The sequence below is a fragment of the Tachyglossus aculeatus genome, chromosome 21 (assembly GCF_015852505.1).
Source record: "Tachyglossus aculeatus isolate mTacAcu1 chromosome 21, mTacAcu1.pri, whole genome shotgun sequence".
Taxonomy (NCBI): Eukaryota; Metazoa; Chordata; class Mammalia; order Monotremata; family Tachyglossidae; genus Tachyglossus; species Tachyglossus aculeatus.
Window position 1 is genome coordinate 57,094,572 of NC_052086.1, and position 67,296 is coordinate 57,161,867.

Genomic DNA, 67,296 nt, shown 5'->3' on the forward strand with positions numbered 1-67,296 from the left:
TGATTGATCTATCAATCCTCAGGTTATATGAGTCTTTAAGGAGACCATTCTTCATGATGTGAGACCCAGATCTTTAAGGGATTCATTCGACCCAGAAACTGCCTATTATGTGCCTACCGTAAAAAAAAAAAAATCCGATCATCCTGATTCAAAGGTGCCCAAGCTTCGGGAATTTGAAAAAGCACCCAACTGTTCATGCTTTAAAGTCCTCCCATCTCGCTGAACTCTCTCATCCACAACATGAGGCGAGGTCACGAGGAGAGGAGGGAGGAGGAGGACCCCCTCCCCTCACGAGGAGGACCCCCAGAGCTGATCTTCAGGCTAGTGCAGTGGACGCTCTGTTGCTTTCCTCTGCAACTTGTCCTATCCTCAGAAAGTACAAGTGCAAGAGAAAGTACCACAGCACAATGGCGGCTGTGAGAGGAGGGGCAGTCCCCTCCCGCCACAGACGATGCAGCATCCGGAGTCAAACGCAAACGGTCTCGCACCGAACGGGAACACCAGAAATCTCTAAAGAGAGAATAGCCACTCAACTGCCCTCTGTACTCCGCCACTTTCGTAGATCCTCACGTTGGTGTAGCGCTGGCGCAGGTTGTTCAGGACACTGGCCTCGTTCAGAAAGCTCACGTCGGCGGCCTGGTAGAACTTGGGAGGGTTCATCTGTTGGATATCGTCTTTCTTCACAGTAACCGTCTGCAGAATTAGAAAATCAACACATCCTTTGATGCATAAAGCTGTGCTAGCAGAGCACCTGTGATCATTCTCATCCTAAAATTAATCCAGAAAGGGCTTAATTTAATTGGTTTGCAACACCACTCTGGCTTCTCCCTCTCTCCATCCCCCCCCCCCCCATCTTACCTCCTTCCCTTCCCCACAGCACCTGTATACATATTTATTACTCTATTTATTTTACTTGTACATATCTATTCTATTTATTTTATTTTGTTAGTATGTTTGGTTTTGTTCTCTGTCTCCCCCTTTTAGACTGTGAGCCCACTGTTGGGTAGGGACTGTCTCTATATGTTGCCAACTTGTGCTTCCCAAGTGCTTAGTACAGTGCTCTGCACACAGTAACCACTCAATAAATACGATTGATTGATTGATTGATTGATTCAGTTACATCTCCCATCCCACAACATACCCCTATCTTTCTCTGTCTCCCTAGAAAGGAAATTTATGTTTGGTTTTGTGTTCAGTTGCTCTACCAAACCCAATACTCTGTTCCCTCCAGCTTCAGTGACCATAGCAGCGTGACTCAGTGAAAAGAGCCTGGGCTTGGGAGTCAGAGGTCATGGGTTCTAATCCCGGCACTGCCACTTATCAGCTGTGTGACTTTGGGCAAGTCACTTAACTTCCTGTGCCTCAGTTCCCTCATCTGTAAAATGGGGATTAAGACTGTGAGCCCCACGTGGGACAACCTGATTACCTTGTATCCGCCCCAGCACTTAGAACTGTGCTCAGCACATAGTAAGCACTTAAATACCATTATTATTATTATTATTATTTCATATGTCAAAGTGAAGTGGCTCCATAAGTGGACCCTTTAAACAGCGTCATATCACAGGGATTTGGAAAAAGACTGCACTGGACTCATGAAATGAGGTTAGCAGGCTTTAGATTGACACTAGAAACCATAGTAGTTGAAATATCGCAGATGCCAAAGGGAGCGCCAGGAACAAAGAGCGGGGCTTTTGTAGGCTTCGCCCCGGCTGAAGCTTCCCTACCCACCTGATTGGTGACAGTCTTGACGGTGACTTGGTCTCCTTGTTCAGACTGGATCTCCCCTGCGATGAAACCCTGCTTCTCATCTTTTACCCATCTTGATGTCATAAGGCTTGCTCATGGCCTCAATCGTCTCCTTCTCTAGGGGTGCCAGAAATGGCATGGGATCCACATTCTCCTTTGTACCCACCAGGCATCTCAACTTAGGGAGGGAGGAGTGAAAAGGAAAAGAGAGGCAGGGACCGTAATCTTCCTTAGGGCTAGGGGAGGGAATAGAAAAGAAGAGCTTAGGTTGGGGTAGCGCACTCCACTATTCACAACTCCCTCCCTTTCACCCCTGGTATCGTCTGTCTTTGAACCTAAATAACAGGTACGGAACATAATCTGGAGGGAGGACGAAAGGGGAAGTGGAAACTTTGGAACAACACCAAAAAAACCATGTAGGCTGTCAGGGGCCCAGCATGTTGTCTTGGTGGAAGAGGTGGAAATGCTCTTTCGATACCTCCCAGGGGATATGAAACTGACTTACAGTAGTGGCTTCCTTGAAACTGAGGATCCTTCTCAAAAAAGGCTGATTACAGATAGGGGATCTCCTGACTTTGGCTCTTTTTGCCAGGGGTGGGCTCCCCATCTCAGCTAGGCTCCTAGGCCCCTTGGAGATCACTCCTCAGGGGCAATGAATGGGTCTACCAACTCTGTTGTATTGTATTCTCCTAAGCACTTAATATAGTGCTCTGCATCTGGTAAGCACTCAATAAGTACCACTGATTGATCACTGAGGTTATATTACAAGCCCTCAGAACACATAAATCTCAGAGGAGACTGAAGAAGCATCATGTTCTAGTGGAAAGAGCCTGGGTGTCCAAAGACCTGAGTTCTAATCCTGGCTCTGTCATGTGCCTGCTGTGTGACCTTGGGCAAGTCACTTAACTTTGAAGTACCCCAGTTTCCTCATCTCTAAAATGGAGATTACCCACCTGTCCTCCCTCCCCCTTAGCCTGTGAGCTCCATTATGGAATAGGCACTGTGTCCAACCTGACTAACTTGTATCTACCCCGGCACTTACTACAACACTAGGCACAAAGTAAGTGCTTAACAGATACCATTTTTTTTAAAAAAAAAGAACCACCCAAGCATGTCAAGAGAGTGAGAAGGACCCAATCCAGGCCTTAGCCAGATCCTGACTTGCTCTTTACTAATTCTTCCAAAGACATTCTCAACAAGCATTTACTAAATACCCTCAGGGACATGACTCCGCACAAATGAAGCATTTTCCTATTAGTATTTCAGTTCCCTGCCAATCATTCAGCAATTAAGATGTGTAAGGTTACAGAGGGAATAATAATCATGTTGTGTAATTATAGAGTTTTTCTTTCAAGGAGCAAAGGGCCTTATAAATTTTGCCTTCTGAAGGAAGGTGACTAGAGCGGCAAGCTTCATTTAGCGGAGAGAAAATAGAGGCACGCCAAGACTAGACAGTTTGATTGAGAACTCCGGGGGAATCGGAAGTGAGGGTAAATGTAACAGCCAATCAATTTATTGAGCACTTCCTGGGAGGAAGACTGCTTTTTTCTTGAGAAACAGAGATGAGAGCAGTGACTAAAGGTCCCAACTGTGAGTGGCAAAGCCGATCACTGAGCCATGCCAGCCCTGCTGGAACCAAAGGCATCTCAAGTCTTTTGGAGAAAAGTTAAAATTGGTGCCAGAGAGCCAGAAAGGAACCATCTGAACACTTCGGCTTCACTTCGGCTTCAGATGGAAGCTTCATCATTCATTCAGTCGTATTTATTGAGCACTTACTGCGTGCAAAGCACTGTACTAAGCGTTTGGGAAAGTACACTATAATAACGAAGGGACACATTCCTGCCCACAGCGAGCTCAGAGTCTAGAGGGGGAGACAGGCATTAACATAAATAAATGAATAGATAAATAAATAAATTACAGATATATACAGATGTGCTGTGGCGATGGGAGAGAGGATGAATGAAGGAGCAAGTAAGAACGGCGCAGAAGGGAGTGGAAGAAGAGGAAAGGAGGGCTTAGTCAGGGAATGCTTCTTGGAAGAGATGTGCCTTCTTGGAGGAAGCAGTATGGCCTCCCGGATAAAACATGGGCCTGGGGGCCAGGGGAACTGGATTCTAATTCTGACTCTTCCACTTGTTTGCTTGGACAAATCTCTCTGGGCCTCAATTTCCTCAACTGTGAAGTAGGGATTCAATTCTTGTTCTCCCTTCTAGTTAAACTGTGAGCCCCATGTGTGACAGGGATTGTATACAGCCTGATTAACTCCAGCACTTGACATATAATAGGTGCTTAACAAATACCATTAAAAAATAGGTGCTGAGGAGGAGGTGGAGCTGAGCAGAGACAGGAAAGATGACAAACTCCTGGATTCCCTAAAACTGTGGCCTCCATTAAAGTAACTGCCAAGGAGCACAACGAACCATATGAACTAAGAAGACCAAAAGTTATTTTGCATAAAAATGGGTATATTATTGGCATGGGCCACCTGAAAAAGTGAAATCTCTCTTCTGGCCATTTTCTTACTCAAGTATTATCAACACTGCCCTGGAGGTTGACTTGTCTTCAGTTGGCCTTTTTCCGCTTGGTCAGTCCCATTCGGTCTCACTGACTTGGATCTCCGCCATCTGAAAAGTCCACTTGAAAGGATGGGAAGCCACCCAGAACAAAGGAAGGTATAAGGAGAGATGAGGGCCAGCAGCAGTTTTTATCAGGAGCCCGTTATCAGACGGCTTCCCTAAAGGCTGTGCTGTTTACAGCTGCAACCTCCAGCTAATTCTGGGATGCTGAGAGATGTGGGAAAGACTTCTTCCTCTCCTGTCAGGACTGCACACATTACTAGAAGGAAGCATTTGGCAAACTCATGCATCCGTGATGAGCTTTCACCATTCTTAAACAACCTCCTTGGATCTAAGTTGACATCAGAAGACTATAAACATTTGAACACTCTTCCAAGTTCCACACAGGGATTGAGCCCCATGGCCTGTGTGAGGCTGGGATAATCTCCTGGTCGGCATGACTCTTAGGAAGATTTTTCCACGTGATTTTTCTGCCATCTACATGAATCTGATAACTTATACTGGCAGTACCCGGCCAGTTCGGCATTTTATCATCCAACTGATCCACAGGCCTGGCAGCCCTGGACAACTACACCATTGGCAGTCTTGCTTTCCTCACTCTGGCTGGAGTAAAGATCAAATCACAAAAGATCCGAGCCCAAATTCACCCAAAAAGTAAATACCAATGTCTGTTGACCCCTCTAAAAATACATTAGGCATGTATATGTATATATGTTTGTACATATTTATTACTCTATTTATTTTACTTGTACATATTTATTCTATTTATTTTATTTTGTCAATATGTTTTGTTTTGCTGTCTGTCTCCCCCTTCTAGACTGTGAGCCTGCTGTTGGGTAGGGACTGTCTCTATATGTTGCCAACTTGGACTTCCCAAGCACTTAGTACAGTGCTCTGCACACAGTAAGAGCTCAATAAATATGATTGAATGAATGAATGAATGAATTAGGCATAGTATTAAAATAAAATAACTGTGTTCAGCTGAAGCATGATTTCATTTTTAATTGCCTTAATGAACTTGACCAAAGAGTTCTCTTTCATTCATTCCCATTAGGATGCTTGTATTTTTCAAGGGCAGGACTGATCTGGGCAACCAAATGAAGTGATCCAGAGTCCAAGCCCATTACCTGGACCACACCGTGCTAAAATAGAGTTCGTGCTCCCCACTGCCTTCCCCAAATCCCATGCCCCTTTCCAGGCGGCTATGATCCCAGCCCCAGCCTCAATGCTGGCTCACCAATTCCCATTTCTCCCCCTTCTTTCCATGAACCCTTAAATAATCATCCATCTGGGGACCTGTCCTACTGATCATGGCCCCTGGGTAACTAGAACGTTTAGTCTGGAGAACACTTTGACCACAGATGGCTTTCATCTTTATCACTACTCACAGTAACTCCCCAAATGTTCGGATCACAAAGCACCACCTATCTTCACAGTGTGACTCAGTGCTCCCTTTTTATTCCCTGAGATTATTTATGGCTTTCACCCCCCGCTACAGATCTTCCCCACCTCCTCCCACTACCCGCAACCTTCACTTGAGTACATACCGGAGTCGGTGCTGGAAGACACTGGATGTTGGGAAGAGGCTGGCCAATCTCTTTTATACCCATCCAAAGGGTCTGAGAAGCTTGACCTTAAAAAAGAAAAGAAAATTCAGATGATCCAATAGAATATCTAGTCTCATTTTAGGAAGCCTAATTGGTCTCAGGTTGGGTCCCTTAGGAGGGATCAATTAGTGCTCTGTTTCTTAGAGAATTATTTTACCCTCTATTGCCCTTGTAGGGAATTCAGTGAAGTCAGCAAACGGACCCAAGCTGGTGGTTTAAATAGAATAGCTGCCTAATGGATTTTTATTTTAAAGACATAACTTCACCCATGTCTTTCTGGTTCCTACAGGACTGCAGGTGTGGGGCGGGAAAGGCGGGTGGCATCGGGGAGCAATCTATGACAAGGAGGGACTCATCATCAATCGTATTTATTGAGCGCTTACTATGTGCAGAGCACTGTACTAAGCGCTTGGGAAGTACAAATTGGCAACATATAGAGACAGTCCCTACCCAACAGTGGGCTCACAGTCTAAAAGACTCCTTGGAAGATGTCATTCAGAGCTTGAGCTGAGCAGTGAAGACTTTATCAAATGTGCCAATCCTCACCATCCTTGGACAGGGTTTGAGCCAGGAAATGATACCTCAAAGTAGCCTAAGGCTTGGGTGGTGAGGAGGGTTAGGCGCTTTAGATTCAGCTCGGGGGAAATTGGAGTCTTGGAAGGTTAGCATAATGATGAAGTGGCTCCATCCACAACTTATGGTTCCTCCATCCCACCACCCCTGTGTGACATCTGGGTGGCATAGGGGAGGGGGAATCTCCCACTCCTCTAATCCACTGAAACACTGACCTGAGTAACAGGCTAACCATTAATCTGTCACCGAGTGAAGCCACAGGGTAGAAGAGCTTGAAGTACAGGCTAACGGACAATTCTAACTCCAGTCTTCGGTTCAAAAGACTGAAGCACTTCTTCATATACTTTTAGGGAAGGGGAGCATGTTGGGTAGGGACTGTCTCTCTATGTTGCCAACTTGTACTTCCCAAGCACTTAGTACAGTGCTCTGCACACAGTAAGCGCTCAATAAATACAATTGAATGAATGAATGAATGGCTACTGCCAAGCACTCTCTTTGCTCTCTTCTAGGCTCCTCCTAGTGATGTCATATTGGATATCACTAATCTCCCAAAGTTTTGTTTTGTTTTTAAATACGGTATTTGTTAAGTATGTGCCAGACACTGTACAAAACACTGGGGTAGATATAAGTTAATCAGGTTGAACACGCAGGGCTCTCTTAATCCCCATTTTTACGGATGAGGTAACTGAGGCCCAGAGAGGTTAAGTGATTCGCCCGAGGTCACACAGCAGACAAGCAATGGAGCTGGGAATAGAACCCAGGTCCTTCTGACTTCCAGGATCATACTCTACCGACTAGGCCATTTCCTGGAAGCCACACTCATGTGAATTTGCCCTGCATGCCAATCAAAAGTGATTCCATAGTGGCCGATTCTATCCCTCCACTAGTTAGTAGGGTCATGGGTACATTCAAGATTTGTTCTTGAGTAGCCTGACTATATTTATATATTCAGAACTTTAAATTTTGGTTCTTTTTATTCTCCTACTCTTGGGAGGCAGATTTTGGATTGGTGTGGCTGCTCTGGTTAGTATTCATTCATACATTCATTCAATCGTATTTATTGAGCGCTTACTGTGTGCAGAGCACTGTACTAAGCACTTGGGAAGTACAAGTTGGCAACATCTAGAGACGGTCCCTACCCAACGGCGGGCTCAGAGTCTAGAAGGGGGAGACAGACAACAAAACAAAACATATTAACAAAATAAAATAAATAGAATGAATATGTACAAGTAAAATAGAGTAATAAATAGGTACAAACATATATACATATATACAGGTGCTGTGGGGAGGGGAAGGAGGTAAGGTGGGGGGATGGGGAAGGGAGGGAAGGGGGAGAGGAAGGGGGGGTTTCCACAGTTGACTGTCCAACAGTCTCGATCCATCAATCAATGGTACTTACTGAGCGCTTACTTTGTGCAGAGCACTGTCCTCAGGACTTGCAAGAGTACAATAGAGTTGATAAACATGAACCCTGAATCCAAGGAGCTTACAGGTTACCCAGGGAGACACAAATTAAAATAAATTACCCATAAGGGAAACAACAGATGACAAGGATATGTACATACATGCTGTGGAGGTGGAATGAGTCCCTGAGTGCTTAGGGAGTGGGACTGTACTTCCCAAGAGCTTAGTACAGTGCTCTGCACACAGTAAGCGCTCAATAAATACGATTGATGATGATGATGATGACTAAGTGCATGGGTGAGATGTAGGGGGGCAAATAGGGTGGAAGGACAAGAGCTTCCTGAAGGACATATGATTTTGGCAGGGTTTTGAAGATGGGAAGAGTGCATGTCTGTCAGCTATGTAAGGGAAGGGAGTCCTAGGCTGCAGGCAGGTCCTTGGTGTGTTCCTAATAATAATAATAATAATTGTGCTTTTTTGTGCACTTTCTATGTGTCAGGCACTGTACTAAGCACTGAGATGGATCTGAGCAAATCAGGTTGGACACAGTCCCTGTCCCACGTCAGGTTCACAGTCTCAATCCCCATTTTACCACTGAGGTAATAATAATAATGAAGGCATTTATTAAGCGCTTACTATGTGCAAAGCGCTGTTCTAAGCGCTAGGGAGGTTACAAGGTGATCAGGCTGCCCCACAGGGGGCTCACAGTCTTAATCCCCATTTTACAGATGAGGCAACTGAGTGACTCAGTGACTTGCCCAAAGTCACACAGCTGACAATTGGCGGAGCCGGGATTCAAACCCACGACGTGACTTGCCCGAGGACCCACAGCAGCCAAGTGGCAGAGCCGGGATCCGAACCCACGACCTTCTGAATCCCAGGCTCTATCCACTAAGTCATGCTGCTTCTCCTGGGGTCACAGTTGGGTATGAAGAGTGCCAGTCTCAACCAGGCACTACTTTCCCGAGAGGAGGGGCCCTGTTGTCTCTCAGAGGCCTGCCAAGCCCACAGGTAAAGAACCATTGTTTCTGGCAGTGTCTTGGCTGCTCTTGCCACTGCCAGGGAAAACATCCCATGAATTGCACCTTTTTGTTTGCTTAGCTGGCCCCTCAGAGGTAGTGGCCTTGCCAGTCAACAAACAGTTTTACCCTATTTCCAAAGAGGCCACCGTACAGACCCTGCCTCATGAATCCTCTGCAGATTCCAAAGATCAAGGTAAAGGCAATTTTTAGATGAAGAAATATATAATATTTTAGCTGCAGCCAAAGCATTCATTATGTTGCCAATTTGTACTTCCCAAGAGCTTGGTACAGTGCTCTGCACATAGTAAGCGCTCAATAAATACGATTGATGATGATGATGATGATAGGTCAGGACCAGAGAGTTAAACCTTAAGGGTTTTTTGTTGTTGTTGTTGTTGTTTTTATGGTAGTTGTTAAGCCTTTACTATGTTCCAGGCACTGTACTAAATCAATCAATCGTATTTATTGAGCGCTTACTGTGTGCAGAGCACTGTACTAAGCGCTTGGGAAGTACAAGTTGGCAACATCTAGAGACAGTCCCTATCCAACAGTGGGATACAAGCTAATCAGGTTGGACACAGTCCGCGTCCCTCATAGGGCTCAGTCTTAATCCCCCTTTTACAGATGAGGTGACTGAGGCCCAGAGAAGTTAAAAATGACCTGTCCAAGGTCACATAGCAGAGAAGTGGTGGAGCAGGGATTAGAAACCAGGTCCTTCTGACTCCCAATCCCGTGTTCTAGCTATTAGGCCGCGCCGCTTCTCTTCAGTCACGCCTAATATTCTGCCATTCCATAACAGGATCCCATGTATGGCCTAGCCAACCTGCCCTCCCTAGGGAGAGTTCCCAGGGACAGCATTAGATCATGCAGAGACCCAACCCCCAAAATAAGAAGCTCCTTGGGAACAGAGACGATTCAAGCCTGTGATATAATGGGACGATGCTCCCTCAAAAGTACAGTTTGAAGGAAGGAAAATCTGTTGCAAAATACCAGAGCTAAAAGTCCTTGGATGTTTCCAAGGAGTGGCAGCAGGGTGGCTCAGTGGAAAGAGCCCAGGCTTGGGAGTCAGAGGTCTTGGGTTCTGCCTCTGCCACTTTTTTTTTTAATGGCATTTATTAAGCGCTTACTATGTGCAAAGCACTGTTCTAAGCGCTGGGGAGGTTACAAGGTGATCAGGTGGTCCCATGGGGGGGCTCACAATCTAAATCCCCATTTTCCAGATGAGGTAACTGAGGCCCAGAGAAGTTAAGTGACTTGCCCAAAGTCACACAGCTGACAATTGGCAGAGCCGGGATTCGAACCCATAAACTCTGATTCCAAAGCCCGTGCTCTTTCCACTGAGCCAGCTGTGTGACTTTGGGCGAGTCACTTTACTTCTCTGTGCCTCAGTTACCTCATCTGGAAAATGGGGATTAAGACTGTGAGCCCCACATGGGACAACCTGATTATCTTACTATACTATATATTACTCTATTTATTTATTTTACTTGTACATATCTATTCTATTTATTTTATTCTGTTAATATGTTTGGTTTTGTTCTCTGTCTCCCCCTTCTAGACTGTGAGCCCACTGTTGGGTAGGGACCGTCTCTAGATGTTGCCAACTTGGACTTTCCAAGCGCTTAGTACAGTGCTCTGCACACAGTAAGAGCTCAATAAATATGATTGATTGATTGATTGTTGCAAACCAGAGCTAAAAGTCCCTGGATGTTTCCAAGGAGTGGCAGCAGGGTAGCTCAGTGGAAAGAGCCCGGGCTTGGGAGTCAGAGGTCTTGGGTTCTAATCCTGGCTCTGACACTTATCAGCTGTGTGACTTTGGGCAAGTCACTTTACCTCTCTGTGCTTCAGTTACCTCATCTGGAAAATGGGGATTAGACTGTGAGCCCCACATGGGACAACCTGATTATTTTACTATACTATATATTACTCTATTTATTTTACTTATACATATCTATTCTATTTATTTTATTCTGTTAATATGTTTGGTTTTGTTCTCTGTCTCCCCCTTCTAGACTGTGAGCCCGCTGTTGGGTAGGGACCATCTCTATATGTTGCCAACTTGTACTTCCCAAGTGCTTAGTACAGTGCTCTGCACACAGTAAGCGCTCAATAAATATGATTGATTGATTGATTGATCTTGTATCTCCCCAAGCGTTTAGAAAAGTGCTCAGTGCTTACCAAATGCCATCATTATTATTATTATTATTATTATTCTCAAGCATTTGGAGGAAGCCAATTCCTTCAGTTAATGAGGCTTTCCTTCAGTGACTTCTGTTAGTCTCTTGGGGTTGAACACTCCTTTGAGGGATTTTCACTTGATGTCAAATATCGGAAGGTTGACACTTCAGTGATACGTGTGGTTTGCTTTATCTTACTGAGGTTGTGGGCTACTTTTTCATATGTCTCCCCACATAATTGACAGATGATCATTGTTATACAAAAAGAAAACTCACTGTGTGTTTTTAGAAAATATTGCTTACTGCCAAGACTTGTGCTTGACACATAGAAAGTGTTTAATGTAAAAAAAAAAATAGTATATTCATCTTAAAGAGTTCAGTTTAAATCAGTTTGGTGAGATTCAGTTAGGGAAGGCTTCCATCCAATTTTATACTGGACAGCTCAGTTTTCAGGTGGTCTGTCCCCTGTCCAGTACAGATTCAACATAGGTGGCCTTTATGCCTGGTATTTTTATTTTAAGCACCCAGCCTCTCCCTGCCGCTGAGTTCCACCATTCAAAAGCCTTGTCAGTGTTCATCTGGAACTGGGAAGAAAATATTAAGGCTCTGGATCAATTTAGGTGATTAGGCGTCTCCTGAGCAAAACACTCCAGGTTCGGGCAAATGGGGGGCTGTCGCAGAATGGCCAAACAGGATGCTGTCACATTATTCTGGCACGTGGTTGTGATAGAATGTCATCGCAGCCACCCTAAGTTCATTGAAGCCGTAATATGGAAAGTAAACGGCTTTTCATCGTCAGGGATCGTGTGATCCCTTCGTATCCGTCTTTGAAACCCTTCTGAAAACTTGTTTGCCTCCTCCAAGGGGTCTTCCCTGACTCAGCCCTCATTTCCCCTCCACGCCTTCCCCTCTGAAACACCTGTGAACTTGGCTGTGTATCCCTTAAGCACCCCAGCTCCACGGCACTTAGGTACATATCCTTATTCTCTACCATTCCCCTACCTGTAATTTATTTGACTGTCTGTCTCCTCTTGTAGACAGTAAGCCTCTTGAGGGCAGGGAGCATGTCTACCAACTCTACTGTACTGTACATTCCCAAGAGTTCAGTAGAGTGCTCTGCACCCAATAAGTGCTCAGTAAATATCATTGATTATGATGAGGTGCTTCTGTGACTGGAAATACTGTGCCAAGTGCATGGTTTCTACTGTGAAAACAAGAATCTCCATCACTGTTTGAAGACTGTAGCTTCACTTGCCGTCATTTCCTTCGCTGTACAATACAGGTTATAGAGGGGAAGAAGCAAAAGTATGCACACCCGGGAAAGTTCGATAAAACTAAAAGAAACGGTCCCTACTCTGAAGAATTTTACAACATCAGAGAGTGTATCTTGAGCCCTTCTATTTGTAGGAGGAAAAACACCCTGACAAAATTATTCACAGTGGTCCCTTTGCACTTAAACCTAAAAGCCACACTTTGAAGCAGTGTGGCCTAGTGGCTAGAGCACAGGCCTGGGAATCACAAAGACCTGGGTTCTAATCCTGGCTCTGCCACGTGTCTGCTGCATGACCTCAGGCAAGTCACTTAACTTCTCCTGTGCCTCAGTTCCCTCACCTGCAAAATGGGGATTAAGACTACCAGCCCTATGTGGGACAGGGTTGTGCCAACCCAATTAACTTGTATTTCTGTGCTAAGAACAGTGCCTGGCACCTAGTAAGTGGTTAAAAAAAATACCATTGTTATTATTATATTGATAACTATTATATCCTCATTCACCTAGCTGTATAAACTATCCCAGTCCACAGTACCACCGTGACAGCATTGAGATCTTTTAGACTGTGAGCCCACTGTTGGGTAGGGACTGTCTCTGTATGTTGCCAATTTGTACTTCCCAAGTGCTTAGTACAGTGCTCTGCACATAGTAAGCGCTCAATAAATACGATTGATGATGATGATGATGAGATCAAACTCTATAGCAACGAGTTAGAAATGGACGTGAACCCTGAGCTAGATCTAAAACAGATTCAATACCCTTCATCGACTCATTATATTTTCCAGGGTAGCTCCTTTGGAGACCATGCAAGTTATGCCTGTGGCCCATCCTTAACAAGTCTGCCACATTCCAGAGTGCTCTTTTCATTTAACTTTTAAAGGAAGTAGATGATACAAGTTTGGGCGGCACATTCACTAGGCGAAAATAGGACACTGCTCTAGTGACACTTATTTTCAACCGCAGTCCGTACGGACCTTAGATTATAAAATCCGAGATGGCAGGGTCATATCCGTTTAATTCACTTTCACTATACCTCATATGCTACTGTATGTTGCCAACTTGTACTTCCCAAGCGCTTAGTACAGTGCTCTGCACACAGTAAGCGCTCAAGAAATACGATTGAATGAATGCTACCACATGCAAACAGGCGCTCAATCAATCAATGGTAATTATTGAATATTTACTATGTTCAGGGCACTGTACTAAGCCCTTGGGAGAGTACACACCAACAGAATTAGCAGACATGTTCCCTGCCCATAACGAGATTACAGAGAAGAGGGGGAGACAGTCATTAATATCAGTAAATAATGTATAATATATACTTTGAATATATGTAGTTAAGTGCTGCGGGATTGATGGTGGAGTGAATAAGACATGTCCAAAGGTCGCAGATCCAAATGCTTAGACAACGCAGAAGGGAAAGGGAGCCAGGGAAGGGCTTTTGGAGGAGATATGATCTTAATAATGCTTTGAAGGTGAAATGGTGGTCTGGTGTATTTGGAGGGGGAGGGAGTTTCAGGGGAGGGAGAGGACTTGGGGAAGGCGTCAGCAGTGAGATAGAGGAGATTAGGGCACAGTAGGTAAGCTGGTACTAGAGGAGCCTAGTATGTGGGCTAGGCTGTAGTTGATCATTGAGGTGAGGTAGGATGGAGCTAGCTGATTGAGTGCTTTAAAGTCAACGGTAAGGAGTTTCTGTTTGATGCAGAGGTGAACGGGCAGCCATTGGAGGTTTTTGTGGCATGGGGAAACATGGACTGAACATTTTTTGTGAAAAAATGATCCGTGCAGCAGAGTGAAGTCTGGACTGGAGTGGGGAGAGGCAGGAGGCCGGTAGGCCAGCGAGGAGAGAGATGCAGTAGTCAAGGCGGGTTAGGAACACTGCTTGGATTTACACGGTAGTAGTTTGGATGGACAGGAGAAGGTAGATTTTAGCAATTTTGTGAAGGTGGAACTGAAGGATTTGGTAACAGATTGATTATGTGGGTGGAATGAGAGAGATGAGTCAAGGATGAGTCCAAGTTTATGGGCTTGTGAGAGAGGGAGGAGAGTGGTGTTGTCTACAGTAACGGGAAAGACGGGGAGAACAGGGTTTAGGCAGGAAGGTAGGGAGTTTAGTTTTGGACTTTGAGGGGTTGGAAGGACATCCAGGTAGAGATGTGCTGAAGGAAAGAGGAGAAGCAAGATTGCAGGGAAGGAGCGAGGTCAGGGCTGGAGATGTAGATTTGGGGTTCACCTACACGGAGATGGGAATTGAAGCCATGGGAGCAAATGAGTTCTCCAAGGGAGTAGGTGTAGATGGAGAATAGAAGGGGACATAGAACTGAGCTTTGAGGGACCCCCACTTTCAGAGGGTGGGAGGTATAAGGGGAGCCAGCAAAAGAGACTGAGAAGGAACAGTCAGCGAAAATAGGAGAACCAAGAGAGGACAGAGTCAGTGAATCCAAGGCTGGATAAAGTTTCAAGGAGAAGGAGGTGGTCTACAGTGTCAAAGGCAGCTGAGAGGCCTAGAAGGATTAAGATAAAGAATAGAGATAAAGATAGAGAAGCGGCGTGGCTCAGTGGAAAGAGCCCGGGCTTTGGAGTCAGAGGTCATGGGTTCAAATCCCGCCTCTGCCACTTAGCTGTGTGACTTTGGGCAAGTCACTTCACTTCTCTGGGCCTCAGTTCCCTCTTCTGTAAAATGTGGTTGAAGACTGTGAGCCCCCTGTGGGGCAGCCTGATCACCTTGTAACCTCCGCAGCACTTAGAACAGTGCTTTGTACATAGTAAGTGCTTAATAAATGCCATTATCATTATTATTATTATTATTATTATTATTATTATTAAGTAGAGGCTGTCAGATTTGGTGAGAAGGTGGTCATTGGTTACCTTAAAGTGATCTGTTTCTGAGGAGGATGGGGGCGGAAGCCAGATTGGAAGGGATCTGGAAGAGAATTGGAGGAGAGGAAGTGGAGACAGCGGGTGTAAACAACTCTCTCAAGAAGTTTGGAGAGAAATCGTAGGAGGCGGACAGGGTGATAACCATAGGAAGCCAAGGGGCCTTTTAGGATAGGGCTTGCATAAGCATGGCTTGAAAGCAGTGGGGAAGAAGCCTGTTGGAAAGTGAACAGTTGAAGATGGCAGTCAAGGAGAGAAGAAGGAAGGAGGGAGCGAGTGTTTTCGAAAGGTTTGAAAGGCTGGGATCAGAAGCACAGGTGGAAGGGGTGGACTTAGAGAGGAGCCTCAAAAATGCTTTCGATGAAGAGGAGAGGCCCTCCCGCGTCGCTACTTTGGTTGGCTGGTTTAGGCAGGCCCTGGGATGGGAAGATCCCTTGTATCCAAAATACAGTCAAAGCCACATGAGCAGGGCTAAAATCAGTTAGGCCTGCAAGTCTTCCTTAAATTCTCATATAAAGAAGCAAGTGAAAGGAAAGAAAGTCCTGCAGAAAAACCGGGTAAACAAATACCATCTAAACATCTGTTAGTTTGGGGTTTTTTTCTTTCAAAGAAACTCTTAAAACCCTGAATTCTGTTTGCCTGAATGTTCTGCCCTCATTCTCAGCTGTTGTTTATCACCTCTATGGTGGAGAGATCAGTGGCCTCCCAGGAGGGGGAAAGGTAAGGTATCTTTGGCAGGAGTTTCAGAGGGCCTCTGCTACAGCATGCATTTTAACCAAACGAGGGCAGAAAGGGTCTGGGCATTTAAACATCCCCATAAACTAGGCAGTAAACTGGAACCAGATCGGCTCCCGAATAATAGAATATCATTCATGTGAATTCAAATAGAACATGAATGTCAGAGGCGTTTCCCTCAGCGACCTGAATCTAAGGAAGAGAGGCACCAGGGAAAGGGCTCCATCTGACCTTGGATGATCCAGTGAACTTGTCACTTGTTCTTGGAGTTTGCTGTTCTTTGCTGGGCTGTTAGAATCAAAACAATTAGAACAGAAACACTTGTTCCTGAGGATCCTGGGAGAGTAGAAGTTAAAAAGCCCTAGAGTTGGTTCCTGTAGGTATGTGGATGGCAAATTTTCTCTCTCATCTCTGCAGAGTTTGACTACCCTTGGCCCTTCCAAAACATTTTGTGAGTTTCTCAAAATTCTGACCAAGCTTAATTTTTTTTTTCCACAGTGCCTCTGAGGAAGGAAGCATTTATAGCATTTTTGTTAGCAGTGGTGAAAAGAGGCTTTTGAGTGGGAAAACTTGAAAGGAAACTCAGAGATCCTCACCCTTATCTTCCCTAGTCATCAGAGCACAGCTTTTTCTGTCATCTTTGTTCAACCTCACCATTCTCACATCTTCATGGGAGAAGAGACTCTGCCAATGGTATCCAAGATAAAAATCTGGGATTAATAAAAGTTTACTAGCCTCATACATATCTTTTTGTATACTCCTTGTTTGGGCAAGACAAGAAATCCCTGGCTCAGCAGTCATCCTTATCTCCACCCTACACTCAAGGGACAACTCTGTTGGGGACAGGTATTTTTTTTATGGTACTTGTTAAGCACTCACTATGTGCCGGGCACTGTACTAAGCACTGGAGTAGATACAAGCTAATCAGGTAGGACATTCATTCATTCATTCATTCAATCGTATTTATTGATCACTTACTGTGTGCAGAGCACTGTACTAAGCACTTGGGAAGTACAAGTCGGCAACATATAGGGACGGTCCCTACCCAACAACGGGCTTACGGTCTATAAGGGGGAGACAGACAACAAAACAAAACATGTAGACAGGTGTAGTCCCTGCCCCACATGGGGCTCACACTCTTAATCCCCATTTTACAGATGAGGTAACTGAGGCCCAGAGAAGTGAAGTGACTTCCCCAAGGTCACACAGCAGAAACGTGGCTGAGCCAGGATTGCAGCCCAGGTCCTTTTGACTTCCAGGCCACTAGGCAAGACTTGGTTTATGAAATTCTATAACCCTAATGTCAGCATTATACCCTGTGCTTTAATTCCGATCCTTAGCCGGACTCCGAAAGGAGTAGTTCAGGGAGGGTGGTGCCATGGCACTATTCTTACATTCTTCTTCATTACCCATATGAACATTGCTTTTGAGCTGTTGGATATCAAGGAAAAAGGGCGGGGACTGGATTAGTGTAGACAGTATGATTCATCCTGCTCCCAAAGGCTAAGAAACGGGAAAAATCCATGGACTGATAACAGGATAATACACAAAAGTGGAAAAATGGGAAAATTCCATCGGCTGATGAACAAGATAATACACAAAAGCAGTGGCTTATTTGACAGGGCAAACATTGTGTTGGGGTACAAGATTTCTCCATAATAGTTATGATGGAATTCATTAATTGCTTACTAAATGCTAAGTGCTGAACACTAGGATACATACGATGATCAGATCAGACAGAATTCCTGATCCATAGGAATCTCAAAGACTAAAAGGGAAGGAGGTGACCTGTCCCCATTTTACAGATGATGAAACTGAGGCACAGAGGAGTTAAGTGACTTCCCCAGCATCACCTACCAAGCAAGTGACAGTGCAGGGACTAGAATCCAGCTCTCCTGATTCCTCGTTCTTCGCTCTTTTCACTAGACCCTACTCTCTCCAGAGGAAAGATTTTAGGGATGAAATAAATCTGTACACCAGTCTTCCTGAGCAATGGCTGAAGCATCCAACCAGCTTTAAACCTCATGTTATTTTTATATTTTTGAAATGCTCTCATCTTCAGTTGCTGGGCTAAAGAACTGCTGGGAAGAACCTCAAATTAGTTCCTTAGTATTCAGCTTAGTATGAAGTTACATTCCCTCTGGACTTCACCAACCTTTTAATACAGAAACTTATATTGTCTGGCCAAAGGACATTGGCAGCTGCATTTGTTGAGAGCCAAAGGGTTCCCTCAATCTAATCCCAAGCCACACTGCCTAATGTGAGTCTTTTATTTAGCTGTGGAACCAGCTCTCAAACGCTATAGTTCTTAAAAAGCTCCCGCATACTGGCACCAGGCAGGCTTAGCGGGTCACTAAGTCACCCCCAAGGGCCAAGATCTTTCAGGGTCTCTTCTCTCCTGCTCCTTCTCTTATATATTTCTTCCCGTCACAGCAAACTGATCCTCTGGGTTGACTATTATTAGAGGATCGTTTAGGATTGTGCTTTAATCACCAAGATATCTGCTGAGGCATGTTTTTAATACAAGGGTATTGCAAATGATAATTGCTTTATTAAATCTCAGGAACATGAGTATGGGCTAAGGTTTAGTTACTGTTGTAGTGAAGATGCAACTGATCTAGATAGCAGGACTTCCTCTGGGACAGCTAAGACAACAGCCCCAGCATTTTCTTCAGGATTTCCAGATACGGAAATACATACGTATGCTCTGGCCCCTCTCCTCCCATTAGGGAGGCCATTCACGGCACTCAGGATACTAAAATTTGAGAGGTACGTGATTTCATTACACGAGGCCTGCAGTAATGATATCAATTGCTCCGTTTTTTTAAAGCATTTGTTAACTGTTTACTATGTGTCAGGCGCTGTACTAAGCACTGGGGTAGATGAAAGTTACTCATGCTAGACACTGTCCATGTCCCACAGGGGCTCACAGTCTGAATCCCCATTTTACAGATGATGTAACCAAGGCAGGGAAAAGTGACATGACTTGCCTAAGGTCACACAGCAAAGCGGTAGAGCCAGGATTAAGCCCAGGTCTTTCTGAATTCCAGGCCCATGCTGCTTCTCTATTTTGGATCACTGTGCCGAGTTTTAATGAATCGAGGATAATAACAATAATAATAATAATAATGGCATTTGTTAAGTGCTTACCATGTGCAAAGCACTGTTCTCAGCGCTGGGGAGGATACAAGGTGATCAGGTTGTTCCAGGTGGGGCTCACAGTCTAAATCCCATTTTACTGATGAGGTAACTGAGGCACAGAGAACTGACTTGCCCAAAGTCACACAGCTGACAAGTGGCGTGGCCGGGATTAGAACCCATGACCTCTGACTCCCAAACCCATGCTCTTTCCACTGAGCCATGCTGCTTCTCATAGAATAGGATGATTCTCTATGGGGACTGCTGATCCCCACTCGCTCCCACCTTCCTCCCGCTTGCTCCGGATCCGTGGTGCTCTCCTCTCCAATTCCTCTGGAATAGCTGCGGCTTTGGAGCGGTGACCTTGGGAACAGGAACTCCAGTGGGAAGAAGGTGTCCGGTGCTGTAGGCAAACCAGACAGGGGATAGTCAACTGAAAACTGGCCCGCCCAGTATCTTATCAGATAAATGGCCACCTTCCCGCCTCCCTACATTCCTGATTGCACATTCACTGACATCAGGGGGTGAGGGGGATGGAGGGGCTTGGCAGTGGGGAAGGAGGGCAGATCTCATCCCACTGCTGCTCACGGGCTTGTTCATTTGACCGAAAGCACCATCCCTAGGGTCGCCGTCTGAACCAACTGCACTCCGCTGCCAGAGGTGAGCCAACACACTTCGTGGGTGGGCCATACAGAGCCCTTTAAACCAGGGCTATCACTGGGCAGCGTTCAATTTGGGGCAGGAGTCAGAGGAGGGTTTGAGAAGGCTAACTTCACTATTTAGAGATGCATCAGTTTGCTTCTTAAAATGCTTTCCACCTCCACCCAGACCAACTTCACGAATACTGCAGGTTCTTACTGGCCCATTTCTCCCTACCTGGTAGTCCATTAAAATTAGTGATTCTGGCTCTACCTTGCATTGCTTAATATCCTTTGCAGACCATTAGCCCCAACTGGAACCTCAAAAGTTTTGCTCATAGGTTCAATTAGGGGCAGAAGGAAAATGGAACTACAAAGCTGACGTGACAGCTATTCTCAAAGAATCTGGCTTCTTTTTTATGGTATTTGTTAAGCCCTTACTATTTTGACCAGGATAATTTGTGTACAGTCCTGCCCTAAGACATGGGAATAACCGAGATGATCCCTTGAAATATCTTCCCAACCTCTGTTTGTCTGGCCTATAAGGAGTTTGTCTGAGTCAATTTTGCTCCTCTTTACTCTTTTAGAAACTGCGAGCTCCTGATGTATACTAATTCCATTGTGCTCTCCAAATGTTTAGTACAGTATTCTGCACCTCGAAGGTACTTAATAAATGCTATTGATTAAACTATGAAAAAATTCCCTTTGGGGTTCATACAAAAGTTGAGCACATCTACATGACCCAACTATTACTGCATCTGTCTGTTTTTTTAACAGGTTCTCCAGAAAACACAACTCCCTTTTAATAATTATCGGGTTTTTAAAAAAAAATGCAAGAAGTTTCATAAGCTGGGACTGATCTTTTATCATGAGGATGTCCAGATCTCAGATTTCAAATAAATTAGTATTTAAGAGTTTAAAAAAGGTGATGCAGAAAGTTTAGTTTTGAAAGGGGAAGTACATTTTCCCATCCGCTATGCTCCTTGCCATTAATCCTTCTTAGCTATGCTTCCTTAAACATCAGTCCCTCTTCCCATTTTTATACTTTGACCGTGAGTTCCTTGAGGGAAAAGGACCCTATCTAATTCCCAATTCCCACCTGAATACTTTCCCCCAACCCTTTGAATACAGTAAGCACCTAATTTGAAACTATTTCTATTACTAGAAGTGGTGTGAATCTGCTAGCTAGAATGGGTGGAAACCTTATAAGCTGTACGAATACCTTAGTTAATAATAATTATGGCATTGCTTAAGCTCTTCTATAAATGTCAAGCATTGGCCTAAGCACTGCAGTAGATAAAAGGTAATCCAAACAAAAATGATCCATGTCCCATATCAGGCTCAGAGTCCAAGTAGGAGAGAGATCCAACGCTGAATCCCCATTTTACAGATGAGGAAACTGAGGCTCAGAAAAGTTAAGTTGACTTGTCCAAGGTCACCCAGCAACCAAGTGGCAGAGCTGGGATTAGAATCCAGGTCCTCTGACTTTCAGGTCCAAGCTGCTTCCACTAAGCCATGTTGCTCCTCAGCTGGGGCATTTTCTTTTCATTCTACTGTGACTTTTACTGCTAATTTAGCTTTGCTTCCTCCATAAACATTTTACCATAAGCAGAATCAGAAACATAAAGCTACCAGCTTCATGTTCAATTTGTTCAATACCCTGCAAAGGCAAGAATTACTGCTGCTGCAGCTGCCCCGATAACCATGTTGTTTCTTATTCAATCAATCAATGGAAATGTGTCTGTTTATTGTTAGATTGTACTCTCCCAAGCGCTAAATACAGGTCTCTGCACACAGTAAGCGCTCAATAGCAGTGCTTGGCACATAGTAAGTGCTTAAGAAATACCATAATTATTGTTAATAAATATGATTGACTGAGTCCATCTAGGGGTGTTCCCAGCCAGCTGGATTTCTTACACCTATCCGCAGCATGCGGAACCAATCTTGACTACAAACAGCTTCCTCTCCCTCCAACCTGGGCACACAAACTTTTCCTTGATTCTTTGGTGAGTCTGCTATTTGAATACAGGGATTGTGTCTCTGAGCGAAGCCTCTTTCCTTCCGCAAGCAAGTCGAAGACTGGGAGGAGAGGTAAATGCCCATCAGGACAACTTGAGAGACAAAGTTGCATTTTTTCCAGAGGCTCTGCCTGGGAAAAGCCATGCCCCTGAGGTGTGGAATCACAGTCAGAATTTTAATGGGATTATTTTGTGAGACACAACAATAATAATAATAATAGTACTTGTTAAATGCCATGTGCCAAGCACTGTTCTAAGCACTGGGGTAGATACAACATCATCATCAGGTTGTCCCACGTGGGGCTCACAGTCTTAATCCCCATTTTACAGATGAGGTAACAGGCACAGAGAAGTTAAGTGACTTGCCCCAAGTCACACAGCTGATAAGTGGCAGAGCTGGGATCAGAACTCACGACCTCCGACTCCCAAGCCCGTGCTCTTTCCACTAAGCCACGCTGCTTCTCACTATCTATGATGGCCCTGTCATCCCTCAAAGCATTCAATCCACAAAATGGTAGTAAGAAACATATTTGAAGGACATAAAATAGAGGGAATAATGAACCTTTGACTCAGGATAAGGTTCATCCTAGGCATTTAATACATGATCTGTAACAGTGGGTGAAACATTTCCAAAATCTGTCCGGAGCCAGGACACAAATCTCCCCGTGACATACAACTACTGAAATCTCACAACAACGTTTGGGTCCCCCAAGTGACTTCGCCGTCAGTTTCTTTGTGTGCCCTTTATTTTGCTTTCAGAAAGCAAGGAAGGGCCAAGAAGCAGTGTGAGAAGCAGTATAGGGTAGTGGACGCAGCATGGGCTTGAAAGTCAGAAGGACCTGGGTTCTAATCCCAGACCCACCACTTAGTTGCTGTGTGTCCTTGAGCAAGTCTCTTCACTTCTCTGTGACTCTGTTCTCTCATCTGTAAAATGGGGATGAGAACTGTGATCCCCACGCTGGGCATGGACAGTGTCAAACCAGATTAGCTTGCATCTACCCCAGCACTTAGTACAGTGCCTGACACGTACTAAGCACTTAACAAAAAAACTAAATGAGTAAATAAGAAAATGGGACAAAGACAGGAAGATTCATGGTTACCATCTCCCCATCTGGACCAGAACAGTAATAACCCAAATAACCCCTGGATCAACACTCAGGTTGGAGTTCTGTAAAATAAAAAAGGGGCTTTGCCTGTGGCAGAGGAAAACAGGAGTTGCCGACTAGGACATCCAATAGCTTATCCCTCCCAATAATATCTTTATTGCTTAAAGTCCAAATGATTTCCTATTGCAATCTTGTCCACATTCACTTGACCCATCTTGCCCTTCTACATTTTTTTAAAATGGTATTTTTTAAGCACTTCTTAGGTGTCAAATGACGTTCTAAGCACTGGGGTAGATACAAATTAGGTGGTACCCAGTCCCTGTCCCAAATGGAGCTCAAAGTCTAAGTAGTGGAGAGAAGGGGAGAACTGAGGCATGGAGAAGTTGTGACTTGCCCAAGGTTACACAGCAAGTCTTTGGCAGAGCCAGGACCAAGTCCTCTGGCTCCTAGGCTTGTACTCTTTCCACTAGGCCATGCTGCTTCTCCATGCTCTGCCAGTTGTCTGTTGTGTGACCTTGGACAAGTCACTTCACTTCTCTGGGTCTCACTTTCCTCATCTGTAAAATGGGGATTGAGACCGTGAGTCCCACGTGGGATAGGGACTGTGTCCATCCTGATTTGCTTGTATCCACCTCAGTGCTTAGTACACCAACTGGCACGTAGAAAGTGCTTAACAAATACATGATTATTATCATTCAGCTCTTCATGCAACACCAAATCACATTTCCATGATTTACTGATTAGATTTACACAAACGAGATGCACCTGCTATCTGACTCCAGGCATGGGCTGAAAATAAAATGCAAGCATTATCCACTGAACAAACAGCCCCGGTGTCTTCAGAGAGAAAAGTGACTTCAGAGTACGGACTGGAATTTCTCTTCTCCCCAACAGAGTGGAAGAGAGGAGTGGGAAGATAGGCCCAGGACTCCCCGGGTGGCTTTTTCACTTTCTGGGTTAGTGCCCCAACATCTTTCCATTCAGATATCAGCTGGCTAGCATCTGGGGAAGTAATAATATATCTCTCATAGAACAACTCGTAGGCCCTCACAGAGCGATGTTGACAGCATCCTCCTCCTTAACCTACACTGCCCCATCCCTTCTGAAGAGCTCCCAGGATAGCTAATTAAGCGCACATTTCTTTTCCCCACTCCTTTAGACCAGCTGCTTTGGGAGTCACCGCTTCCTCACTCCCAAATTGGATTTCATTAACTACTTCCAGCCTGCTGAAGTAGACGGTTCGCTTTCCTCTTAGAGAGTGTGGGCCTTTCATCATCTGTGCTGGTGAATCTTACTTAGGAGTCAGTGAGGGTTTTTCATGGAGCTGTGATTTGAACACAGCCAGATGTAATCAAGACCCCCAGGTCCTTTTTTTTTTCCCCTTATGGGAGTGTACATGCACAAGTAGTCTTGCAAATGTCTTGCAATTCATTATGCAACCCCATTATAGGCATCTCCCTGAAAAGAATCCTAAGAATGTGACTAGTTTCTGGGTGTGCTATCATTTCCATAGTGCTTTTTTCCCCCCTCCTTACTATAAAGGAAATACAGCAAGGACATTTCACCCAACTTGAGCTCTATCACAACATAAATATGCCCTGCCTGTTTGATCAGTCTCAGAGAGTGCATACATCAATTCCGCAGCTTAAAGATGCACATCACCCTTGCTAGCCTCCATTTGGCAGGTGAGAGTATCAGTGATGCAGTGGGAGCCCGTTGTTGGGTAGGGACCGTCTCTATATGTTGCCACCATGTACTTCCCAAGCGCTTAGTACAGTGCTCTGCACACAGTAAGCACTCAATAAACACGATTGAATGAATGAATGAATGGGAGTCTTTATCATTATAAACAGCTCCATCATAAGTCCTGTTATAGGGAGAAGCCCAGCACAAGAAAAAAAAAGTACCAACATCTGTTAATATAAATGACTGTAATAAGTACTACCTAAAATAGAAGTCCAAAGAGATCAGAGAAGCAGCGTGGCTCAGCAGCAAGAGCCCGGGCTTGGGAGTCAGAGGTCATGTGTTCGAATCCTGGCTCCTCCACATGTCTGCTGTGTGACCTTGGGCAAGTCACTTAACCTCTCTGAGCCTCAGTTACCTCACCTGTCAAATGGGGATGAAGACTGTGAGCCACACTTGGGACAACCTGATCACCTTGTATCCCCTCCAGCGCTTAGAATAGTGCTTTGCACATAGTAAGCGCTTAACTACCATTATTATTATTATTATTATCAGAGAACAGTGCCCATTTTTAATTACAGCATACAGGATAGCGGAGACTCCTGTTAATAACAGGTGTTTACTAATAATTTATCATGGAACTAGTTTTCCTGTGTATAGACAGTCCAGGGTAGTAAATTAAATTCCTGATGAAGCTCTTGGACATTTTATTCACTCAATACAATTAAGATCAGCTCATTCAGAACACTAGTAGCTCAGAGGAAAGAGTCCGGACTTGGGAGTCAGAGGTCGTGGGTTTTAATCCTGGCTCTGCCACTTGTCAGCTGTGCGACTTTGGGCAAGTCACTTCACCGGGCCTCAGTTACCTCAGGTAAAATGGGGATTTAGACTGTGAGCCCCACATGGGACAACCTGATTACCTTGTATCTCCTCCAGCGCTTGGAAGAGTGCTTGGCACATAGTAAGCAATTAACATACCATCATCAGCATTATTATTATTAGAGAAGCAGTGTGGCTTAGTGGAAAGAGCACGGGCTTGGAAGTCAGAGGTCATGGTTTCTAATCCTGAGTCCACCACTTGTCAGCTGTGTGATTTGGGGTACGTCACTTAACTTCTCTATGCCTCAATTATCTCATCTGTAAAATGGGGGATTAAGGCTGTGAACCCCACTTGGGGCAACCTGATAATCTTGTATCTACCCCAGTGCTTAGAACAGTGCTTGGCACATAGTAAGTGCTTAACAAATACCATCATCATCTGATCTGCTAAAGCTGTAACTTACTATATGGACATTTTCGGTCCCAGAAGAGCTAAGGTAACTTTGTACTTTACTTACTGGAATAATTGGATCAATATAACTTCACTGATAATGAAAAATAACTGAACAAATCTTGCAGGATGACAAATGTTAATCGGTTGAATAGATCTCTGTTTTCTGATAAATAAAACCCAATAAAGTAAGAAGATCACACCCACCTCTGGACTTGAAAATAGGGGGTTGAGATTCTTCTACCGTGAACTATGTCCCCTTCTGTGTGGATATTCCACTTGGAAAGGGGAAAATCCCACTGCAAATAGAGTGCTTTAGTGGTCCCATGACTGGGAAGTTTCCTAGAGTGGACCAATCAAAAAGCTGGAGGTAATGGGAGGAGCTTCTTGGGTTGTTGGTCAGAAGGAATTTAAGGCCTAAAGCCGGTAGATGAGGTGTTGACTTTCTTGGGTAGGTAAGTGGAATGACATGCATGTTAGTCTGAATTATTATTATTTCATTGACTTTGAAAATTGAGGGAATCTCTTTCTGAGGTCAGTTGAGTAATAAAGTAGGTATAACAGATATCAATCTTATGGGGGGAGACCATCGTCCCTCATCATTTTAGCACCAGATGGGAATTTTTGGCTCCAAACACTGAAGGGTAATTAGTTTCATACCTCTTGATTTATTGTCTTTCATTTGAGTTGCTCACAGATGGTTTAGTGGCTTTCTTTTTTGTTTGGGGAAAGCAAACTCCCTAATTTATAGTGCTTTTTTCAGTTTTACTTTGTAATTGGGGTGAATTGGGAGCTCAGGTGTCTGTGCTTTGCATTGACTACTTAACAAAGTATTCCTGCCAAAGACAGCATTTTCATTCAGGGCTTTTTCCTGATTGTGGAGAAAGGTATTGGGGGATTCCATTCTTGAAAATGTCCTTCTAGAAGAGTAATTAACTCTGGGTAGTAGAGAAGTGGGCTTTGAAAATCAATTGGCAACTTTAGTTGAAATTGTGTTGACACTTCAAAGTTTTCTTAATTCTAGCTAGGGAGGCTGAGATAATGAAAATGAAACAGTTTCCTTTGTGTCTTTAGCTATGTATGCTCAGAAGAGAATTGTTCCAGCCTGGAATAGCTTGAATCCATTCCAAACTGGAGCAATAATCTTCATGTGAAAACAGTGTATGAGATTAGTTAGAATTAAATCATCGGTGCTGGGCATAGAACATAGATGTTGAACTGTTTTCCTCCATCTTTAGACACTTTTAAGTGTAGACAAATTGAACTAAGTGGCTACTTCAGTTTTTTTTATTATTAGTGTCCAGTAAGTAGAAAAATGATGAGACTTGTAAAAGTTGTTTACTTCTAATCGCTACTAAAAACATCAGTCAGCAATGTTAGTGGCTTTTTGGCAACCCCTTGAGGATACCCAGAACAGTCCTGCTCTCTCAAATGGTGGAAGCTGAAGTATTTGGGGAATTCAGCAATTAGTGACTTTATTCGATAGCACTGACTAAGCCTACGGTGTGCAGAACATGGTACAAACTACGGAACATGGGGTGGCTCAGTGGAAAGAGCCCGGGCTTTGGAATCAGAGGTCATGGGTTCAAATCCTGACTCCACCACTTGTCAGCTGTGTGACTTTGGGCAAGTCATTTAACTTCTCTGCACCTCAGTTACCTCATCTGTAAAATGGGGATTAAGACTGTGAGCCCCCCGTGGGGCAACCTGATAGCCTTGTAACCTCCCCCAGCGCTTAGACCAGTGCTTTGCGCATAGTAAGCGCTTAATAAATGCCATTTTAAAAATTGTATAAAAGACATATCGTGACCCTCAAAGAGGTTACAAGCTAATAAGGGTGGGTTGACATACCACATGTCTGCTTTGTGACCTTGGGCAAGTCACTTCACCTCTCTGGGCCTCGATTACCTCATCTGTACAATGGGGATTAAGATGGTGAGCTACATAGGGACTGTGTCCAACCCCATTAGCTTGTATTCATTCATTCATTCGTATTTATTGAGCGCTTACTGTGTGCAGAGCACTGTACTAAGCGCTTGGGTGAGTACAATGTAACAATTGGTAGACATGTTTCCTACCCACAACCGGCTCACAGTCCGGAAGCTGTATGTGGGCAGGGAATGTGTCTACCAACTGTTAAGTTGGACTCCCCCAACTGCTTACTACAGTGCTCTGCACATAGGAACTGCTCATGTATGATTGATAAAGGCTTACAAGCCATTCCCACATAGAATCAATCAAAGGTAATTAAGTGCTCACTGCTATAAAGGGTCCTACATTAAGTGCTTGGAAGAATACAACCCAATAGAGGGGGTAGAAATGATTCCTTCCCCCAAGGAGTTTACACATCTCCTGGAAAGAAACACTGATGTAGCTATTTTTAGAAGTGGGGGAGGTTAAGTGCAATTAATGTAAATTAAGAATATACATAAGCACCAAGGGTACCTGTTGACTTTTGGCAAGATGATCCAGATGCCACCTAACCCTGGGCAGCTTCTGAACTCGGTTCCTTTCCTCTGAGGCAGCTGATAAGCTCTTAAATGAGCCCTCTTACCACCTCAGATGCACACCTTAAATCCATGCCACTCTCACCACGAATTTAGGTTACTGTTTGAGAACACAGGTGGGCGTTGGGAAGTAACTATGCAGTGTTCGTAGGCAGCTTGCTGTAATTCGCTCAAAACCTGCTGGAAGAATGCATTTAGTAAGCTTCTCTTGGGGGTGGATTTGGTTGGGGGAGGGTGTTTGTATGTAGCATAATTTAAGCTTTCCGCTTACCCACTGTAGTAATTGTTTTTATAAACACGGAAATGTGCTAGTTTTGGTTCATCTACACAATGAACCGTCCTTTATGGCTTGTTAATTCGAAGTACTGGAACTCACATTCATTCAATTGTATTTATTGAGCACTTACTGTGTGCAGAGCACTGTACTAAGTGCTTGGGAAGTACAAGTTGGCAACACATAGAGATGGTCCCTACCCAACAGTGGGCTCACAGTCTAGAAGGGGGACACAGAGAACAAAACATATTAACAAAATAAAATAAATAGAATATGTACAAGTAAAATAGAGTAATAAATACATGCAAAAGATCACTATGGCTTAATTATGAAGTAGGATTTGTGCCCTGCCAAGCACAAAATGAGAGTCAAAGGTCATAGTGGAGAAACAGTGAGGCCTAGTGGAAATACCAAATGCCTGAGAGTCAGAGGACCTGATCCCAGTTCTGCCACTTGTCTGCTGTGTGACCTTGGGCAAGCCACTTCACCTTTCTGTGCCTCAGTTACCTCATCTGTAAAATGTGTTCTTGGATGTCCTCCTGTCACCTCAGATTTAGTAAGGCTAAAACTGAACTTCGTGTCTTCCCACCCAAACCCTTCCTCCTGCTCACTTTCCCATCACTGTAGACGGCAACACCATCTCTCCTCACAAGCCTATAACTTAAGCATTATGCATGACTCCTCTGTCATTCAACCCTCATATTCAAGCCATCACTAAATCCTTTCAGTTCTACCTTCACATCGCTGAAATCCGCATATAACAGGAAGCTTAAAAATGTGAGACCTACAAGCTTATTCAGAGGTCTTTTCTCTTGGGCCACCTCACTTTCCTAGCCAAGCCTGACTTTGGAAGTTGCCAGACACGTGTGCTTTAATGTTAACTGCAAGAAAAGCAGGGGGACCTAGGAAAGGAAGAAAAGGTCTGACAACTCATTCTATATCGGGATTGAACCGGCAGGACTAGTCCATTGAGTGACCTTCTTCAGAGGACCTCCATACTGTGTAGAAAGGGCTTTCTTCTCAATCAATCAATCAATCAATTGTATTTATTGAGTGCTTACTGTGAGCAGAGCACTTGGCAAGTATAAGTTGGCAACAACAATTGCTCAAAGAAACTTCTGAGCAATTAGCACCTTGCCCTATGTACTGGATGATTGACTGAACGTGGGAGTCCGAAGCAAATTCACAGGCTATTTTACTGCACCCATCAAGCTAATCCCATTCAAGTGGAATAACCCCTCAGCAGATGGAACAAGGACTCAAAAATATATTGGCAGAAATGCTTGAAAGCCAAACATTCTGTTATCATTCCCCCCACCTGACCAGAAGGAGTATGATGGATGGTTAAAAGCTATTGAGGTGCTAAATGTCTTCTAAGCTTGCTTTGCAAATGGAGCTTGCCTTTTCAGCATTTAGTAGTGGATGGAGCACAGGTTAGAGAGTTAGAAGGTCATGGGTTCTAATTCCGGCTCCACCGCTTGTCCACTGTGTGACCTTGGGCAAGTCACTTCTCTGAGCCTTAGTTACCTCACCTGTAAAATGGGGATGGAGACTGTGAGCCCCACAGGGGCTGTGACCAACCCGATTTGCTTGTATCCACCCCGGTACTTAGTGTCTGGCATATACTAAGCGCTTAACAAATACCACAGTTGTCTTTCCTTTTATAAAGAATACTTTGGTTCCTATGCCATGTTTGATGTTTTTGGAATACTGCTTTACAGTGTATGGCTAATGACGGTTTCAGATAGAGCAGTCCAAGTTGGCACCAAGCTTTCCATTAGGGAATAAACTTCAGGTCTCTTGAGGACGTGAATAAAACTTGAAATGTCTAGGTAACTTTATCACCTGACTTGGAGCATTCAGCCCTAATTCAGTTCATCTTCAACTTCCACTCCCCTGCAACACCTAAGCTCTGACTTGTAGGGAATAATGGAGTCTTCAATTTCAGAAGCTTCAATGAATTAGTTTAGAGCTCTGGAATTTCCTTAAATAGGAGCAAATTGATGCGATGTGCTACTCCTAAAATTAAATGACAATCATCTTTTTTTAAAAGATTGATTGAATCATTCATAATTTCTTACCTCCGCATTTTCTCCTTTTAATGACTAATATAACCTAGGTAACATAAGGTAATTCTGAAGGCTTTGTGGCTGTTAACTGTTCCTTTGACTTCTATATCGACCTCAGCAAATCCCGGCTCCGCCAATTGTCAGCTGTGTGACTTTGGGCAAGTCACTTAACTTCTCTGTGCCTCAGTTACCTTATCGGTCAAATGGGGGATTAAGACTGTGAGCCCCCTGTGGGACAACCTGATCACCTTGTAACCTCCCCAGTGCTTAGAACAGTGCTTTGCACATAGTAAGTGCTTAATAAATGCCATCATTATTATTATTATTATCATTATTTTATAAATAAGGAATGGTAAGGGGAAAAAATGTACTAAACTGATTCATTCCTATTTCTATGAAACTAAGATAAGCTGGGCTATCTGGTAAGCTAAACTGCTTAGGCAAAAGATTCTAGGTCAATGGAATGTCAGAAAAGCAACGCATGAGTTATGACCTACCTTTAGGTGAGATGCCACTGAAAATTCAAATTTTCCTATTGCTTAAAAGTTGTCCAGATGTACATAACTGTTTTGTTTGGAGACCTTTTTTCTGATACCATTGTGTTCTATCCTACCTACAGATGATTTGTCCACCTCTGGCCGCTAACATGTCTAGCTGTGAAGTTCAAGAGAGGATGAAAATGTTTAAGAACAAAGGCAAAAATACTGAAGTGAGTATAGAGGGCCGTTTAAAATGAGATTCATTATAATACCGAGTTAAAGACCATTTTGAAGTTCTCTTCAGGGTGAGCTAATTTGAGCAAGTGATTCAGAGCACTTCTTCCCACCCCCTCACCTCTCCCCTGAATCTCCGAAAGTTAGTAAACAGATCCCAAAAGTTGAATTTTGGACATAGAGACAAGCTACAGAACAAACCTAAAACCTGCTTTTCAAGCTGGTATCTGTCTTCCCTAGTGAAAATCCTAGCCACTGTAGTATCCGAGTGGGAGGAACTCTTCTCTGGGGGGGCCTTGCTTGTGAGTTGGGGTGGAAGGTTTTACAGATGTGGAGACCTACCAGAAAGGGACACTAGCCTCAACCCACTTTGAGGTGGAGGACCTTTTGTGCACCTTCAAGATGGGTCTTCAAAATCACTCTGGAAAGGCAAAGTACTCATTCAATCATATTTACTGAGCCCTTACCGTGTGCCGAGCACTGTACTAAACGCTTGGGAGAGTACACTATAACAAACAGACATTTTCCCTGCCCACAGTAAATAAAACATTCCTCTTGGAAACTAGAGTGTGGCTGATACGGGAATGGAGGAAACGGCCATGCTACCCCCATTTGATCAGTTCTCCACTGTGGGTTTTGGGGGGCTATCATTTGTCATGGAGGAAAAACTGAGTAATACTCTCTGACTTTTGGCAGGCGCTTTATTTGTTTATCTTGCCTTGATATTCAGTATCGTGAATCGACTAATTGGGAAATCTCAGTTTATCAAATAAACTTATAATAGCTACTTTGTTGGGTTTTTTTTTTTTCCCCACTAGCTGAGAAGACAACAGAGATTGGAAGTCAATGTACAACTTCGGAAGGCCAAAAAAGAGGAACAGATTCTGAAAAAAAGAAACATCTCTGATTTCCCCCTCATGGCAACCCCTGAAATGGCAACCTCAAAAACTGTACGGGCGAGTATGGGGACTATTCAGGATTTAATGAAATAAGGTTTCAGGCAATCCTTGAACTCTGGCAGTTTGTTTCTGAGAATAGTGTTGTAAGGGGGAATCAATTTTCTCATTGGATCAATGATACAAATGGGGGACTGACTCCTGAACCAAGGCTAGATACCAAAACTACCCATAATTGTGCACTTTACTGACTATAGATGGATACTAGCTCTATGTCCTTGTATTCTTAAATCAGAGAGATTCTACAACAAGATAACCAAGTCTTAGTTTATTGGAAGTAAAAAATGGATGTCGGCTTTTTCGGGTGATCATACAGCCTGCACCCCTCTTCCCCCTAAGCCCTACACCCCCACCTCATCATTGCTCTTAAAATTATTGTCCCAAGTCTCCTGTGTGCCCTGCCTTCAGAATTAGTATGGTAAAGTCAGAATTGTGATGTTGGAAAGCTGAAAGAGGGTGTAAACTTCGAAACACAAGTGCCAATCATCATAATTCAAAATGTCCTAATTCCAAGACGGCTTGTATATTGTAGGTCTAATTTGGGAGGGTGTGTATAAACTACCATTCAAAATACTTTTCAAAGTCAAAGCACTTCACAGCAGTGGAGCTTGAACAAATCCCACAGCTAAAATGGGTCATCATCAAAAGTCTTGTGCCCTCCAGGACGCAAGAGAAAGAGGAAGGGAGAGGTGTTATTTCTACCTAAAATATCTTTTTTGAATTAACAAAAATTGTACTGCTGAACCTTTCAGGTGGTGGGATTAGACAATCTTATGTACACTTAGGTCTGCTACCTACTACTAACGGGAGAAAGCTATACTGGAGCGGGTTTAGAAAGTTCTACCTTTGGTTAGCAACTGGAAGGGGCTGATGAGAGGTCTGATAGTTGATCTAATTGCAATGTCAGACCCAAATCAACATTGTTGATTGTCGGAGGTCACTATCTTCCTTCTGTACCATCTTAATGTAATCTTATATAGGGCTTGTTCAGGTTTTTCTGTCCTGCAGGTTGCATGAAGTTTCATCTTTCATATGCATGGGGACATCTGAGTTCTAATCCTTCGTCATTCACCCTAGCCTGCCATGATTCAGGCATGTTTCTTAACCCTGAACCGGATACCCGCTACCTCGGGTGAAAGGGTATTGCCAAGAAGGTCTGATCAAACATTTGCCAAGCATTAAACTTCAAACAGATAAATTTACAACTGGGGCCATTGGCACCTCCTAAAAGACCACCACCTCACCGTAGCTTTTAAAACTGTCTCCTTGCCCCACGGCTCCATTGTGCCCTATTTTCATTAATCTTGGGTCTTCTTTCATAGACTTGTTTTCTTTTTCTCCCTCTGCTACTGCAGGAACTACTTGTTACTTGGGTGGCAAGTACTCGCTTATCACTGGGTTGACGGTATTGATTTTACACACCAATCGATGGTACTTGGGTGCTTTCTGTGTGCAGAGCACTGAAATAAGTCCTTGAGAGAGAAATACAAAAAATGGTATCTAGACCCTGCAATCCTTCCTCCTTTGCTTGCATGTTCTTGCAACCTGGAAACCAGATAAATTCCATAACCTCAAAAATACCTCCCTGGCTGCGAGGGATTAGGGCAGTCCTCACCCTTTCCAAAAGCTACAGAGGCACTTAAAGCTTTTAAGCCAGTGATCTTGGGAGTAAAACAGCTTAATCCAGGGACCTGTTAGAGAAAAGATGAATGCTCTTGACCATGATGAGGGAAAGGAAAAAGTTGAATGACAGATGTCGCTTAGCAAACCTACCCCCAAAATAATGATAGCACTTACTCTGTGCAAAGCACTGTTCTAAGTGCTGGGGAGGTTACAAAGTGATCAGGTTGTCCCACGGGGGGCTCACAGTCTCAATCCCCATTTTACAGATGAGGTAAAAGAGGCCCAGAGAAGTTAAGTGACTTGCCCAAAGTCACACAGGTGACAAGTGGTGGAGCTGGGATTTGAACCCATGACCTCTGACTCCAAAGCCCAGGCTCTTTCCACTGAGCCACACTGCTTCTCCATGCTGGGTCTATAGATCCCACTGTTTGAGTGCTAGAGAAGCAGTGTGGCCTAATGGAAAGAGCCCGGGTCTGGGATCCAGAGGACCTGGGTTCTAATCCTAGCTCTGCCGCTTGCCTGCTGTGTGACCTTTTGTGGGTCAATCAATCAATTGCATTTTGAGTGCTTACTGTGTGCAGAGCACTGTACTAAGCGCTTGGGAAGTACAAGTTGGCAACATATAGAGACGGTCCCAACCCAACAGTGGGCTCACAGTCTAGAAGGAAGTTAAGGTAACTTAACTTCTCTGTGTCTCAATTTTCTCATCTGCAAAATGGGGTTCAAAACCTACTCCCTCTCCTATTTGGATTGTGAGACCCATGTGGGACCTAATTATCTTGTATCTACCCCAGCAGTTAGTACAGTGCTTAGCACATAGTGAGTGCTTAACAAATACTATTATTATTATTGTTATGGGGATCTTAGTAGCTGGGATCATATTATTTTTGTTCTACATTCTCTCCCTCTTTTTTCAGGGTGTTCATCTCACACTGGAGGACATAGTGGAAGGTGTGAAAAGCAATGACCCTGAGTTTCACTTGCAGGCCACCCAGGCAGCCAGGTATATATCTATTCTACTTATAACAACCCAGAGGAGTACATTTTGAGTGCTTGTCTAGGAAACTGGATTGTGTAGAACTTTCCTTTTCAATGAAATGATAGCATAGCTAGAGGATCACCTTTTATTGTTCCTACTGAAGGCTATTCTTGACTCAGACCACGTACATTCAAGTTGCTTGATATTCCTTCATCTAAATTACCTTCTAGAGGAATTTTAAATAGTCTTCGAAAATACCTCTAGGAAACGATGAACAAGTTGCTGCATCAGGGCAAGATGCTGCCAACTAGCCTTTGGGACTCTCTCTGTGTTAGTTTATACCTCATCAGTTGGAGGTGTAGTAATGGTGTTTATTAGGTTCCAACTGAGAGCAATTCAATTGTATTTTTGGAGTGCTTACTGGGTACAGAGCACTGTACTGTTTGGAAAGTACAATTCAGCAACAAATAGAGACAATCCCTACCCAACAATGGGCTCTCAGTCTGTGGTGGGGAACCCAAGCATGTTCAATCAATGGTACTTATTAAGCACTTACTGTGTGCTGAGCACGGTACAAAGTGCTTTGGAGGTTCTAATCCTAGCTCCGCCACTTGTCTGGTGCTGTGACCTTCGGCGAGTCACTGAACATCTCTGTACCTGTTGCCCCATCTGCAAAATGGGGATTAAGATTGTGAGCCCCATGTGGGATATGGACTATGTCAAACCTGATCAGCTTGCATCTATCCCAGTATTTAAGAAGCAGCATGGCTCAGGGGAAAGAGCACGGGCTTTGGAGTCAGAGGTCATGGGTTCAAATCTCGGCTCTGCCAGTTGTCAGCTGTGTGACTTTGGGCAAGTCGCTTCACTTCTCTGGGCCTCAGTTCCCTCATCTGTAAAATGGGGATTAAGCCTCTGAGCCCCCTGTGGGACAACCTCCCAGTGCTTAGAGCAGTGCTTTGCACATAGTAAGTGCTTAATAAATACCATTATTATTATTAGTAGTAGTAGTAGTAGTACAGTGCCCGGCATAAAGTAAGGGCTTAATGAATACCATTTTAAAAAAAGCAAAACAAACCCAACCAAGTTAGTAGACACATTACCTGCCCTAGAGGCGCTTAGTCTAGAGGGGGAGCTTATAGTCATTTCTTGGGAGGAGAGTGTTTTTGGAAGCAGAGAAATTTTATCTGATTTTTTTTTCCCCCCACCCCTCCTTAAATGACAAGTCTTTATCTACCTCTGCAGGAGAATGTTGTCCCGAGAGAAGAACCCCCCTTTAAATCAGATCATTGAAACTGGAATCATTCCTAAAATGGTGACATTTCTGGACTCCTCTTGCAGCCCGAGCTTACAGTTCGAGGCAGCTTGGGCACTAACTAACATTGCTTCAGGGACCTCAGAACAGACCAAGGCAGTAGTAGACGGAGGCGCCGTACCAGCCTTCATTGGACTCCTGTCTTCCCCCTTCATGCATATCAGTGAGCAGGCAGTCTGGGCCCTGGGAAACATAGCAGGTAAGACTGTAGCTTATCTGAGAGAGGCAGAGGACATAAAGCTTTGTGGGGGGGGGTTGTTTTTGTTTATCTCCAATCAGCATGAAACTTCCCCATAATCACACTACTTGGGCAAGGGTTAAGTTCCTTTCCCAAGATCATGACCTTAACATTCATTCAATCTTATTTATTGAGCACTTACTGTGTGCAAAGCACTGTACTAAGCGCTTGGGAAGTACAAGTTGGCAACATATAGAGATGGTCCCTACCCAAAAACGGGCTCACAGTTTAGAAGGGGGAGCCCTTAATAACAGCCCTTCTTGCTCCTGACACACACAATCCTAGTGTTGCCCAGGGAGCAATAGCTAGCAAGTGCACCATTCTATTGCCGTATGGGTGACATGATATTAAAGGTGTTCTTTTGAAGCCCTAAAACTTTTTTCATGACTGCATTCTTTTCTTTTTTTTTTTAAGCTTAATGTAATCTGATTTTTTCTTTCTCCATAGGCGATGGGCCCACACACAGAGATTCCCTTATCTACTCCGATGTCCTACCTCCTCTGTTGTCCCTGGTGTCACCTACTACTCCCGTAAGTTTATTTTAGAATTACAAAAATGATCGGAGATACCCTCTGCAATGTGAGGCGCAGTTGTCAGAGGCAGAATTAAGAAATAGAGCAGAGTGGTCTGACTCCTTAGAATGAAACTTCTTCTAGGTGAAACGGTATCAGAACTCACGTGCATTGCTACTGTTGGGAAGTTCAGTTTATTTCAAAGGTGGGCCTGTGGTGGCTTATGAAGACTTGGGGGGTGAAAGGACAAGTATTAACCGTAATTCTTTATGAGGTCACAAATAAAACATCCTTTTGGGCTGGCAAATATGTACTAACTAGATCCCCACATCCAGAAGATAAACCTCGTTCTCGCCTGTCCCACCGTCAACCCCTGGCCTGGAATGCCCTCCCTTCGCACATCCACCAAGCTAGCTCTCTTCCTCCCTTCAAAGCCCTACTGAGAGCTCACCTCCTCCAGGAGGCCTTCCCACACTCAGCCCCCTTTTTCCTCTTCTCCTTCGCCTCCCCACAGCACCTGCATATATATTTGTACAGATTTATTACTCTATTTTACTTGTACATATTTACTATTTATTTTGTCAATGATGTGCATATAGCTTTAATTCTATTTGTTCTGACGATTTTTGACACCTGTCTACATGTTTTGTTGTCTGTCTCCCCCTTCTAGACTGTGAGCCCATTGTTGGGTAAGGACCGTCTCTAGATGTTGCCGACTTGTACTTCCCAAGCGCTTAGTGCAGTGCTCTGCACACAGTAAGTGCTCAATAAATACGATTGAATGAATGAAGGGGACTCCACCTTGACTGCTCTTCCAGAACAACTAAGGCTTCTCCCTTGCAAGATACTATTTGCAATGCTGGAAGATGTGTTATGGAGCATGTAGTTACTGACCCAATTTAACATTTATTCATTCATTCAATCGTATTTATTGAGCGCTTACTGTGCGGAGAATCAATCAATCAATCGTATTTATTGAGCGCTTACTGTGTGCAGAGCACTGTACTAAGTGCTTGGGAAGTACAAGCTGGCAACATATAGAGACGGTCCCTAACCAACAGCGGGCTCAGGGTCTAGCTCAGTGCTCAGAAAACTGCTTGACACACTAAGCGCTTAACAAATACCCTAAGTGGGTGGGGCTAGGCCCTAAGCCAAACTCATCTTCTGTTACACTTGGTCTCCTTGATCCGGCACGGGCCTGCAAGTCAGAGAGACCTGAGTTCTAATCCCAGCTCTGCCACGTGTCTGCTGTGTTACCCTGGGAAAGCTGTTTAACTTCTCGGGGCCTCAGTTACTTCATCAGTAAAAGGGGGATTACGAGCGTGAGCCCCATGTAGGACAGGAACTGCGTCCAACCTCAGTGCTTAGAACAGTGCTTGCCACACAGTAAGCGCTTAACAAGTACCACAATTATTCCCTGGTCCCACAGATAGGATTTCTTCGCAACATCACCTGGACGTTGTCCAATCTCTGCCGGAACAAGAACCCATACCCAAGTATGAAGGCGGTGAAACAGATCCTACCCGTTCTCCTCCAGCTGCTGCAACATAAGGACAAGGAAATTCTCTCCGACACCTGTTGGGCTTTGTCATACCTAACCGAAGGATCCAACGACCGGATCAACCACGTTGTACAGACTGGGGTTCTCCCGAGGGTCATTGAACTCATGGCCAGTCCAGAACTGAATATCCTGGTAAGTATCACTTAGAAGCTCGGGAGCTTTAGAGGAAAGCTCAGTAATAGTAATAATAATGATGGCATTTGTTAAGCGCTTACTATGTGCAGAGCACTGGGGGGGGGGGGGATACAAGGTGATCAAGTTGTCCCACGTGGGGCTCACAGTCTTCATCCCCATTTTAAAGATGAGGTAATTGAGGCTCAGAGAAGTTAAGTGACTTGCCCAAGGTCACACAGCTAAGTGGCGAACCCATGACCTCTGACTCCAGAGCCCGTGCTCTTTCCACTGAGTCACGCTGCTTCAATGCTCAGTGTCTTTATAACCTTGCTACCAACCCAAATTTATGACCCATATCTTATGACACACATGATGAGTTATCCTTGATGTGCCCTCCAAATCCCAAACACTCCTCTAGCTGAAGTGTTTAAAATAAATAAATAAATAACCGCACTCCCTTTTGCCCATTATATGGTGGAGACCCAAGTTTGTGAATTGACCATTTTATTAATGGTATCTTTTAAGCTCTTACTATGTGCCAGCCACTGTAGTAAGCCCTGGGGTTATGTCCAAGCTAGTCAGATTGAACACAGTCTGTATCCCACATAGGGCTCACAGTCTTAATCCCCATTTTACAGCTGAGGTAACTGAGGCTCAAAGAAGTGACTTGCTCAAGGGCACAGCAGACAAGTGGCAGAGCTGGGATTAGAACTCATGTCTTCTGATTCCCAGGCCTGCATTCTTCCCACCTTTGTGTGGCATTTAGGGAGTAAATTCATTCATTATGCAGGGCATAGAAACTTCACATCACTGTCGTTTTGTATGGGGCAAATTGTTCAATTAGGAGTACTGCCTTCCCTTTCCTGGTGGTTAGCACTGGTGAATGTGAGAATGGCAGTGGAGGAGGAACTCTTAAAGTCCCACTTATTTTTAAGCTTTGTAATGTCAGAGAGTGCGCTCACTGAGCACTCAAACCACATTCTAGAGTTCCAAGTCTTCACAATTGAGCCAGCCCCCATTTCCAGTAGGGCTTCGGGGAGCCTCCTGTTACAAAGAATGGGTCCTGTGCGAACCGTAACCGTGGCTGCCTCCATAAGCACAGCTAGGACTTGGGATACCAGGTGTCATATAAATCATAGTGAGACCACGCTAGGACTTTAGTCTTTCCTCCCTCCCCTTCACAGCCTATCAATGTGAGGCCTTAAATCGAGGAAATGGAGAGGCGTCAAGTTTGATCCATTGTAAGATTCCCCAGAGACTTCAAGTCCTGAACTGTTGAGACCAGGTCAGGATAAAGCCCGACCCAAATACATTTTGACCTCCTTCCAGCAATCCCTCTCTACTATGACACGGTGACAAGGATGCCAATCCCTAAGATCCCAAATCCTCCCATCAAACCGGCACGTTTGTCCTCTGGGCTTCTGGAAGCTTGCCCCGCAGCAGTCCACGGACATCTGGCCCTCTTTAGCCTAATTCAGACTTCTACCCTTTCCAGTAGGGCACACTTGGGAAGCAGTGTGTCCTAGTGGAAAGTCGAAGGACCTGGGTTCGAATCCTGGCTCAGCCAGTTGACTGCTGTGTGACCTTGGACAAGTCACGTAACTTCTCCGTGCCTCATTTCCCTTATTTACAAAGTGGGAATTCAATACCTTTTCTACTTAAATTGTGAGTCCCATGTGGGACCTGATGCTATTGTATCTATCCCAGTGCTGAGTACGGTGTTTGGCATATAGTAAGTGCTTAACAAATATCATTTTTATGATTCTGATCATTATTATTATACCAGGCTCAAACACAGTAGTGTGGTTCTGCTGAAGAAAGTTGAGCCAGGGACTTACAGCTCAGACAGGGCACTATTGGGTTCTCCTTTGTGCTTTTGACGAGGGCACCATAAAACACACACTTCAGCAGCGTGTCTCTGACAGGTGGGAGTATATGCACCAGCTACAGACATTCATCATGAGTATCTTGGTGTAAGAGTTCCAGGGATTTCCTCTCCCCTCCCTCAGCCCCTTTCAGCCTGCTCCTGCTTACTGCTGAGAACACGCCAATCGTGAGTCTGAAGAGTGGACATAAGCACTCTAATCAATCCATGTTATTTATAAAGAAGCAGCATGGCTCAGTGGAAAGAACACGGGCTTTGGAGTCAGAAGTCACGGGTTCTAATCCCAGCTCTGCCACTTGTCAGCTGTGTGACTTCGGGCAAGTCACTTAATTTCTCTCTGCCTCATTTACCTCCTCTGTAAAATGGGGATTAAGACTGTGAGCCAGCCCCCTGTGGGACAATATGATCACCTTGTAACCTCCCCAGCGCTTAGAACAGTGCTTTGCACATGGTAAGTGCTTAATAAATGCCATCATTATTATTAATGGAATGTATCTATTGATTTATATTAATATCTATCTCCCCCTCTAGACTGTAAGCTTGTTGTGGGCAGGGAACGTCTACCAACTCTGTTTTATTCTCTCTCAATTGCTTAGTACAGTGTTCTGCACAGGGTAAGCATTCAAACATCAATGATGATTGAGCACTTTCTATGTGTAGAGCACTGTACTAAGCACCCGTTATTGGGATGAGGGGAAGTAGTAGCTATAATGTCTGGATTTCACTGAAACCACCAGAATAAAACCAATTAACTAGCCCTTTGTCCTAAAGTGGGCTTGAGAACCACTAACTCCTACCCCTCAGCTTGGTTTGCATAGCTTCCTGATCTCCAGTACAATGTCTGGGGTAGGCCCAACCAAGCCCTGAAGAATCCCACCCCTGCTATCATGGCTGGTTGTCTTCCTCCCATGTACCCACTACTCCAAGGGAGGGCACGAGTTTGTGCGTAAAGAAACCAGATATCTCAGACTAGGCAGTATGGCCTTGAAAGTTTGGTCATCATCCAAATTTATGGCCCACTCCTCTGGCCATGGTGGAAACTGATTTCCCTACCGCATTGATCCCCTACCTCCACAGTGCTCAGGAGTCAAAGTGGAGGTGGTGGCAGCAGCAGCGGTGAAGGAGGGGCAGCTGAGGCAACCCTACATCCTCTTCTTCTGCTCCTGTCACCACCGTACTTCATCATCATCATCATCATCAATCATATTTATTGAGCGCTTACTATGTGCAGAGCACTGTACTAAGCGCTTGGGAAGTACAAATTGGCAACATATAGAGACAGTCCCTACCCAACAGTGGGCTCATTTCTGTTATGTCCTCCGGGGACTAACTTGTGGTCACAACAGAAATAACTACCCAAGATGAAGAGAAGTAAAGATGTGGTGGTGGAACGTTTTGAGTCAGCCTCATAATCTATTCTAATCCTCACACCCACCCACCCAAAAGTAACAAACTCTACAGAAATATGCAGTCACCAGAAACATACACCTTTACATGTTTCTCATATGCAGGGACATACAAACACGCCTCCCCCCAGAGACCTCAAACTGGGGACAGCTCATATAAGCTTACGATCACCAACATAAAACAAAGAATAAGACCGGTGCTGACAGAAGCTCAGAGAACAGCTGAGGCCAGTGGCTGGCATAATATTAGGAAGGGAAAACAGACAAGGAGCAAGAATGTAAAGACAGATTATTTCTGCTCAGGCAAGATTATTCTTGAAGGAAAAAGATTATAGTACCCTGGGTTCAGATGGTCACCTTACTAAAGATTTAGAAGCAATTTTCAGGAAATGTTCAACTTCTCAGTTAGGCTCTTTGCTCTTCCAGACTCCTGCTCTTCGTACTATTGGAAATGTTGTCACGGGAACGGATGACCAGACCCAGATGGCAATCGATGCAGGCGTGTTGACCATTCTGCCCAAGCTACTGAGCCACTCCAAGTCAGCGATCCAGAAGGAGGCAGCATGGGCTCTCAGTAATATTGCAGCAGGACCTGGACCACAGATCCAGCAGCTGATTACCTGTGGGCTGTTGCCTCCATTGGTTGCCTTGCTCAAGAAGGTTAAGTGGCTTACGTGGTCAAGGTTAAAGATAAACAAGAATATTAGGCTCTCTGCCTGGTGACTAGCTCTGCTCTTCTCCCAACTTGTCTTGAGAGTTCCAAGCTTTGAAGCCCCTCCTCTTCCTTCCCCACTACTCTTTCTCCTATCCCTCTCAGGTCCAGTGCTCCCAGCTAATCACTACTGTGACTCAGATCTCCCTCTCCCTCTCTTCCCTCTCCCTCTCTTCCCTCTCTTCCCTCTCTTCCCTCTCTTCCCTCTCTTCCCTCTCTTCCCTCTCTTCCCTCTCTTCCCTCTCTTCCCTCTCTTCCCTCTCTTCCCTCTCTTCCCTCTCTTCCCTCTCTTCCCTCTCTTCCCTCTCTTCCCTCTCTTCCCTCTCTTCCCTCTCTTCCCTCTCTTCCCTCTCTTCCCTCTCCCTCTCCCACATAAGGCATGATTCCTATTTTAAAGGAGTACATAGATGAACTAACTGGATGCTTCTATACTTAATTCTACCATTTTCAGAGTTTCAATTTAAGGAAAATACCCATTCTGAGATCCCGACCACTATCTAATACAAAGAAGCCTCATTTAAATTCCACTGCAGTCTGTGTTGTCAATCCTGACTCTTCTTCCTGTTCCTTGTCAGGCAGATGCCTCGGTCCAGGAATTATAGAGGCAATCAGATTACCAAGGTGTTTAAGCTTCCAAAAGCCTCATAAACCCATCTGGAAATGAAACCAGACAAACATAACTCTTCTGTTCCTTTTGAAATCTGTGGAAACTGAAACTCCTGTCCCTTCGGCAGGGAGAATTTAAGGCTCAGAAGGAGGCCGTCTGGACGGTGGCTAACTTCTCAACAGGGGGAACAGTGGACCAGGTGGTCTACCTTGTCCAGTCTGGAGTCCTGGAGCCTCTGTTGAATCTACTCACTGTAAGAGACAGTAAAATCCTCCTGATCATCCTCGACACCCTCTCTAACTTCTTCCAGGTGAGACCCTCACAATTCCGTTACTTTCTCCCCCCCCAACCCCAGATGCTTGTCAGCATAAAATGGAAGAGAGCAGGGAAAACTAGTCAGTCTAAAAAGCTTAATCTTAGGTGACAAGTAGAGGTTGCCTTTAAACCATCTTTGTACCACTGTTTGCTTTAAATGGAACAGAGAAGGAGCCTGCTCTAGTGGAAAGAGCCCAGGCTTGGGATTCGGAGAACCTGGGTTCTAATCCCAACTCTGCTGTGAGAACTTGGACGTGCCACTAACCTTCTCTCTGCCTCAGTTTCCTTATTTGTAAGGGGGGGAATAAGATGCCTGTTCTCCCTCCTTCTTTGACAGGGCACTCCGTGTCCAATCTGCATATACTGTATCTGTGCTAGTAGTTAGACAGTGCTTAGCACACAGTAATCACATAAGCAATAAGCAAGAGACAGGGTGAGCTGGACTAGGAATCAAGATTTTTAGATTCTGTTCTAGGCTCTATCACTGACTTGTGGAGTAGCTCGGTCAAAGTGATTTGACTTTCCCTTCTTCCCACCCTCCACCAATCATCTGCCCAATTCACACTCTGTTTTGGGGTGTCTTTTGGTCGGGGGGTGGGGTGGCTGCTTGTTTTCTAGGCACTGAACTCATTGAGTGAATGTCTACTCTTCATAGCTCTCGTCCAAGCACTTAGCACTCCAATATTATCGGTGGGTGTGTGCATGCATGAGGGTGGGGGTGATTTGTGTTTAATTCTGACCTATCTGGAAATAGATGATATTACTCTTCTTAGTTTAAACTAAGGCACCTAAAAATTATAGGCCAATTTCTCCCTATTGTCTCATTAAATTGCCTACTTTAAAGCTGTTTTCCGATATACTTAATTGTAACCGACTATAGCTCACTTCAGAACTTCATTGTACCGGCCAAAATCTGTATCCTGTTATGACAACGTCCGACAAATGGCTAACTTAAGTGCATTCATGATTTAACCTAGTTCCAGAAACCGAGGATTCCATAAATCCTCCTTCCCTTCCTGGCTCTGTGCTGTGTAAGAATCTTACAGATGTTAGTGATGCCATGCCAGCAGGAACATTGTTTAGTCTTGAATATTCTCCCACAAATTATGTCTATCAGCAGTCTGTCCTATTGTTGTGAGTAGTTATAAACTGGCTTCTGAATAGGCCCTCCAACTTTTGGAATTGGGTATGAGACCTGAGAAACTTGAACACAGAATGCATGGGTAGTCTAAATCCATGGAGGGCAGACTCTGGTTCCATTTACTAATTCAGACTGGACCTGGACAAGTGAAAAAGCCATATAAAGCTATTTGGAAAACCTTTCCCATGCTGAAAGCAATCCAAAAAGACTTGGTAGTTGTGCTTGGTTCTTTCTCATGTTTGTAATATAATTACTTACTTTGGCTTCAGACAGCCTGACTATTCAGGAGCCCAGGAGTGAGTTATGGACCTAGGAGAAGATTCGGCCCTAGTTCTAAAAACAAGACTTATTCTGATGCCTCTTCTGCTTGTTTTGAGCCCTGGTTTGGAAAAGGTTCCCACTGCTTCCACTGACCTATTTTTGCTTGCGTCTAGAATTGACAGTTGGTTTAAAATCAAATGTCTTATAGCAATTAAGTGCAAGTTCCCTAATAAAAAGTATCAATTAACTGGGTTATATTCAGATGGTTCAGTGCTTCCCCAAATACCAATGGAAGGTGATTCTTCTCCTCCAGAACATATGCTAATGTTTGTTTATCTCTGCACTGTGCCCATAGGCAGCAGAGAAGCTGGGGGAGACGGAAAAACTGTGCTTCCTGGTAGAAGAACTTGGTGGCTTGGATAAGATTGAGGCACTTCAAGCCCATGACAACCATCTAGTTTATCGAGCTGCCTTGAAGATCATTGAGACATACTTCTCCGAGGTACGGGAGCTAGAAATTTTCGTTTGAGCATACAACATATATACCTATCAATCAAGAAGGTTCTTGTGGCATATTAAGGGAACTTAAACCAATCGTTTTGAGTGCTTACTGTGTACAGAGTACTGTACTAATTGCTTAAAGATTGCTCAACTTGTTTCACAGAACAGTGTGAATCATAAGGAAAGTATTAATTAATACCATTGCCCTGCAATCTGCCCAGTTTTCTGATTTTTTTCTTCCCTCCCCCCCCAATCCCTTCAGTGTTTAATTTGCAAATGACTTAATCCGACTTTAGAGTCTAACTTTTTTCTCCCTGTTAACCATTTATGTCCATCTATTTGTGCTCCAGTGAAATAAATGATGGCTCTACCTCGTTAGGAGGAATCCATACTTATTAACCTCTCCTGATCTAACAGGAAACTGTCTAGACATGATGCCAGATCTAGTTCTCTAGAAATAAACTTCTTTTGATGAACATAGCAGTACTAAGCCTGGCATTTCAGTACCCCTTTGTGACAGATTCCCTGCTGTATTTTCGATATTCATACTTCTAAATTATTAACTTGAGGTAAACTGTGCAAATAAAAATATAGCCTGTATTCTCAATTATAAATGTCACTAAATAGTGGGAATAAGATAAAACTTCATGCAACACTTTTTTTAAAAAACCCCACTTAAATGATTAGGGATGGAGAGGGAATTCCTTTACCCTTTCATTGAATGAGTCCCACAGAATTAACCCTAATGCCATACAATCACTTCCTAGTATACGTAGCCAGTTTAGGGATCTAGGAAATGGCTTTTTCTTAAGAAAAGGAAGAGGGAATTTTAGAAACTGGAACTAAGTAGTCCCTGAAAAGTGGGGGAAACAGCCTTAGCTTCTGAATTAAATGAATCATAAGATGCACTTTGACCCCTAGATCTTGTCCATCTAGAACTCATTCATCGTCGATGGTGACTCCTATGCAAAATGGTAGTTATGTATGTTTGGGCCACAACACTTTTTTGCTCTCCAATCACCCTAGTGCTCCACCCTGGCAGGAGAGAGAAGCCTAGTTACCCCTCTCCCACATTATTACTGTCTTTTAATATTTTTGTACCCAGATTGTGATAATGCGTCCAGTAGAGTATCAATTTGGTAGTAACCTTAAACAGCTGGATGGAACCAAAAAAAGTTCAAATAAGGGGCTGGGGCAAATGCTCCAGTTGTGACTCTTCAATCCCATCTAGCAGAGTTCAGGCAATAGAGCAGCTCCTACCAATCAGTCAATCAGAGGCACTTGAGTGCTTTCTGTGTGCCGAACAATGCATTAAGCACTCTGCTTCGTATTTTTCAGAAAGGAATGTTGGAAAGAGTGTCAGAATGTCCAAACTTTGAAAACGCCAGGTACCCAAAAAGCAAAATAGGGTACAAACTTTTGGTTTGGCTACATCAAAACTAACCCAGACCTCCACTTCAAAGTTGATACTACCATTACTCTCAGAGGAGCTAAATATCTTTCAAAGAGAAGCCTAGACCCTTTTTTTTTTCTTTTATTCCCTAAGGATGAAGGACATCACTCTGAACCAGAAGCAGATCAAGAGAATATTTTTGAGTTTCCCATGTAAGAGAAGAGGAACAAAGACTACATTCTAAAGTTCTAGACTAAATCCTTAAAGGAAGCACTACTTGGTGAATGGAAACACTTTCTATTTTTACTTATGCCACAGTGGAAAAGGGTGTAAAGATGTATTTATACTAATAAAATGGATTTTTTTTTCTACCTTGTTTCTAGACTACTTTTCCAAACTGGAGATCAAAGTTTACCAAAAGAATATACCCTAAAGCAGGTCAAAAATTTAGAAGGTGAAGAATGACACTACACTCATGTTTTTGTTCTTGCATGAATTCAGTGTCTTCCCTTTAAAGTCACTATTAAAACACCTTTTCCCAGAAGTTCAAATAGAATATCCATGTTAGGTGGTATGGAAGAGAGTTAATTATTGGAAAAAATTAAATTGGCTTCTGTCCTAAGTGGCACTGAAGTGGTGATAGGGAAAAGAATGGGGGTATTTATTAGAGGGACCTAAGATCCTTGCCGCTCTTCAAGGCAAGTTGTTAGTTGAGTGATAACTCAGCTTTCTTGCATTATGCTACAATACTGATAATGCACCTCAAATCAATCAGTGGTATTTATTGCACACTTACTGTGTGCAGAGCTCTGTACTTAAGGTTGGCAAAGTACAATTCAGCAGAGTTGGTAACTGTGATTCCCTACTCATAAGGACCCCTGCCCTCCAGACTGTAAACTCATAATGGGCAGGGAATAAGTCTGTTAATTCTGTTGTGTTGTACTCTTCCAAGGGCTTAGTACAGTGCTCTGCAGATCGTAGGCACTCGATAAATACCATTGATTGAAAGGGCTTACAGTCTACAGGGGGAGAAAGGCATTCAAATAACCTATTCTCCATTTCCCCTAACTTATCTACACAAGTGCTGTGGGGCTGGGATGAATATCGAAGGGCTTAAGGGGTATTCAACCAAGTGCAAAGCTGATGGGGAGGGCAGATAGGGGAAATGAAGGTTTAGGGAACTTTTTTTGGAGGAGGTGTGACTTTTAGGAGGGTTAAAAATATGCAACACCATGAATTTGCATGTCATCCTTGTGTGAGGGCCATGCTAATCTTTTATATATCATTCCAGTCATATGTGCTGATTCACCCCTGCCTTGTCCCATGCATTTTTTTTTTTTTGAGTACTCCATGTTTGGGGGCGGGGGGGAAAGATTACTGCTGTTGACAGAATTGTATGCCTTCATTCAGTGGCATGGCTTGTATGTGGTTTGGTTTGTTTTAAAGCCCATGGCTTTAAGGGGAAGCAGAGGGAAGCAAATGACAGTGGGATCCTGTGTCTTTTGGCAGGGCAGTAATCTGGCAAATATTGTGGTGGCTACACTGTGGCTGTGAGAAAGAGCAGCCTTATTTGAACTCTCAAATCTTATTTAGAAAACAGATTCTAGGCTTAAACTGAAAACCAGAAGACTACTGAGAAAAAGCCTCCTAAATGCTATAGTTGTTCTTGATGGGAGACTCCTTCGCTGACCAAATTACTTATTTCCCATGTAGCAAGCTAGTAACAGAGGAAAGCTGCTCAACATAAGATGACTTTCCTTTTTTGCTTGCATTTAGTCAGCTTTGTCTACAAAGCCGCTAAAATCACTGAAGAAAAAAATGGATTAGACCTAGACCGCAAAATGTCACTGCCCGAGTTGGTTGCAGAGGGAAGATAAGGTCAGGTAAGCGGTGTTGCTTCTCAACTAGTAACTGATAGGATGGAGTCAAAAGGAGACCAAAGGGAAGGGAATCCTGAAAGATGTCCAGAGGGCCCACTGAAACTTTTTAAGTTCATCATCAATCGTATTGAGCACTTACTGTGTGCAGAGCACTGTACTAAGCGCTTGGGAAGTACAAGTTGGCAACATATAGAGAATGGGGGTATTTATTAGAGGTCCCCAGTATGACTGGTGTCGTGGGGTGAATCCAGGAAGGATTCCCTGCCTCAGGAAACCCTTGGGATTTAGTGTCACTGGTCTCAGGGTGGACTGTGAATAAGTGAGCTAGTGTCAGGAGACGAGCTACTTGTTTGATCTTGGATATATCAGAGTCTGGAGAGGTGGTGAAGACTATTACCCGCTGAATCAATTTTGCCTCCCTTTTGAAGGCTGAATGGAGTAGCTTCAATAGTCAGAAATTTGGGCTTTTCATTTTTTAATCTTGACTTGAAATGGTTACAAACTCTTCTGAATAGGTCCCTCTTATCTACTGAATAAATTGGCATCACTTTGCAATAAAGCTTCATGAGCCGCAATTTAGTTCAGAAAGCTGCTTGGAACTGCTTTAATCTTGTGTGATGCTGGTATGGGGAGAAGAAAGCATTTTTAAAGAAAACTCCTCCAAGTAACCACACGATTTGCCACAAAATGAATTTGACAAATACCTGGAAGCAAATTCTATTAACTCTCTAACCAGAGCCCTAACCTTCAATAACTCCTCCAGGTTTGTGAGGACTGGGAAGGGCTGTATACCAGTGGTTTTTCCCCACTTCTATGTTCTCTTCTTCTCCATTCAATTGTATTTATTGAACACTTACTGGGTGCAGAGCACTGTACTGAGCGGTTGGGAAGTACAATTCAGCAGCAAATAGAGACAATCCCCATGCACGACGGCTCCGTTTGACCTGTCAATGCCTGGGGGTAATTTTCAGATCGTAGATGTGTAAGGGAGGAAAGTTAAAATACTGGCGCATCAGCAACAGAAGCTACTTTGCCTTGGGGTCATTTGTGAATGGCCAACCAATTAAACTGTGAATCAATCAATCAATCGTATTTATTGAGCGCTTACTGTGTGCAGGGCACTGTACTAAGTGCTTGGGAAGTACAAGTTGGCAACATATACAGTCCCCACCCAACCGTGGGCTCAAGCAGTGTGGTCTAGTGGAAAGAACACAGGCCCAGGAGTCAGAGGACCTGGGTTCTAATTCCAGCTCTGCCGCTTGTCTGCTGTGTGAACTTGGGCAAGCCACTTCACTTCTCTGTTCCTCAGTTCCCTCATCTGTCAAATGGGGATTCAATACCCATTCTCCCTCCTACTAAGACTGTGAGCCCCACTGTGGGACCTGACTATCTTCTATTTACCCCAGTGCTGAATACATGAATTGGAACAGATTAAGTGCTTAACAAATATCACAATCATTATTATTAGGGCTAAGGAAGAAATGAGACACCAAAGTTTGGGTGGGTCTGTGAGGATAGTGTTAGGGCTTTGGCAGAGAGCCGCTCACTGGGGCAGGGAATGTGTCTGTTATATTGTACTTTCCCAAGTGCTTAGTACAGTGTTCGCACACAGTAAGCATTCAAATATGATTGAATGACTGACTGCCTTCTCTCATTCTCATGGGATTTCAAGTTCTGAAGCGAGAAAGGAAACTCTCTTCTCCCTGGTTCTCATGGGATTTCAAGGACTGAAGCGAGAGAGGAAACTCTTCTTCCTGGTTCCAGAGGGCTTCCTCATGGGGCTTCATCCACCTCACCCCTGTCTGGTCCACCCAGGTGACTGGGGGGGTTTCTGGGGAGAAGGCCAGGGTTGGAGCTCCAGAGCCACAGATTGGTACTTTGTCCCAGCTCAACAGCTGCTGCTACTCCTGTGCAAATGGCAATGAGAAGCAGCGTGGCTCAGTGGAAAGAGCATGGGCTTTGGAGTCCGAGTTCATGGATTCAAATACCTGCTCTGCCAGTTGTCAGCTGTGTGACTTTGAGCAAGTCATTTAACTTCTCTGTGCCTGTTACCTCATCTGTAAAATGGGGATTAAGACTGTGAGCCCCATGTGGGACAACCTGATCACCTCGTAACCTCCACAGCTCTTAGAACAGTGCTTTTCACATAGTAAGTGCTTAATAAATGCCATTATTATTATTAATGAAGCAGGAGCGGCCTCCATTGCTTGCAATGGGGCAGCAGCAGGTGCTGGATTGGCAGCCACCTGGAGCTGCTGTTTGGCAGATTTTAAGCCATTATCGTTGCCCTGACGCTTCAGTCCTCCCCAATCCTCTTCATCCCTAGATAATATCGCAGGCTCCCTAGATGAACTAGGTGGAAGTGAGGTAGATTAGACAGCTCACCCTCTGGGAACCCCAGAATCCAGCAAGGGTAGAAAAAATGCTTTGATAAGGAGTATTTAGACTTTTCTCTTTCTGCTCCACTTCCTAACACCCTGACCCAATTTCACTCCGGTGGTTATAATGCAAATAAAAAAAATGTAAAATGATGAATTCACAATTCTTAAGTGAGAAGAGATGCAAATGACGTACAAGTGAATCAAGAACAGCAAGCTAAACAGGCTGGTATATGGGGGTTGATGTGGTCCATGAGATTAACGGGAATGCCTCTTGGAAAGGAGGCTTTTTGGCAAGAGAAAAGTTGAAAATTATGGATGCATCAAATATCATCCTTTCAGGAGTCAGGTAGAATCCCCCTTCTAGACTGTGAGCCTATTGTTGGGTAGGGACCGTCTCTATGTGTTGTGGACTTGTACTTCCCAAATGCTGGGTACAGTGCTCTGCACACAGTAAATGCTCAATAAATATGAATGAATGAATGGAAAAGTGGATAGAACACGGGTCTAGGAGTCGGAAGGTCATGGGTTCTAATCCTGACTCCACCACTTGCCTGCTGTGTGACCCTGGGCAGGTCACTTCACTGAGCTTCAGTTACCTCATCTGTAAAATGGGGATTGAGACTATAAGCGCCACATAGGACAATGACTGTGTCCAACCCGATTTGCTTTTATCCACCCCAGCACTTAGTACAGTGCCCAGCACATAAGTGCTTAACAAATCCCATATTTACTATTATTTATTGTTATTATTAGAAGAGAGAAGGTACAGTAAATGCTCTGCCTCTTTTCTCATTTTCCAGCACGGTTTCCCTTTGCAACTGATCACAGACACTGTATGTCTTCATAACTGGGGAAGCCAGACAGTGAGGTAGTCTATGGGCTGTAGATCAAAGCATTTTTTAAAAAACAAAAAATACAGTCAAAACTTTAACCCTTGCAGATAATAATAATGGTATTTGTTAAGCATTTACTATGTGCCCAGCACTATGCAAAGCACTGGAGTAGATAATAAGATAATCAGTTCTGACATGGGGATAACAATCGAAGTAGGAGGGAGAACAGGTATTGAATCCCCATTTTGCCAAGGAGGGAACTGAGGCACAGAGAAGTTAAGTGACTTCCCCACTGTGCATGTACATAATAATAATAATGACGGCATTCGTTAAGTGCTTACTATGTGCAAAGTACCGTTCTAAGCGCTGGGGAGCATACAAGGTGATCAGGTTGTCCCACGTGGGGCTCACAGTCTTAATCCCCATTTTCCAGATGAGGTAACTGAGGCACAGAGAAGTTAAGTGACTCGCCCAAAGTCACACAGCTCAGGCAGTGGTGGAGTCAGGATTAGAATCCAGGTCTTCTGACGCCCAAGGCCCTTCCACCCGGCTCCACTGTTTTCCAGCCTGCAAATAACACAGTTATGGTGGAGCCTGCATTTTCTAAAGCCGTGCTCCATCTTAGTCTTTTTTCCTCTCTATCTTGTCCTCTCATGCAACCTCATTGTAATCCGAGGGCACCAACTTGTCTGACAAGCTTTTGTTGTTTATAAGTTAATTGGGTCTTTGTCCAGGGCCTCTGTGTGAAAAGAGGGTGTTAGTCACTTTCCTCCTGGATGGGTGCCTATGTGGCTGAAGTCAGGGTGCTGTGATGATTGAGCTACTCTCCCTCCCCTTCTCTGTTGCAAGGCCCAACTTGAAACGCCTCTCCTCTCTGCGGTGCAGGCCCATGATGCAGCTGAGATTGTTCCACTCCTAATGCAATTTAGCCTCTCTCCTGGACAATGTCCAGAAACCACCACTAAGTACCAAAGTTCTTACTCCGGAAGAGTAAGATCTGACTCCGGGGAGTGCCTCTAGTTCACAGGCTAGAAAGGTCAATTCAAGTAGCAACTAAAAACCTGCGCTCTCTTGGCATCTTTCTCCCCCCAAAAAAAGGCTTTCACCCTGTAAACTGTGCAGCCTGTGGTTTGTTTAGGATGCATTAGCGGTGTGCCCATATGGCGAAGAGTGGAGTCACAGTAAACCCATCTTTCTTGCCCGTTTGTGGGTAGATGGGGCTTGGAGGTGTTACTTAACAACTGCATCTTTCTACCCTCCTTAAAATATCCTCTCCGACCGCCCACCCCGCTGATTTTCCCCGTGGAAGGAAGTTCTCAAAATCAGCTATGAGGATGGTTTTGGTGGCGGAAAGCACTGTGAGTGTCCTTCAGGGCTGGACAAAGCACCAAAACAGTTTGCAGGTGGTGGTGATGGAAGGGAGGAATATGTGTGTTCAGGGATGTGCCACAGGGGCAAAACTGCCTGTCTAGAGGCCTTAACTTGCCTTTTTTGGTTTATGACAGTCAACAGCCTGTGGCAACAGGCTATTTTACTCAGTTACAAAGCCTATGTGTTGCCCCCCTTCTGGTTCGGGGAAAGATCATTTTCAAAGGCATAAGAATATAGTTGACCCCTTGCTGCCCATTACTCAATCAAGAATAATGTGGCAAGCTACCCTCTAGACTGTAAACTCATTGTGGGCAGGGAACCTGTCTACCAACTGTTAGATTGTACTCTCACAATCATTTAGTACAGTGCTCTGCAAACACTAAATGCTCAATAAGTATGATTGATTGATTGATTAACCCAGCAGTGTTCAGCCCTCCCATGTGTGGAAAAAAACAAAAATTAAAAAGCAAGTTAGAAGGAGAGAAAGCAAGAGGAAAATCACAGCTTTTCATAAATTATTCATTTTTTTCTTCTTTCACCATATTGGATTTCTCTCAGAGGCACCCAGGATTTTGGGGGTGCATAACCCTACCTAGCACCTGCTGAAGAACTCTAGCATGGAGTTTTCATAGAAAAAACGTTTTCTACAAATGTGGCTTTCAGTTTGGAAACCCTCTTTTGAGTTAAAAAGAAAATACGCTTCCCCTTTTCCCTCTCTCTATTCCCTCCTCCAAATCAAAGTACATATATACATATGTACGTATATAGTTCACTCATTATGTTTCTTAAACACAAGTGGAAAATCAACAATTCCTCTCTGTGGCTTTTTAAATATTGAAACTTGAGAGGTGCATCTTTCTTATAGCATCAGAAATAATATCAAAAATATAATATCAAAAAAATTTGATACTTTTAAAAAATAATTTATTTTTAAACTTTTCTAAACAATAAAAAGATATTTTGGTTCTCACTCAAGTACTCAGTCATAAATAGGATTGTCACTTCTCCTGTGATGTGGGGATTAAGTTCCTAACAGACTTCACATTAAGGAAAATTCCTGCTGTGGTACTTATGTCTTGACAGCCCCCAGAAGTAGGTACCAAACTATTTCTTCAGTCCCACTGTACTTATGTAAATATTTGTAATTTATTCATTTATATTAAAATCTGTCTCCCTCCAGACTATAACTCATTTCATTCAATCGTACTTATTGAGTGCTTACTGTGTGCAAACACGGTACTAAGCACCTAGCACTGTATCATTTGTAGGCAGGGAAAGGGTCTGCCAACTCTGTTATATTGTACTCTCCTAAGCGCTTTGTACAGTGCTCAGCACACAGCAGGTGCTCAATAAATATGAGTGATTGATTGAACAATGCATAGTAGCCTATCCAGATGGATTTTTGTTGTTGGAAGACGTTTCCTAATTCCCTCAGAGTGTTGGGTCTGAGATGCATTGTTAAAAACACGCTATTTGGAAGAAACAGCTGTGCAAAATATCCATACTCCCTGCCTTAGACCTTCCACTCTTACAGTAAATCGAAATGTATCATGTGAACACAAGTAAATGCCAAACAAAGATAGACTAATGAATCGTCCATCTTAGCTTAGTGTTCTGCCCCTGCAGTGGAAAGAAAGGATGTTTGGAACAAAGTGGAAAGTGGTGATTGCTTCCCTTGACATCTTTTCTAGGGACTGAAGATATTCACTGTACCAACTTAAATCTTATAGTCAACTATTACGGTTCCCTTGATCCACAACGTATCCACTTCCCTCTTTAGCATATTGACTGCTTCTGCCTGCGCAACTTCCCGTGAAAATCAATCAATCAATCATATTTATTGAGCGCTTACTATGTGCAGAGCACTGTACTAAGCGCTTGGGCAGTACAAATTGGCAATATAAAATGGCTTCTAGTGAAGTGAAAATATAAAGTGAAATGAAAATATAAAGTGAAAATGGCTTCCTCATACTTATCACCTACTGGCTGCAGTACTGTTTTATTTTGTTTTTGAACCTCCTTCCTTCAGGCTTCAGTGGCTGCCTCCTTGTCCTGGTGGTATGAGATTTAGCGAACATTAAATCTGCGTACTCGGTCCAAAGCTTTGTTGAATCTGAAAACTTCAATCATGTTCCCTTTTAGCCTTCGAGTTCTGAAGTGAAACAAACTAGTCTTTTCTTTCTAATCTCTTATAGAAACTGCTCCATGCCCTGGATCATTTTGGTTGCCCGTCTCGGTTTCTTTGTCAGCTCTAGTATGCTGTTCTTAAATTGAGGCAACCCAAACAAACTGCAAGCAGGGTTCTAGCTGTGGATATACTATTGTTTTGTATGATTGAATTCTGATTTTTTGGGGGGGTTTGGGGGTTTTTTTTGAATGATGGCATTTTTATAATACTGCCTTGTATTTATATAACTTTCATTCATTCAATAGTATTTATTGAGCACTTACTGTGTGCAGAGCACCGTACTAAGCACGTTCCCAAATGTCATCACATTAATTAAGCTCCTTGAGGGCAGGGATCATATCTATTAACACTCTTGTATTCTTCCAGATGCTTAGTACGGTGTTCTACGCAGAGTAAACACTCAATAAATGCTATCGACTATTTCATTTTTCCCCCTCACAGTATCCCCGTGAGATAGTGGGATGCAGTGAATATTATTTTCATTTTTTTTTAAAGAAACTTAGGCTCAAAAAGGTTAAGTAACTTGCCCAAGGCTCAGCGGCACAACTAGGACTATAACCCAAATGCCCTGATTCTCAGCCCTGGGCTTTATCTACTAGACTGCACTGTGTCCATTTATATGTTCAGTAAATAGGCAAATAAGGAGGAACCATTGAGGAGCATGTACAGTATTTTCAATTTTGGAGGACTTCTAAAAGGTTCTATGATGGAAATTTAAATAAACATAAATCCAGTTTATGGGTTTGGAACATCGGTGCCGATTTTATTGGGGTAAAAAGAATGTTCCCTTCCATGGCCTGGGCACGGCAGGTGGTATTGTACTTTCCCAAACTCTTAGTACGGTGCTTGGCACACCATAAGCACTCAATAAGTGCCATTGATTTGTTGATTGATTGCAGGGGTGACATCATTATTTTGATTCCCCACAGTTTAATCGGAAGGACAGATGACCATAAGTTGGCCACACATGTCTCTGGAACTGGAAAGGGGCTGGACTTGAAACTCTGATGGCAGTGCCCCATTGCTCCCTGCAGCAGGATGTACCTGCATCTACTAAGCATCTGGAAGAATACAAGAGTGTTAATAGATATGATCCCTGCCCTCAAGGAGCTTAATTAATGTGATGACATTTGGGAACGCGCTTAGTACGGTGCTCTGCACACAGTAAGCGCTCAATAAATACTATTGAATGAATGAAAGTTATATAAATACAAGGCAGTATTATAAAAATGCCATCAAATTAGTGAGGCGTGATTTTCTTTAACAGATACCCCGTTGCCTTCCATCCTCTCCCAAGAGACTGTGCTTCTCTACTCAATGTACTGAAACTTATGGACTCTTTCAATTTGCATGAATAGGAGTGAGACTTCTGGATCTCCATAACTCTCAGGGTCACCTCCAGAATCATCTGAATAACTCTCAGGGTCACCTCTAGAATCATCTGGAGAAAAGGAATTTACATTGGTGTCAACCAGTCCTCCAGGTACAGAGGTGATTTGCAACAATAGGTTACCTATTCTTATCAGGATTTCACAGCTTCCAATCTGAATTCCTTCAGAATGCTATTCAGTCCTGGGGATCTGTTTATCAATTGGTTCTAAAACACCCCAAGTGTTTTATCTCATTTTGATCTAGTTAAAACAGTCTAGGTGTGGGAGCCTCCTTAATATCTTCCTCAGGAAAAACTGAATTAAGCTTTTTGTGGGCGGGGAATGTGTCTGTTCATTGTTGTACTGTTTTCTCCCAAGCCTTTAGTACAGCGCTCTGCACACAGTAAGTGCTCAATAAGTACGATTGAATGAATGAATTCATTATTCCCCAGGCATATCATCATCATCAATCGTATTTATTGAGCGCTTACTATGTGCAGAGCACTGTACTAAGTGCTTGGGAAGTACAAATTGGCAACATATAGAGACAGTCCCTACCCAACAGTGGGCTTCTTTCCGGAGTGTGCCTTTTATTCATTCATTCATTCATTCAATCGCATTTATTGAGCGCTTACTTTGTGCAGAGCACTGTACTAAGCGCTTGGGAAGTACAAGTTGGCAACATATAGAGGTGGTCCCTACCTAACAACGGGCTCACGGTGTAGAAGGGAGAGACAGACAACAAAACAAAATACGTAGACAGGTGTCAAAATTGTCAGAACAACCTCTTGTCAAATGACTGGACATTCCCTATTCAGGTTCTTGTTTTTAATGTATTCTGAAGAATTTTTGATTTTTAGCTTTACTTTACAAGGTGGTCTTCAAACTTCTTTTGGCCCGCTGGAAATTTTTCTCTGTGTTCTCCCCATTAGACTGCAACCTCCTTGAGAGCAGGAAACGTATATGTTGCTTATGTTGTACTCTTCCAAGCACTTAAGACTATGCTCTGCACTTAGTAGACGCTCAATAAATACAACTGATAGATCGATCTTAATTTCTTATCTGCACTTGACCACCTGTCATAGTTTATAGGCTTTTCTGTTTTCCTCACCAGGATTTTTAAAGGATGACATGTTTCATTCATTCATTCAATCGTATTTATTGAGCACTTACTGTGTGCAGAGCACTGTACTAAGCACTTGGGAAGTACAAGTTGGAGACATATAGAGACGGTCCCTACCCAACAACAGATGTCTCTTACCTTGCCAGTTAGTCACGCAGGGTTTGGTTTAAAAGTCTGCTGTTGTTTCTTTTAAATCTAGTGGCACAAATTTTAACTGGGCCTGTAATCATCATCAATCATATTTATTGAGCGCTTACTGTGTGCAGAGCACTGTACTAAGCGCTTGGGAAGTACAAGTTGGCAACATAATCTGATGTATTTAAACAGTCTTCGGGCTATTTTTAGCTACTCTTTTCAGTTTTCCCGTAAGATATTCTCTGACCATTTCCTTTTCTGAAATTTAGTATCTTCATGCTGGTTTATTTTTAGCCTTTCTTCCCCATTAAAAAAAAAAAGTTAAATTTAGCCGATTTATGGTCACTCTTGTAGGGCAGTTCTCCCTCTTTGCTTCCGGGACCCCGTTCTCTCCCCTACTCAAAACTAAATCGGGTGTTTTTATCTTTCCCTGGGGGTTCAAAGATTAGTTGTTCCTGAAAAGCGGTTGAGAACTTTCAAAAATGTTACCCCTAGTTTTTATCCAATCGATCGATCATTTTTATTGAGCACTTACTGAGTGCCAAGCTCTGTATTAAGCACCTGGGAGAGTACAATATAACAGAGTTGGTAGACCCATTTGTTACCCACAGGGAGCTTATAGAGTTACAATCCAGTGAGTGATTCAGCCAATTAATGTAAGGATGATTGAAATCTCCCACTATTATGATTGACAGCCCCACACCACCTACCCCAGCTGTACAGCACTCATGTCCATTTCCACTACCTGTAATTTGTTTTCATGTCTAACTCTCCCTCTAGACTGGAAGCTCCTTTAGGGCAGGGACTGGGTCTGCCAATGCTTTTGTTTTGAACTCTCCCAAGCACTTAGTACAGTGGTCTGTACACAGTAAGCACTCAGTAAATACTGATTGATAATTATGAAGCTTTCCTCGTCATATCTGACATCTTCTCTTCACTCTCCTTATCCCACAGAGATTGTTACAGAAATAGTAATAATAATGCTATTGTTAATAATAATAATAATGGCATTTATTAAGCACTTACTATGTGCAAAGCACTGTTCTAAACGCTGGAAAGCTCTTATAATGATAATAATAATGGCATTTGTTAAGCGCTTACTATGTGCAAAGCACTTTTCTAAGCGCTGGGAGGGGATACAAGGTTATCAGGTTGTCGCATGTGGGGCTCACAGAATAATAATAATAATAATAATGGCATTTGTTAAGTGCTTACTACGTGCAAAGCACTGTTCTGAGCGCTGGGGAGGATACAAGGTGATCACATTGTCCCACGTGGGGCTCACAGTCTTAATCCCCATTTTACAGATGAGGTAACTGAGGCTCAGAGAAGCCAAGTGACTTGCCCAAAGTCACACAGCAGACATGTGACAGAGCTGGGATTAGACCCCATGACCTCTGACTCCAGAGCCCGTGCTCTTTCCACTGAGCCACACTTGTGTCAAGCACACAGTCCTAAGCACTGGGGTAGATACAAGCTAATTAGGTTGGACATAGTCCCTGTCCCGCATGGGGCTCACAGTTTTAATCCCCATTTTACAGATGAGGTACCTGCGGCACAGAGAAGTCCAGTGACTTGCTCAAGGACACACAGCAGTCCAGTGGCAGAGCAGGGATTCTCTAGGCAATGCTGCTGACAAAATATAAATCTTACTCCTGGTTTTTGCTTGGGCCACACCTCAACCTGCCTGTTCAACCCTAACTAGCCTATAGCATTTAGGGCTCGGCAACATTGTATTTCATCGGTCTTCTTCCATTCACCAAACTTAGGAATGGAAATTAGTTTAAGTTTCTCACATTCTGCCAAAGGTTCAGAATTACCCATCAGATGCAGGTTGGAGAATCAAGAAACCAAGACGTCAAAGTTAAGTAAGTGTAAGTACTAAGTAAGTAAGTGGCTCCACTGAGCCACGAGAAGCAGCGTGGCTCTGTGGAAAGAGCGCGGGCTTGGGAGTCAGAGGTCATGGGTTCGAATTCCGGCTCCGCCACTTGTCAGCTGTGTGGCCTTGGGCAAGCCACTTAACTTCTCTGAGCCTCAGTTCCCTCATCTGTAAAATGGAGATGAAGACTGTGAACCCCCCGTGGGACAACCTGATTACCTTGTATTCCCCCAGCACTTAGTGCTTTGCACATAGTAAGCACGTAACAAATGCCATTATTATTATTATTATTAAGTAAATCTTGGATGGGCGAGTCCTCAGACCCTTCACTCCTCTAGGCAACAGGCCTCACTGTAAGATCATTATGGGCAGGGAACTGTCTGCTAATTCTCGGGTATTGTACTTCCCCAAGCACTTAGGACTGTGTTCTGTACATTGGAAGTGCTCTATAAATACGATCGATTGATTGGTTGAGTTACGAATGGCTTCAACTGCCTTAATGTTTTAAAAGTGGCAATGGTTTCTGGACAGAGGGTTCTGCAGTACTGGAGGAGGTTTGTCCTGGAAGAACCCAGGGCTCCCGTTGTTGCCAATTTGTACTTCCCAAGCGCTTAGTACAGTGCTCTGCACATAGTAAGCGCTCAATAAATACGATTGATGATGATGAGGAGGAGGAGGAGGCTCCAAGCCGCGTGTGTCTCAGGCAACGGGGCTCCAAGCATGCCGTGGCCCGCACCACTGTGGGAGGTTGATTCAGGCAAGAAGCAGTGGACGGACCCTGGGGTTCCTGGGGAACTAGGGTTCCAGGAAAATAGCTCTAGCAACAACGTAGAATTATTTGGATGTTTTAGCTTCGCTCGTTTGCCAGTTTTCCTCACGTGCAGCTTCCCGATTTGATTGGCAGCCTAATCTGCCCTCTTCACTTGCTGTAATGATCCTGTTTGAGCCCTTTCAACGCCATTGGCAGTCCCCAACTCTTGAGCCACCTCTCTCCAGGGATTGGGTCAATCCACTCTTGTGCTTTTCTTGTTTTCAGTTTCAATTTTCGTACCTGCAGCCTGATGCCATGTTGCTTCAGGAAGAATCCAGGCCTCCTGTATAAATTCCCCCCTTCTAGAACCCCAATACCTGGAGCAGCTATATATCTCTTCAGTATGTAGAGATTCCGGAGCTTTTCCGGCCTCTGGGGCCCCTGCACATGGAACTGGTAATATTTCAGGAAATGCAACCACGGAATGTCTGGACTTCAGCTTCCTGCCTAGAAATTTAAATTTGGCCTCCAGATCTCTCTCACATTTTTCCACATGTCACTGCCTCATCCTCCAGTGACTCTTCACTAGCCTCTCTCTGTATCCTGAGAGATCCATTACCTCTGCCCTCCACAGACAGTCAAGATTCTTCCTGGAGTCAAAATCCAGCTGTCTGTCTTCCTAATAATCAAATTTCTCAGCCCACCACCTGCTTCGTCCATTCTCGGACTACCCCTTGATTCTCAAGCATTTATATTTGGGTTGATCCTTCCCTTTTGTACACTAGATTTTTATTTAAAAAATCAATTCATTTTGCCCGAGGGAAATTCTACCAAGTTCTCTAATTCAGCAGAAGTTAATGAACGTGATAACGATTTAAAAAAGGTGGGGGGGAGAGCATTTTGGGGGAGCAGCTGACCTAATGGAAATCAGGAGACCTAAATTCTAGCCCTATCTGGTGTGACACCATTGGCAAGTCACATTGCTTCTCTGTGCCTCGGTTTCCTCATCTATAAAATGTGGATAAAATACTAGTTCATCCTCCCTCTCAGATGGTGAGATTCATGCAGGGCAGAAACAATGTCTGATCATCATCATCATCAATCGTATTTATTGAGCGCTTACTATGTGCAGAGCACTGTACTAAGCACTTGGGAAGTACAAGTTGGCAACATATAGAGACAGTCCCTACCCAACAGTGGGCTCACAGTCTAAAAGGGGGAGACAGAGAACAAAACCAAACATACTAACAAAATAAAATAAATAGGATAGATATGTACAAGTAAAATAAATAAATAAATAAATGATGCCATTACATCTTATATCCACCTTGGGGCCTCCCACATAGTAAGGCTTTAAAAATGTTATTATAACCAATAATTATAATTATTAATAATAATTTGATCACCAGGGGAAGGTAATAATAGTAATGATAATAATAATAATAAATTGGTCATCTGTGGCGACCGTTAAGGGTTTGGAAGCCCAAATTTCCATTGTAATTCTTTCCCAAAGTTTAAAATCAAATCTGGCTTAGAGCTTTAAACTATGTGTCTACTAATCAAGGCCTTTCTCCTTACTTTCCCTCTAGCATTCCTTCAGGCAGTGGAGTCAATCCTCACCTCTGTGAGGGCGGTTTTCAGGCACACACCTTCCTGCTTAATTAGAGGGCCTGTTCATTGAAAGCGCTTTAGCCTGAAAGGGTGAAGGTGACAACAGGTAATAATAATGATGGCATTTATTAAGTGCTTACTATGTGCAAAGCACTGTTCTAAGCCCCGGTGGCAGTACCTTTTTTCCTCCCCTCTCTGGAATTGAACTCTCAATCTAATTCTCTCCAGCAAGGGTGGGTTTATCCTCAAAATACAAAACTGCTCCCTCCCAAGGGCCAGGAGGCAGAATCAGGGGGTGCGGAAGTCATTGTTGGCATTGTCCTTTCTACCACAATCAATCAATCAATCCATCAGTCGTATTTATTGAGCGCTTACTGTGTGCAGAGCACTGTACTAAGCGCTTGGGAAGTACAAGTTGGCAACACATAGAGACGGTCCCTACCCAACAGTGGGCTCACAGTCTAGAAGGGGGAGACAGAGAACAAAACAAAACACATTAACGAAATAAAATAAATAGAATAGATATGCACAAACAGGATTTCAATTCAATGGATTTGTTACAGAGGAGTGAGGTTTTTTTTTAGGGAAGGGAAGGGCTAATGATAATAATAATAATAACTGTGATATGTGTTAAGTGCTTACTACAAGCCACACTCCCTACTAAAGGCTGGGGTAGGTAATCAGGTTAGGCCCAGTCCCTATCCCACACGGGGGTGGTCACAGTCAAAGGGGAAGGAAGAATAGGTATTTAATCCTCATTTTATAGAGGAGAAAACTGAGACATATAGAAGTGACTTGCCTAAGGTCACACAGAGGTAAGGGTCAGAAGTGGGATTAGAATCCAAGTCCCGTACTCCTAGGCCCATGTTCTTTCCACTAAGCCATGCTGCTTCCCTAGGCCAGGCTGTTAATGTTATTGAACAATCTCCCCCGCTCCCCATCCCCTCGCCCTACCTCCTTTCCCTGCCCACAGCACCTGTATATATGTTTGTACAGATTTATTACTCTATTTTACTTGTATATATTTACTATTCTATTTATTTTGTTAATGATGTGCATCTAGCTTTATTGCTGTTTATTCTGGTGACTTGACACCTGTCCACATGTTTTGTTTTGTTGCCTGTCTCCCCCTTCTAGACTGTGAGCCCGTTGGTGGGTAGGCACCGTCTCTATATGTCTCCAACTTGTACTTCCCAAACATTTATTTATTTTACTTGTACATATCTATTCTATTTATTTTATTTTGTTAGTATGTTTGGTTTTGTTCTCTGTCTCCCCCTTTTAGACTGTGAGCCCACTGTTGGGTAGGGACCGTCTCTATATGTCGCCAACTTGTACTTCCCAAGCGCTTAGCACAGTGCTCTGCACACAGTAAGCGCTCAATAAATATGATTGAATGAATGAATGAAGCACTTATTGTGTTCAAAGCACTGTGCAACAGAGTTGGTCGATATGTTCCCTGTCCACATAGTTCAGAGTCCACAGGGGAAGACAGACGTTAAAATAAATTATGGAGAGGTACATAAATGCTTTTGGGCAAGGCGTGGGGTGAATACCAAGTGGTTAAAGGGTACAAATCCAAGTGCAAGGGTGACACAAGGGGGGCCAGCGTAGGTGAAAGGAGCCTCTTGGAGTACATGCAATTTTAATAAGGCTTTGAAGGTGGGATGAGTGGTGGTCTGCCATATACGAAGTGGGAGGAAGTTCCAGACCAGTGGGAGGACGTGGGGAAGGGGTCAGTGGTGAGAGAGCGGAGTCTGAGGTACGGCGAGTAGGTTGGCGTTAGAGGAGCGAAGTGCACAGGCTGGGTTACAGTGGAAAATCAGCGAGGAGACGGTCCCTGCCCAACAGCGGGCTCACAGTCCTTCCCTCTGGCCCTCCATTTCTCCGTCTGTCCCTCTGTCCTCCATTCCTCTGTCCCTCCATTTCTCCGTCTGTTCCTCTGTCCCTCCATTTCTCCATCCGTCCCTCCGTCCTTTCCTCTGTCCCTCCACTCCTCCATCGTCTGAGCCCCCTCCTTCCTCTCCCCCTCCTCACCTCCTTCCCCTCCCGGCAGCACCTGTATATACGTATATATGTTTGTACATAGTTACTACTCTATTTTACTTGTACATGTTTATTTTATATATTTTATTTTGTTAACATGTTTTGTTTTGTTGTCTGTCTCCCCCTTCTAAACTGTGAGCCCGCTGTTGGGTAGGGACCGTCTCTATATGTTGCCAACTTGTACTTCCCAAGCGCTTAGTACAGTGCTCTGCACACAGTAAGCGCACAATAAATACGCATGAATGAATGAATAGGAGGGGGGAAGCTGGCTTTAAAGTGGACGGTAAGGAATTTAACATTAACATTTAACAGTAAGCGCTCAATAAATATGATTGATTGATTGAATTTCTCTTTAATGTGGGAGGTGGATGGGCAACCACCAAAGGTTTTTGAGAAGTAGAGGCCTTCCCAGACTGAGCCCCCTTTTTCCTCTCCTCCTCCCCATCCACCCCCGGCCCTACCTCCTTCCCCTCCCCACAGCACCTGTATATACAGAAGCAGCGTGGCTCAGTGGAAAGAGCCTGGGCTTGGGAGTCAGAGGTCACGGGTTCTAATCCCAGCTCCGTCACATGTCTGCTGTGTGACCTTGGGCAAGTCACTTAACTTCTCTGAGCCTCAGTTACCTCATCTGTAAAATGGGGATTCAAACTGTGAGCCCCCCATGGGACAACGATTACCTTGTATCCTCCCCAGCGCTTAGAATAGTGCTTTGCACATAGTAAGCGCTTAACAAATACCATTATTATTATTATTATGTTTGTACAGATTACTCTATTTAGTTCACTTGTACATATGTACTAGTCTGTTTTGTTAATGATGGGCATTTAGCTTTAATTCTATTTATTCTGACGACTTGACACCTGTCCACATGTTTTGTTTTGTTGTCCGTCTCCCCCTTCTAGACTGTGAGCCTGTTGTTGGGTAGGGACCGTCTCTATATGACACCGACTTGTACTTCCCAAGTGCTTAGTACGGTGCTCTGCACACAGTAAGCGCTCAATAAATATGATTGAATGAATGAATGAATGGGCTAAGCAGTTTTGTTTTGTTTTTTAAATGATCTGGGCAGCAGAGTGAAGTATGCATTGAAGTGGGGAGAGACAGGAGGCAGGGAAGTCAACAAGGAGGCCGATGCAATAGTAAAGGCAGGATATGATAAATGCCTGGATCAGCATAGTAGCAGTTTGGATGGACAGGAAAGGGCAGATTGTGACGAGGTTGGGAAGGAAGAAACAACACGATTTGGTGACAGATGAACGATGTGGGTTGAGTGAGAGAGGTGAGTCAAGGATAATGCCAAGGGTCACGGACTTGGGAGGCAGGAAGGAGAGTGGTGTTGTCTACCGCACTGGAAAAACAGGGGGAAGACAGGAAAGATGAGGAGATCTGTTTTGGACATGTTTAGTTTGACATCCAACTAGAGATGTCCTGAAGGCAGGAGGAAATGTAAGACTGGAGAGAGAGAGGGGAGAAATGGAAAAGTAGATTTGAGAATCACCTGCTTAGAGATGATACTTGAAGGCATGGGAGTGAATGAATCCTTGAAGAGAGTTGGGGTAGAGGGAGAATAGAAGGGGATCCATACTGCACCCCCTTTTTCTTCTCCTCCTCCCCATCCCCCCAGCCCTACCTCCTTCCCCTCCCCACAGCACCTGTATATATAGTTGTACAGATTTGTTACTCTATTTATTTTACTTGTACATATTTACTATTTATTTTGTTAATGATGGGCATCTAGCTTTAATTCTATTTGTTCTGACGATTTTGTCACTTGTCTACATGTTTTGTTGTCTGTCTCCCCCTTCTAGACTGTGAGCCCGTTGTTGGGTAGGGACCGTCTCTATATGTTGCCGACCTGTACTTCCCAAGCGCTTAGTACAGTGCTCTGCACACAGTAAGTTCTCAGTAAAAACGACTGAATGAATGAATGAATGGGTCCAGAACTGAGCCTGAAGGGACCCCCACCTTTAGGTGTGGGAAGCAGAGGAGGAGGCTGTGGAAGAGACTGAGTGTTGGTCCATACAAATCTGCCCCACCCTCTCCACAATGCAAAAGCTTTCTATGACTAAAATATTCCTTTCACTATTCACTACCATGAATTATTTAGGCTACAAGACCCTTTTCCTAGGCATTCAAGTTCTTAATGACTTACCCTCTTGATTCAGTTGCACAGTTCAAAACAAGTGTCTTTGCTTAGCCCAACGAATAGATGTTACTCTAAAAAAAAATCCTTTCTTTGCTTCATCCAATGAGTAAATGGTGTAACTATAAAAAGTAAAAGGCAACATAAAAATAAACCATGTCTCTCCTCTTTGCAGACGCATCCTTGCCTGGTGACAACAAAACAGTTTTCCCATTTAGTTCGATGGAATCTCACATACCCTAGAGAGTCGTAGCAATTGTGGCACTGCATTCAGTTAAGACATCACAGACCTTTTCTCTGTGAACAGATTGCAATGTCTAGAGCCATTATACCTCTAAGTGACAATCTGGAGAGGAAAACCAAGAGTGGAAAGACTCTGCAGCTTGAAGAGAGCGGGGAGAGCTGTACCGGACTTTGAGGAATCACAGTGATCCAGGTTTAAGAGCAACAGATGCTATTACCCAACGACTATTCCCAAGTGTGTTCTACCCGGTGGGCCGCCTCAGGATCGATTATTGTGTTTTTGGCTTTATTGCAGAACCTTTCGGCCGAAAAACTCAAGTTGCTCTGCCAGACTTGACTAGTCATAGGCAGTCCCGTACACCGCCCGCTAATAAAACACAATGCGTATTTGAGAAACCCCTTCTCCTGTACAATAGCATTTCC

At 43.9% G+C, this 67,296-nt stretch overlaps 1 protein-coding gene and 1 pseudogene across 1 annotated transcript; one reads left to right on the top strand and one right to left on the bottom strand.

The window, feature by feature from the left end:
* The first annotated feature begins 26,248 nt into the window (after positions 1 to 26,248).
* Positions 26,249 to 47,243, top strand: KPNA7 (karyopherin subunit alpha 7). The gene is made up of 11 exons (XM_038763562.1): positions 26,249 to 26,295; positions 31,310 to 31,399; positions 32,222 to 32,353; positions 34,900 to 34,985; positions 36,204 to 36,472; positions 36,959 to 37,041; positions 38,453 to 38,716; positions 42,416 to 42,649; positions 43,436 to 43,618; positions 45,381 to 45,527; positions 47,073 to 47,243. Exons 2-11 carry the CDS (start codon positions 31,310 to 31,312, stop codon positions 47,133 to 47,135), a joined length of 1,551 nt encoding a protein of 516 aa, XP_038619490.1. The 5' UTR covers positions 26,249 to 26,295; the 3' UTR covers positions 47,136 to 47,243.
* Positions 47,244 to 48,135: 892 nt separating this feature from the next.
* On the bottom strand, positions 48,136 to 48,228 carry LOC119943164 (annotated as a pseudogene).
* Positions 48,229 to 67,296: the final 19,068 nt, after the last annotated feature.

Excerpts from the sequence above, each read along its gene's own strand:
- KPNA7 (XM_038763562.1), top strand. The coding sequence starts at position 31,310 with ATGATTTGTCCACCTCTGGCCGCTAACATGTCTAGCTGTGAAGTTCAA. Across the intron at positions 43,619-45,380 it reads CCCTCTCTAACTTCTTCCAG|GCAGCAGAGAAGCTGGGGGA; the intron begins GTGAGACCCTCA and ends CTGTGCCCATAG. Across the intron at positions 45,528-47,072 it reads TTGAGACATACTTCTCCGAG|GATGAAGGACATCACTCTGA; the intron begins GTACGGGAGCTA and ends TTATTCCCTAAG.